The 72089-nt window shown below is 36.8% G+C and overlaps 1 protein-coding gene across 5 annotated transcripts; it reads left to right on the forward strand.

Annotated features, from left to right (window-relative positions):
• Positions 1-18076: 18076 nt before the first annotated feature.
• EMCN (endomucin) lies at positions 18077-58044 on the forward strand. Of its 5 annotated transcripts, none has more exons than XM_007421654.3 (14): positions 18079-18299; positions 31446-31478; positions 34390-34425; positions 35918-35959; positions 39977-40045; positions 41887-41961; positions 43542-43619; positions 46401-46451; positions 48707-48802; positions 50026-50050; positions 52677-52738; positions 54635-54713; positions 55155-55228; positions 56118-58044. In XM_007421654.3, exons 1-13 carry the CDS (start codon positions 18230-18232, stop codon positions 55180-55182), a joined length of 744 nt encoding a protein of 247 aa, XP_007421716.1. In that variant the 5' UTR covers positions 18079-18229; the 3' UTR covers positions 55183-55228; positions 56118-58044. The 5 variants fall into 5 exon arrangements, with proteins under 5 accessions (XP_087989150.1, XP_007421716.1, XP_007421717.1 ...); XM_007421655.3 differs by having other exon boundaries at positions 55158-55228; XM_088133024.1 differs by lacking the exon at positions 39977-40045 and having other exon boundaries at positions 18077-18299.
• The last annotated feature ends 14045 nt before the right edge of the window (positions 58045-72089 follow it).

A 72089-nucleotide genomic window follows, 5' to 3' on the forward strand; every position in this document is an offset into this window, starting at 1 on the left:
CCATCCCTCAAGACTTTGCTATGTCATCAGGCTTGTAGGCCCCAAGGGAATAGCGAGTCGTTGAGGTGGCTCCACTGTTGTCAATATCTTTTGCTCTCTCCTTGCCTTTTTTAATTACAATATTAATTGTATATTATTAATTGTATAATTAATTTTATAATTATTTTTTTAGTTATTGATTGTTTTTTATGTTATTGGGTTTTGAAAAAAAATTTTTTTATTGCGCATTGCCCAGAGTAAGATGGGTGGCTATATAAATAAGATGAATGAATTAATGAATTAATGAATTCAAAATCATGAGGCATCCTGTGGCACATTGCAGCTCAAATGTTGCTGAGTGGAGCAGTACTCCCCCAAGATTACCTTCTGGAAACAACCCTCCAGATTTTAGCAGAACCATGACGACTATGCCCCCCACTCCCAACACCATAATCCAAAAGAACAGTATGCTAAATAGTATAAAAAGCCACCAATAAATCCAGGAGCACAAGCACAAATACACTCCCTTATTGTACACCTTCAATGGGTCATCTATCAGGGTGATCGGTGCTGTCTCCATGCCATATCCTAGACTCCATGCCAACTGAACTGAAATAGACCACAAAATCAGTTTCATCCATAAGTACCATGAGTTGCCTGGCCCCACCAACTCTATCATTTTACTTAGGAATGATCAATTGATAGAAAGGATGTATAAGGGGGGAGGAATTACTCAGAAAAACATTATGACCCTTCCAGAATCTTAAAAAAAAACAAACTATGTATGTCATAATGCACAATAATGGATGTTGGTTGCATTGACCTATCTCACATACCATTTCTATGTTGGTTTCATGTGTACAAGAAACATGGCTCTAACACATATCCATAGTTGAAGGAGGACTTTTAGATATTTGAAAACTATGGTGGTTTTTGGCTGTCCAAATACATGGAGGAACTTGAAAATGATTTAGGTTTCCAACCTGACAATTGTTCAAGGAACTAGAAATGTAGTTTCTGTACATGTAGAAATGTAGTAGGTAGGAATAAAGGAAACATGTAAATCAGAGGAGAGTCTGTGTCCTGAGCATTCCTGACTGTTTTCATAAATGTTTTATGATCTTCTCTACCTAGTAACTGATAAGCAGAATCAAAAGCTTTTAAATCTCTCATGTATATAGTGTATAATGACTGAAAACAAATGCTATATCGCCATTTTTGTATGTTTTGTAGGACATTTGACTTTGTTTAGCATTCCACCCAAATCTGGGCTTGCTATTCAAAGTCTTCTGAACATATTTATCCAATGTTCTCAGATCTTGTTTTCCTGCCCACCCCACTTGAGATATCTGAAATCACTGAGGCCTCTCATTTACAAAATGGTGGCATATGCAGACAGAGAAACACAAGTTATCACTGAAAGAAACCCAGCTTGTTTTGTCTACAAATTAGAAAAGTGTTTTTAAAATAACCTTTTAATCACTTTCCAACTCCATGTCAAACTTCCTGTTTGCTAAGAAATTGTCTCTCATCATCCAACTGAAAGCAAATGTGGGAGCAATGAGATTCTGAAGCCATTAGGAATGATGCTGGGTTTCTAGTAGAAATAGATGCATATTAGGAAGAGAAATATAGTACAGATATAGAACTAGCATGAACATCTACAAGGGTGTCAGGCCTAGCCCAAAGAACTCCTGGAGACCAAGCAGGTTCAATCAATAAGGTTTATTTGACAGCATCTGTTTACAGAAATCTTCTCAGACTGACTAGCAGTTCCCAGGCACAAGTCTCTACTATCTTCTGGAATGTTTAGGGATGCGCCAGCTTTCTCCGCTTATCTCCAGAGCGTTGCTCTGGAGACGAGAGCACCGTTTTCACCCCGTTCCCTCCATTCCAGTCCATCACAAAGGGTGATAAAAGACAACACATGTGTCATATCATCATGCAACTGACACAACTTACATACTTATCTCAGATGTCTATAGTATATAATTACATCATTTGTTTAATGAAGTCATGGTACATGAGTTGACAGTTTGACATTTTCTTGGCTTATTATGGATGCCACTGAGATCTAGTATTTATTACATTTTATTTCCTACATTTCTTCCAACTAAGCTACAGATGTGTTGGGAGCACAGATTCCAGAATTTCAAAGCAGTTTGGGAATAACTACTGCACATTATTCTCTTTCCTTCCTTTCAGCCACAGAATGTATGTTTGAAAGATAGCAGCTGAAAGATAACTAAGCTTCAGGCCTGTATGAAGATTTGATTGTAGATTTCCCAACCCTAGACCAACACTCCAAAATTTCATCACTACAAACATCTCTAGGAATAAGTCCCACTGAACCTTGTGGGACTAACTTCTGAATTGACATTCATAGGATTAAATTGTGATGCATGCTTGATATGATGGAATTTACAGCTTTTGGCAAATCTTATGTCATTGTTCTTACATGGGCATGACAGTTAAGGCCTAAAGTCCCAAGATTTTTTATTATTATTGTTAATATTTCAGGAATTGTTGGTTTTTTCTACAGATGGAAGAGATTTAAAGAAGCAGCAGCTGCACTTCCCGAAATTACCTTTCTAAAGAATATGTCACTTGTTTCTAATCTGTAAATTGTGATTCCTATTGAGAGGAAACCGCTCTACTTCTTTGTGGCAGCTCTCACTTTATGGAACTCTCTTCCCTGGAGGTATATGCACCCCCTACCTTGTTAATATTTCATAGGCAAGCCAAGCTGAATTGTTTCAGCAAGTCTTTGGCCCTTAGTGATCCAGTGTGGGGGCACTGACCTCATATATTTAATTTTTAGATTTTATTATTATGTGCTTTCGTGTCTGGTAGAATGCTGCTTACAGTCCTCTGGAACTGAGGTATATTATAAATAATATTACAAAATACACTGATGGATGGATGATTTCTGTATAGAACCTCCATATTTAGACATAGAAATCCACTGAATTCCAGTTTTGCAAGAGAGAGAAGCAGGATGTGTTTTATTTATTCCCCATTTGGAAGCTTCCTCTGACATTTGAACAGACTGTGTAAAGAACAGAATGCTTGAGAATGCAGGCTTTTGGATCTTCCATGTTATGTTCTAGTAGACCTTTTTCAGTTGTTTACTTGGGCCCAGGTCCTAACCATTTGTTCATTTGTTTTATCTATTGCCTCATCTATTAGGGAGTTTGTTTATTAAGCCTGAAGTTCTGCAGCACCACCAGACTGGATCAGTAGCACTTAAAATATATCTAATCTTGACTGGGCTGTGCATGAAATTTGCTCCTGGCTTAAAAATTGCTTGGTCTTTTTCTAGGAATGAACAATAGGGGTTTAGAAGAGACAGACTGGATTAGCAGATCATATTTTCACAGCAGCCACAAGTACTGACACTGGCCAGAGATCAAGTCAGAACACAAAGACTCATAATCACTGGGATTCCCATTCCCCCTGCTTTTAAAGGAATGTGTTATTCTTCCTGTTTTTGGTCAGGAGATGGATGGATGACTCACTGGAACACTTTCATTTCCAAGCTACATAATTCTTGGGAGAAAGAGCTTCCTTGCAAAAGGATCCACAATTCACAGAGAAATACATGAAATATTATTTAGAAAGTAGGCTATGTACAGGGTAGGGCTGTTCAAATCCTATGAGGAGAGGCATATGTGAGGTCATAGGAAGCAACCGTCTCCGAATCAGGAAAGCAGCTGCTTCGTTTTTTCAGGTTTGCACAGCTGCTCTGGAAGCTATTCATGAGTGTCTCCACATATGCTTTGAAGGAAAGTCAGTGACTGTTCATGCACACCCATGCAGATATAGCTATGAGCAGCTTACGAAGCAGCTGCGCAAACAGGGAGAAAGAGAAGGCTGCTTTACTGATTCAGAGAGAGGTGCTTTGTGTGTATTGCAAACACATCCTTCAAAGGATTTCCAATGCTCTAGTAGACAGTACTACATTCAAATAAAGTACCTTTGATTTCCTTCTAATCCATTGTATTGCATACTTTATATCTGCAGTCCCATAAAGTATTATTTGCATGCAGAGAAGATATTTAGTCCAGCAATTGCTGTTGATTCATTTTGTCAATATGTTACCTCCCTATATATAAAATATAACAATTTGATCTAGGACAAAGCCATTCTGTGAGCTACATCACAGCTCCAAATAATTTTGTTGAAAACATATAAATTCTACAATAGAACTATCAGAAGAATCTAACCATTATCCATTGTCCCAGAAACACATTAAAGTTATTCATCTATCCCAAACCTACTTTGAAATATCAGCAGTTCTATACTAGACTCAAATGCTTAAAAGTGCTCAGACTGGGACCATAGGCAGCCCTAGAATAAAAGCTAAACTTACATCCAAAAACCACAAAATCAGAAACCTGTAACAGGCACAGCTATTAGAATAGATAAGAAATTGAATGAGCTAATCACATTTAGTCTTGAGAAAAGGAAAATGAGAGAGGGGTATGATAACATTCTTCAAATACCTAAGAGGATGTAAAACAGAAAAAATCAAGACCTGTTCCCTATTGTTCCAGACTGAATTCCACAGGGGAACCAATAATTCAGAGAAGTAGTGAGGTTCCTTTCAAAGGGAGGCTGAGTGCCAAATGTTGGGATGTTTTCATTTAGACTGAGCAGTGGGGAGGAGTTAATGGTTTAAACAGCCATTTCTAGCACTCACTCTCTCTCCATATAAATACACTGCTAGTCTAATCTAAAAACTTTGATTATTCTTCTGAGTTTGGAAAAACCAGTTGCTGGTTCTTAGGAAATTTCATCACCAAGAAGTTCTTCAACACATGACCTGGTAGATCTCCCTCAAGGCAGAAACACCTTAATTTGTGTATTTGCAATTCTTGCTGTAGCAATTTCTTACTGTTGATTAGCTTAGTGCAAAAATTAACTACAAATTTGGACTCCAAAATTAACTACAATTAATGGACATCTTTTTTAAAAAAAAAATGCTAAAATTGTGTGCAGTCATCCAATTTCATGGGATTTTGGTATTCCCACTTGACATTTTGCGAGAATGCCAAAAATCCCAGTAGATTACAAGCAAGAATTTTATGATTTGAGTCACTTAAAAAAATACATATTTTTAGCTTGAAGTCCACCCCAGATATTACCTGTAGTATCCCCACTAATAGTTCCCTACACCATACATTGAGAGCCACTAATGCTGATCAGTCCATACTCAGCAACTATAGTATGCATGACTATTTATGAGAGTGCTTGGACAACAAATGGAATTTGCCCTGCAAATGACTATAGAATTGATAATGTTGCAAATAACTTCCCAAACCATATATTTTCAAATGATCGCCCCATAACAATAGTAATATGAGTGCTAAGCAGGGAGAGCAGAGACATTTCTTTGGTTCATTGAAAACTACTTCATATTTTAGAGGTTTTCATGCAGACTTTTCAAATAAAATTACAAAGTGATGAAGGAATAGGACAAATCAAACTTAAGGTTAGAAAAAGAAGAAGCTGAAGAAAGATTAGCTTTATACATCCCAGAGGAGAGCTTGCCTGGATCAACCTAAAATATAAAATTGATTTTTTTTTTAGAACTTTGAAGTCAAATGAACATTCAGGCAACAAACAACAATGATATATAACAATTCAACAAGAGCACTAACGAAATAAAGGAGCATTCTGAAAAATAATTTTTGCATATTATTAGTCTACAACTTAAAGTGAAAACTGCCCTATTGTTAAAATTTGTATTTGTTGGTTAAATAAAGTAGCTTGCTAGGATCTTTACACACTTTTTATTTTATTCCTGCCCATAATTTTTATTAGGAAAAATACCAAAGACATTTCATAATATTTAATATTTTTTCTCCCAAATAGTTACCGTACAGTAGCATTTTTTGAGTTTAGCAAATAATCTATCTATTTGGTCTGGGTATAAAACTTTACTGTGTTTGCTAGGAAATTTACAGCAATGTATCTTTTTTTTTAAATTACACTAGGCCAATGAGAAAATGAATTAATATACTGTGGCTATTATCAGATTTAATTATTTTTACTGTACTTCAGTCTCTTTCATACTGATTTATCAATAATGTGTAAGTGAGAAATTTCCTTGCCCTTTTCCCAATTCTAAGTTGTTGCTAGAATTTGTTCTGCAGTTGAAGAAACAACTACTAAATCAAATTTTGGGGAGCCAGTGAAGTTGAAGCAGCCATAAAATAGGAGATGATTTATAGACACTTTTTAATTCAAAAAATATATATGTTTGATAGTTAGTGGAGCAGTGCTGAAGAAAATATTGTTTTCCTCTTCCACTCCCACAAACCTTACCTGGTTTAAATTCCCCTCCCTAAAGCAAGTCTATTGGGATAAGTGCAAAAAAATTATTCAAGTAATATTTTTATCAACTTTGCTTGAAAGTTAATAGCATAGTGAGAGACAAGGAATTTATATTGGGGAAATGGCCCAAAGAGAAAGCAGACATGCCCCCCCCACACACACACACACACACAACCACCACCACCATACAGCAGTACAAATATTTCAATGGCAAAGTATCTGCCATTGCTGCTGTAAAATTAAAGAAGGGAACATATTATTATTATTATTATTTTGACTCCCCTTTATTTTGGTAATTTTATTTATTCTGAGTGCTCCAAGCAGTTAACATAATACAAAGGAACCCAAATGGGGCCTTTGGGTTACAAGAACCCCACTGGAATATAGTCTCCAGAGGGCTTCCTAAAGCTGCCACTAAATTGTAATGTGACAGGCAACAACCATTTTGTTATTGTTGTTTAGTCGTTAAGTCATGTGCGACTCTTCGTGACCCCATGAACCATATTGCGCCAGGCCTTCCTGTCCTAACAACCATTTTAGGTCCGTTTAAATTTTAATTCCATTTAAACTGAACTGAAATTGAAACTTTTGTTGCCCTAGCCAGCTTTAGGGAGTTCATTTTTGTCACACCAGAGATGCAGCCCTCAGCTTAGAATGGGTTGTATACTCACTCTTGCCATAGTTAAACAACAGTTCAACAAATTTAAAATCAGAAGGAAACAGACTTAAAAAAAAAAAAAGTGAAAATGTCTAGCAGGGAGACATGTGTTCCATGCATAAATTAAACAATAAACAAGTGTGATAAATAACTGAAGGAAAGCCAGCACATGTAAGAATACTTCAGTACATTCCTATAGGATTGCAGCCTAATAAATTTGTGGATATACCTGAGTTACATAGCGATGGGGATTGACCTTGCCATTAGTTCACTTCTTTTAAATACATATTGCAACAGGAAAAATAGAATAGGTTACTCAGTTAATTCATTTAACATCAAGTCACTTATTTGCCAGCTTAGCTTTTCAGCTACATTAAAACTCTCTTTGGGGCATTCATCCATCTTTTGTTAACTCATAAGCTTAACATACTCTGTAGAGGAAGCTATTATGAAAACTTCCTCAGCTCTTATAATGACACATGATAGGCCTAGGTCTATAATGTACTGTTATTAAATTCACCTGAATGGATTAAATTATCTGACTTTCAAAGCAGAAAATACCTAGAATCTAAAAATGCACTGTAAGAAAAACTGTCACATATTTCAGAGAAAAACATTGTCTCTTTGTTAAAATAATGGATGTCAAGTTCACAGCAGTTATGGCTATTGCGTGTTGATGTGATTAAAGCTTCTGAACCTCCTATTTCCCCCATCATAAACATAAGAGCTCTGCCCACCACTCATACTGATTTGCCATACATTGTGCTCTTAGAGTTGGACTACAGGCTCAAACACAGGGTCTCTTGCACAGGGAAGTGTAATGTTATGTGAAAACGACCTTGAGAAAAGGGGTGAAGAGATGCTGCCTAAGGAACAGTCAGATAAGAGTTGGCATAGCCTACGGCAGTATAATGGGTGGAGAAAGAGGCTCATAAGGGACATTCCCTAACTTCTCAGGCTTTAAAAGAGATGGCGGGAGAGTTGTATTTTCAGACTTGCAAGATTCTGTTAATGTACAATAAAGTAGAATTAACTCATCTGATCATGTTTCCTGCCTGGTTTACCTGGGAAGGCTGACAGGAAGTGGGCAAATAACCAACCATCTACCTTGGAAATGATGTGATAATCTGGTGGAGGTATTCCATTTAAAATTATTGTATTCCCTAACCTGACAAAACATAGAACCCATCGGAAACAGCAGCTGATGAGGACACTAAGTAACAGGATGGGGCCTCACTACTGATCTAGAACATTTCGAATGTAATTTTAATTGGTTACAGTCAGAGACAGCTGAAGGGAAAGAAGGCAGTGGCATCTGCAAGATGGATCAAAAAGTCAAGATGGTGGATAGGGCCGTATGATTGAAGTCTCGCCTCTTTTTAACTCCCTTGGATGTATGTGGTACTTATTAAAAAGAGGCGGGGCTTAAGTTATGTGCAAAGATTGCATCTGCTACCTTGATTTTTTTTTTTAATCACTCCTATTCCATGGCCACCATGAAAAAAGTCTTCTTAAAATAAAAATATAAACATCTTAAATACAAATAAATAATATTGTTAAATAATGCAATACAGTATAGTCTTCCCAGAAAAACTAAGAAAGCCTCAAAGCAATTAACAATATCATGAACTTACCCAAGGATCGAGCATGAGAATTAGTGTAAGCCATTAAGCAAAATGGCAAATTCACACCTGGGCTTCAAGGAAAACATATCTGAGATTCCAGACATAGTGACACATTAGAGGTGCATTAAGAGGGCCAGAACACAGTTCTTAGAAATATTGACTGGATGGCTCCATGCAGTCTGGTATCTTAATAAACAGGGGATTTTTCCACTCATCAGCCTCAAGCTCTTTGGCTTCCATGTATGAACCAGCTGGAAATTAAGCCGGTTTAACAATCCCTTCCCATATTTCAACCTCTTCCTCCACTTTGGCCACAAAGATGGGCTGTCTGAATCACATTTAGCACATCCCTAAATTGTTGATTTCCCTGGTTCCTTATCCACCCTGGACTGGGAAAGAAAGCTGAGAGGAGGGGAGGGGAGGGGAGGGGAGGAGAGGGGATATGTTCATCAATATAGGGCCAGATTGGAAAATATTATACACTTTAAAATGGTATACCAACCAGCTGCCTTAGAAAGCATATTTCCTTGCAACTATGTGCCAACACTCATAGAAAACACAACTTTCTAAGAGCACTGGCGCCCAGTGGCAGGGAGAAAGAGGGTGATGACAATGTAAAAAGAATAGGTGATTGCTGCCACCACATTTTTGTTTTAATGATGGCCAGTCTGGTTCTTCTATAAACGAAGACTCCACAGGAGACTAATCCATATCTTTCCGTTGTCTCAGTTGGCATGAGAATTAAAGTCCAACACATTTGGATGGCACCGGGGGTGGGGGAGGGGAGGCTGGACTAGGCCCATACTAATCTAAAAGATTATTTTCTAAGAACATTTTCCTTCAAATTTTTTTTTAAAAAAATGAAAAATCCAGCATTGATATAAAAATCTGCACTAATATTTTTGGAATGTAAATGATTTAATGCATACATTGGAAAAGATACCCAGGAACAGATCAATGGTTTATGTATAACCAATTCCCACTTCCAGATGAAATAATTATCTATCTTTTGTTTGGGGACCTTATATTTTACCCTATAACTCAATTTTAAAAATATTCTTCTAACCCCAGTAGTTAGAAATACTTCAAAAAGAGATGAATGCATGCTGGAACATACTGTTATGATGAAACACCCAGCACTATAATAAATTGCTCGAAATGTGCATGTATGAAAAATCATCTATACCTTCAACCTTTCCATGGGTAATTTAAAATATTGGCTTTCAGCAAGTCACTCTGAACACTTTTGATTTTCAGCTGGTTATTTTACTGCTACAATTGATAGCTTTCTGTGTGGTGGAAAGTATTTCACCCTGCTTTATATGTCTGATATAAATTGGAAAGTGGAAATTCTGGCAGGGGGCGGCTGAAATCTGGAAAGAAACAGAGACACAGTTCACCAAGTTGCCAAAGTAAGAGCTGGGGGTATATTTTTTTAACACTGAAAATATTTTAGCCCATTATTATTATATACTCAGGGTTAAACTGTGTAGCCAGTAACTTGGCGCAGGGAACTGCTGGTGAATACCAGAACCAGCTCAAATGTTAACCAGGTGTAATACATCAAAAATTCTCTCTTTCTAACTCAAGGGTGTCCATTAGATGGGGGGACAAGAAGTCAAGATAGTGGTTGTGACTATTCCTTTTCATACGCATAAAAAAAGGGTGCAGCCCAGTTGCTATCTTGATTTTTTTTAAGCCCTCCCCCGCTCCAAATTCCCCTGCTGTCTTTCCCCCAACTTTCAGCTCATTCTTAGAGATCCAGTAAAAGTCTTGGTGAGCTAGTCCATCTTATTTCTTAATGGGCTTTTTCCTGAAAAGAAGCTATGTGGAAGAAACAGTAGAAAATATAGGAGGATTAGAAATGGAAAATCATGAATGAACCCCCCTAAAATCCTATGAAAGAGGCCCCCATGTTTCCCTCTCTGTCTGATGGAGAGAGAGATTTTCAGTTCATAAGTTTCAAATACTGAAAATTTGATGCTGATGTGTCCCTGCATGTAATAAGTAGATTTTTAAAACTTGCAAATAACAGCAGCTAGAGGGGCAGCTGACAATAATCTGGCATAGAGAAAAGATTAACATTTATCATCATTACCTGAAGAAAAAGAGGTGAAGACCTGGCTCTGCCAACTCAGGTGGGGCATGAAGAGGGGTAACCAACCCTGGGGTGGCTGGCACCTTGAAGACGCTCCCGTAGGTTAACAACCATCACTTACCATCAATTACCTTGGAAGATGTTATTCATTAACTGAACATTGGTTTATTGTATTTTAATCAGTATTTTACCCAGTATTTATTTTTGTTTTTACTGTAAACCACCCAGAGTCGTCCATTGAGTCGGATGGGCAGTGACTAAATTTGAAATATAAATAAATATAAATATTTGAAATATAAATAAATATAAATAAATAACATATTCCAGGACTTCTGGGGGAGGCGTGGTGGACTGAAGACGACTCTACAAAAGTGGAGCCGACAACTGCGGCAAAGACCAAGGAACTGGTGAGTAGACCATTCCTTGGAACCTCTCTGGATAAAAAGAGGATGGGAGATTGCCCACATGTGCTCTGGACAGCTGCTCCTTGTGAACAGCCAGTGGTTTTCTGTGGGTTTGAGCACCAGGAGACAAAGGGATTAGCCATCTTGCTCGCAACCACAGCAGAGACTTTTAAAGAACACTAAGTTTGCAAACCTTACTTTTAACTACTTTCAGAAATTGCTCATTAACTACTTCAAAGCTATTAAAGACCTTTGGAAAGACAAATTTGAAAATGCTGGGTGACTCTGCCTTCAATGCTAAACAAAAGAAAATTTTAATCATAAGCTTAAGAATTTAAAGAATCTGAAATAAACAGCAAAAAGCTAAATAAGATTTTGATCTTAGAAAGTTATAAATGGACTAAAGGTCCAGATAAAATTGGAATATTGAAACTTTTACAATAAGATTTTGGACTTAATTATAAAGTACAAACAGCTTCTCGTGGGAAATAGATCCTGTCTGGGTTTTTATAAGACACAACATAGATAAGCAATTTCATCATTTCAAAACTGGACACTAGAGGGGACTAACAATTTTAGGTAGAGGAAAGATATACAAGACTGTAAAATGATGCAAAACGTTTTGACAATAAAAATACTAAAGGAAACTTTTGAAGAAAGGAATCAAACAATAGTAGCCACAATTTCAACAATGTCAGTAATGATGTCTGCTTCTGTGGATAGACTATGTCCAAAAGATGTCATTGAAGGAATGTCAGATGTAGACAAGTTTTATCTGACAAGATAGAGATGGTATTGAAAGTGGATTTACAACTGACAGGCCAAAAGAATGCCTTAGAAAAGGATGTTTCACTGGATCTACAAAAGAAAGTAGCTGAGTTTTTAAAATTTAAAAGGGAAATACAAATGACAAACCAAGAGAGTGACTTTGATCATTTTTTTCCTATTGGATTTATAAAAGAGGCTTGTTAAAGCCTTGAAGAATTCTGTACAATGGGACAAAGAAGAAATGAAGAGAAATCAAGTCCTACGACAAATTTCTGTATTTCTGATTTTAGTTTGTTGTTAGCCGCCCAGAGTCCCCCGTTGTGGGGAGATGGGCAGGGACAAGTCTATTAAATGAATGAATGAATGAATGAATGAATGAATGAATGAATGAATGAATGAATGAATGAATTTGAATGAACTAAAGATTAAGACTGTTAGAAGTAAAAGGAAGGAATATAAAACTGATTTACTTGATCAAGATTAAAACAAGATATGTTGTTACTTCTGGCAACCCTTGGTGACTGACTGCTGACATTTAGGACTGAAAAGATTATGTTTTGTGGATTTGTTTATAGATAAGAGATGGGATATGGGCTGAAGAGATAATTGTAACCTTAAAGGTAGTGAAGAGTCACTAAATTTGTTTATTCTTGTTGTGATGAACTTTGGAAGTACTTCTTTATATCTTTCTTTTCCCTTTAATTCTTACTTTTCCCTTTCTTCTCCCTTTCTTCTTTCTTTCCTTTTTTCTTTTTCCTTGCACTTTTTACTCTTTCTCTCTATTCTCCATTCTTTAGTTTGTATTATATTTTACTATTATAATCAAAATCCTTAACAAAATTATATATTTTATTAACATAAATATAGTTATAAGTGCAAGAAAAAAAAACATTCCAAATCTGGTTGGGAGAAAATTCCAGCCAGAGTGCCAATAGTTCTTCTTCAAAGGAACTGCCAAACAGCTAGAAAACAGGAACTAACTCTTCTTAGTTATTCCATGCCACCTGGTTATCTAACTGCTTCTTCTATCAGGCCAGAATAGACCTCAATGCCTCACAAACAGGTTTCCCACAGACTCTTGTGCACAAACTAGTTAAGTTCATTTTAGCTGGGACTAATGCATTGTATGAGCCCAACCATAACATATCAAGATACAAAAGATAAGAATTAGCATCATTATTATTTTCTTAGATGAAAGGTTTGGCAAGTTAAACATGGAAGTGATTTGATGATGCAAAATTACAGCTCCAGAAAGTTAATACAAATCATGAGCAACGTAAATTTGGCACGTCCATTTACAATAAAGGAAAATGTCAATTGATATGAACAATTAACAAGAGCAAATATGAGGAAGTTGTAACTTCTTTTAAGATACTGATCAGCCATTACTCTGTGACAGAAACTTGACCTAGACACTTTTGACAGACTAGCATCATTTCCTGAGAATTTCTGTTCCCTAACATGGAAGACCACAAGATCAATTAATTTAATAATTAATTTAATAAACAAGCAGGAGGAATTCTCCCTGTAACACCGAAACAACATTGTCAGAGACACTATTGAATAGTGGAATAATAAGATACCACAAAGTTAGGCAAATATCTGCAATAAATAGCAGGAGACTTTCTGGTTCAAGCAAAAAAACGCTCAACACTACTCTCAGATATTAACTCTCATAACAAAATTACTTTCAAGAAGTTTATAAAATCTCTCTTATAAATAATGTTGATTAGATTTCAACATAAGCAGAACATGTCTTTGACCAACCTTCAGATATCTGGAGAGCGCTCTCATAATATTTGTGGATCTGCAAACATTCGTTAATTTTTCTTTCACTTTTAGAAGGGTTTTTTTTTTTTTCATTTTCATTGGACTTATCATACTTCCTGGTTGACTCTTCACCAGAATGTTCCAGCAACCATTTTTGGAGGGCAGGAACAGACATCATCACTCTGTATTCACCCCTCTATCAAATATGAGTTCGAGATATATTTTTGGCTGCAGTTTTTCTTTTTCCCCTTATGTTGCTTGAGTTCTCCTGTCCATTTCGGCTTGTGCATTTTACTTTGTTACAAGCTAACTCCAACAGTTCTTTGGCTACTTCACAGAGGCAGGAATTCCTCCTCAACTGAGTCAACAGTTACCATGGTTTCTAATGACTTCTAGAGCTACCTTGGCTTGTAGATAAAAGATTGCTGTTTAAATACACAGTAGATTTTTTTAAAATGCCATTTTTCTTTCTCTGAACTAGCTACTTTCCCTGGGCTTTTTAAAAATAAGTCCAGCAGTGCACAATTTCATCATTGTTCTATGGTGATGAAGGAACATTCTATTTTCAAGGCAAGTATTAAAACCATTGTACTATTACAGCATTCCTGATAAAGTCAGTTCTGGAAGACATTAGAAACCAACAGGGCAGCATGAAAGGATTTTTTATTGTAAAGGTGTGTGTTGGACCTTAATGTATGTGCTTTGACCTTTATACATATAAATTTAGTTTAAGTGTGTGTGTCTGTGTCTGTGTGTCCTGTAAGATCCACCACAGGAATAAAAGCAATTGGTAATTGCTGTCCAGGAACAGAAAGATGGGAAGGCATAGCAGCATCAAAAGGAGCATGTAGTTACCTACTCTATAGATTGAGTACCTTGAGAACTATTGCTAAAGTCTCTTAGTCTGAACAGGATTTTCTTAGATGACTCCAGACCAGTGTTTCTCAACCTTAGCAACTTTAAGATGAGTGGGCTTCAACTCCCAGAATTGCTGCCTGGAGAATTCTGGGAGTTGAAGCCCACTCATCTTAAAGTTGCTAAGGTTGAGAAACACTGGTCTAGAGTCAAGCCAGCATAAGTACAGGACAGAAGCAACTTAAAGGTGCAGTGTCCATTGTCTCAGTATTAATATCTGCCCATAGTTTAATCTGGCTTTCCATTTCCTGCCACTCTCCAGAAGGGTTGCCCTTACAGTTTCCAGAATAAAAATAATGCAACCACTGAGTGATTGGGTAAAATCTTGTGTGTGTAATTATCAGTTGTTATCAGTTTCATCCCTTCCTTTCTACCCCAGAACCAAAAAACATCTCTCTCACCGTAGGGGTAGAAGTCAGATATCTCAAAATCTTTTGGACAACATCTCCAGTAATCTTAGTTAGCAAAGACAATAGTCAGGGTTTATGGAAATATAGTCCAAAATATCTGGAAGGCACTTGGTTGTCTATTCCTGGTCCAATGATTATATGGGTTTCTTGCTTCTTATTTAATATTTTTTTCCATCTATAAATATTCACCTTGATCCTCTCCCCTTTAATATACCCAGTGGCATTTGGCATTAGCAGTCTTTGGATATAATGCTGATAATAATTTCATTATACCTGCTTTGCCCAGAAGCTACAATACTGTTACACAAGTTATTGCGCAATTACAAGGACTGAAACATATATTTTGACAGATACTGAATTCTTACTTCTTCCTATCCAACTTCAACTTCTCTCTTCATTTCCATTGCTGATTTCACATGACATAAAATTTGGATCAAGATGTGATTAGTGCTACAAGAAGTTTAGCTTGCAGTCTTTTGGAAAATGAAACCTTAGAATATGGCTTCTATTTTGCTTCCAGTCAAAAAATATAAATCAATATTTGCATTTAAAAACAACAACAGCAACATGTTGTGGAGATTGACTCATTGTTTGCCTTTTAGTTAGGCAGGAATACAACGTGGAGCTCATTGACACATAGTGGGAGACTTTGTCTGACATACAGTAGTTATTCACAGATGCCTCAATTTCAGTGTAACCTTTCTCTAAATTTCCAGTATAGTAACATTTTCATCAATGGCTCTAATGCCATAAATGTCTATGGGCAGGTCCTATTTTTGTCAACTAGTTCAGGGTTCCTCAACCTTGGCAACTTTAAGACGGGTGGACTTCAACTCCCAGAATTCCCTAGCCAGCAGCTAGTCTTAAAGTTGCCAAGGTTGAGAAACCCTGAACTAGTGGATAGTCTACACCAGGAAATGGACACAGGAGTGGGTTCCTGTTGAGGCTTTAATACCACTTGGATCCCATAGACTAGAAGTGTGGAATTTCTGTCAGCTTGATGGTTGTACCAGACTTCATGCAACACGTTGAACTCCAAAAATGGGTAGAGCCAGCATGGGTATTTTGGATGTGTTTCAGAAGATTTTAAGGGTGAAATAAGGTATCTTAAATCACTACAAAACCAAATGCCAACTTACCCATTAAACCTCTCCAAAACTTCAAAAAAGAGATTAAACTTTTTTAATCCAGCCAGTTGGGTTTCACTACATTCCTACCATAAATTATGGTATTCTTTTTAACTTACTATCTATTGGCGGCAATATTTTAAGTGGAGCTGATACCTTTAGAGGAACCATTTGGAAGGTGATGATAGCCCATCCCCTCCCCCACCCCCACCCCCACAATACAATACTACCATATATTCATATGGAAATCCTCACTGAATTTGTGTTTAATTTAACAACTAACTGTATCTCCACTTTACATTTAAATCTGAGGAACCAATTAATGTACTAAATCAGCATCTGGTATTAATAATGGACTGGATAAAGCTTAAGCCACACCTGAAGCTTACGTTTATCAAGATGGAAGGCATCCGGCTGAAAAACAGAGCAGGATATCACAACTCAGCAAGACCAGACCAGTTTTTGTTGTCTGAGGCAAAGTACAAGAAGTCTTTTCTCTTGCACCCCCAAATATTCTAGATACAAAAGCTGACTGACATGGAAATCTAATCTTCAACATGAAAACAAGCACTCCAGAGTACTCCATTGTTAGCTTAGGAAGCAGAGGTAAGCTCCCTCTGCCTAATGGTAGAGCCAGCCCTTAGATTCAATCTTTCTTGGAATCAGGATGCCAGGTAGAGTTTAAAAGATGGTGGCAGCAATTGCACAGTCCAAGCCTTTCCCCAATTTTACATGTGTCACACACATGATGCATGGTAGGTAAACCTTTATTATGGTCTTTGACCAACATGTGTGTATGTATGTGTGTGTGTATGTATGTGTATATATATTAAAATATACATTAAAAACGTCAATTAAATCGAGATATGAGTTAAAGAGGAGGAAAGGAAGAGGAGGAGAAAGAATGATGCATGTAAAATAGGGCTTTGAAAGTGTAGTAATGGCTGTCATCTTGAGTTTTCTGACAGTCCCCACCCCACCCCAGATACTAGTTGTAACTAGACCACAGCTAATTATATAGTGCATGTGATTCTTTCATTCATTGACTACATGTCAGTTCTGTGCAAAATTCAAAATGTTGGTTCATGCAATTTTGGAAGCAGTTTGTTTGAAAAACAGCCCAGCCACCCTTTCTTTTTTACTACCTTCCAAAGAAAGAAGAGTTACCTGGAATTCCCTGCCAGTGGAGGCCAGGTTAGCTATGTCTTTTTTATTCATCCTGAACTTGGGATTTTCAGCTGGTGTTGGCTGAAATGGATTCTAACTGGTGAGGGTATATATATATATATATATATATATATATATATATATATATGCACGTTTTTAATTGATTTGTGTTTTGATTAGAATTCAAACTTTTCTGCCCAGTCCTATTATTGTTATCAGTTTTGAATGCTGCTTGTAATGATAAGGCAGAAAGTACAATTACTTATCTGCATGCATTGGGTTTGGCTTCTGACTAACTTACGTATTACCATGGCATGAATACAGCTCTTTACCCTATCCCACAATGTGTGATATCGATCAATGAATTATCTCCTTTCACAACAAATGAGTTGATGCTTACTTCGTTATTTAGTTACAGATTAAAACATGTATATTATTGCATGATTCAACTGAAAGCTATTGGACTGCTCATCAAACATTCTTTTAAAGGTTTGGAGAGAGCATTTCATATAGCAATAACAGTGTTCATCGTGCTTTAGATGGCCATTGTTAAATGTGCAGGGGTGTATCCCAAACGCCATTTAAAATGCATTTTCAACATTATCAAAGTGACCTCTTCTAGAAAGAGATCCGTTCCCTTAAGCCACCTTTCTGACCTCTGCAGCTAAAGAACAAAATAACGTAGTAACAAAAACACAAACGCCTGCCAAAGAAAAAGGAGTTCCTGTGAACGGGCTGAAACAATAAATCTCCTCCATGCTGAATTCCCGGAGGGCGGGTGTCGTGTTTCCTCTTGTTCTTTATCAAGGTCCCCCAAATAAGCAGGATGGGCAGTGGCTCTCCCCAGCCGGCTTTGCTCCCTCTTTCTCTCTGCTGCAGACCTTTCCCACTGGCGAATCACAGCCAGGTTGGGCGAGGGAGTTTTGTGCCTGCTGCTGCCTTTGGAAAGAGAGATCTGGGGGACCCAGAATGATGGCTGTGAAGCTGTGGGGCCCAGTCCTCCTCTCCCTGGCCTTGTCGGGCTGCTGCTGCGATGGGGGTAAGGCCGCCAACCTCTTTGCCACACTTTCGGCTTTCTCAGAGCAGTGGAGCTAGGGAAAGGGCTGCCTGTTAACATTGCCATTTTCTCACTGGATTGCAGTGATATTTGCTTGGGTCTCAGAAACTGAGCATCTACAGCAAAGGAAAAGACACGATTCTTTCTAAAACTAACAAGTAAAAAGATCTATCTTACATATCCTAGCGGTAAACTTTTCTAGAGGACTAGCTTCTTGTAAGCTAGCAGTTGAAGGTAGCAAATTATTATAATTAATAATATTTGTATTGTCAGATAGGTATCCAAAGAGATTTTTGGAAGAATTCCCCACCAACAATAGAACATCATAATCCTGCTAAAAACTAACTTATTCCTTTACAAGTATTGCATTTAAAGAACAAGCCTGTTTTCTAACCACAGTTATTGGGAATAAACCTCCTTGGAACACAAGGATTTACTTTGTGGCAAAGATGCATAGGATTGCGTTAGGGCGCTCCTTTGGTGCAAGCCTCATTGTGTTTAATGACTCTGTGCCAGAAAAATAAAGATGTTGTTATTGTGTGGCCATTTTCTATTTGTATTTCTAACTTAATTCTAATAAAAAGAATGAGGTGGAGAATAACGCAGTGCACAGGCAAGAACAGAACATTGTGATCTCTGACAGTTTGGAGAACAAGATCCAACTGGGACTAGAGAGATGGAGGATTCATTTCTTAATATTTATTCTGGATTTCAGTGTTGATGCACTCTGCAGTAATCTTCAGAGCTCTGCTCATTTATCAAGAAAAAGGTGATTCAAAACAATAATCAGAAAGCAACTAGTACTGTTCCTTTCCAAATACCCTGAAAGAACTGGAGGCCAGAAATTTCATTTTGAAAGCAAGGAAAATTGTGTTATTGTTGTTTAAACTAGTTGCGTCTTCTAAGTAGATGCATAGATTGTATCCTTTTATCTTTTCACAGATATTTGAGTAGACCAATTGACTGAATGGCTAGTAATTATCTAGCAGGATCCTTGTGGTTAAACAATTATGCAATCCTAGGTACCGAATTAAAGCCTTTTCCTTGGGTTTCAAAAGAGGAGATTGGAATTAACAGAATTCTCACTGAAAATTCTGTTTTCAGCTCAAAATTCTGTTGCATTTGTCAGTGCTGAGGTCGAAAATCTTTGATATGCCTTTGTCTCACATACCTACATGGACGTTAGCAGGCTTAACATGGGGAGACATTACTATTGAAAAATATTGAATAATTGATGTGTTTTCAAACAGCAAAATAAAAAGGTATTGAACAAGGGACGCTGCAAAAATTGTAGCCCATGTGCGTAAAAGTGTGTGGGTATATGTATATATTGTTCAGGGCTTGAACTGAACAGATAAATCAATACTTTTTTATTCAAGACAACAAACCTAATTTCTTTCTTTTCTTTTTTTTCCTGAACTCTGGATTTCTCCACACACTGCTTTTATTGGTCATTAACTACTGTTCTCTAGCATGCCAAAGTACAGGATATGGAATCATGGATTTAAGTTACAGGAAGATAGATTCTTGTTGAGTGTTAGGAAACCGTAAGAGCTGTAAGAGCAGTTCAGATAATGAGGCGATACGATCTCCTCCTCTGGATATGTTATTGGCTGGAGAGTCATGGTTTTGTCTGGATTCCTACCTGGAGCAATGGGTTGGCTTTAATGGCCTAAGTGACAATATATGGAGAAGGAAGCAAGGAAGCAAGGAAGCAAGGAAGCAAGGAAGCAAGGAAGGAGGGAGGGAGGGAGGGAGGGAGAATGCCAGTGACATAGGATGAAATGATGGAAGGGGCTCAATTGGAAGATCTGTCCCCAGGGGTCTCACAAGTCTTAAAAGAGTCCCTAGTATGTGAGTATATACTAAGGCAGTGGGTCACAGGGCAGCTGCAGAAGGAAAAGATGGAGGTGCTTTAAAAGAGTTGCAGACGGGTGCCATGTTTGCACCCACACACACTCTAAAGCACCTTCTTAGAATGGAATCAAGAACACTGTGCAATCCTGGTAGATACACACAATATAATCATAGAATTGGAACTGGCCATTTAGGCCATTACATTCAGTGTGTACACACCACCTTATTCTTTAAAAAAATCAGCTTGGATAGTTCCTTGCAAAACAACTCCCTAAAGCAAAAGTAGCTTAAAGAGCATGGTATGATGAAACATCCGTTGAAAGCTATGAAGAACACAGGGCCCTAGATTTTTGTATTTGCTAATATATACTTGGCATCTAGTTTGTGGGTACACTGCAATATGTCAATGGACATACGCCATGACATGATTTACAGCCATTATTTTTTGTAAATAATTTTACACTGCCAATGTATTTAGCCATATGCTATAGAGCTGGCACCAAGTTTGCAAATCAATATCCCGATGCAAAATATCACAGAGCTATCACAGATATGTGGTCTATCCCCATTAAGAGGGCTATGCAACACTTCGGATTTGAAAGTAAAAGGCTGCTTTGGAGCATATAAGAATCCAAACATAGCACCTTTCGGCAATTCCTTAAGCATGTCCTTTCCCAGGATTAAGTGGGCACAGCTACTTTCAGGAGCTTCAAACAGGCGCCTCAGGTGTAACCTCCTCCTATCCTTTGAAATCCTTTTTTGTTTTTGAATCCAAGGAACTGCCCAGGCCTGCTCATAATTTCAGCCCACCCAACGCAAGCCCCTCTAGGGGGAGATTTATATGCAAGTGTGGGTGTTTATATACATATAGTAAATGTATTACTATGTTGCTAGATCATAAATGGATATCCCCTCACAAGACCCTTTATTTTGTGGCTGCCAAAAAATCTCAAAACCTCATTCCTGAAATTTGCTTTCAAAATAGTTTCAGCCGTAAATTTTTTAGTGGTTTGTTTTGGTGAAAGGGAAAAAATAGATTTAACATACTTATTCTCCATTTCAGAGGCATCCATGGGGTGATGAATGGACGCCATGTCTATGTGATCCTTGTCCCATTCTCTTTTTACATGCAACAGTGGACATTAAAAAGGGGCAGGGCTTTGATCACATGGTCATAACCACCATCTTTTAACCCCTCCCCCAAATGTCCCTACTCTACTTCAAAAATCAAAGAACCTCAAAAAATCCCTCCAAAGGGGTGTAACAGTTTCCCCTAGAGGCCTTTCTTTTCCCTTCCTTCCTTCCTTCCTTCCTTCCTTCCTTCCTTCCTTCCTTCCTTCCTTCCTTCCTTCCTTCCTTCCTTCCTTCCTTCCTTCCTTCCTTCCTTCCTTCCTTCCTTCCTTCCTTCCTTCCTTCCTTCCTTCGCAACTCTTAGCTGAAAAATGTTTCCTACTGCCATGCAAATACATAGCATTAATTGCTATATATACCCCTGACTTTTAATAAAATGTTAACATCTTAAATGTTATTCATAGCAAGAATGAATCAATCCCCAGTTGTTGGGAGAACAGTTCGCCCTAAGTTCCTCTGTTGGAGTTACCTGGCTGAAGCCAGCTACCTGGATGAAGTGTTAACACTTCAAGAATATTGAAGACTAAGTCTAGCTGTTGCTTTAATATTTCCTACAATAGCCGCAGGAATCTGGGGTGGGGTGGGGGAACAATAGGAAATAACAAAAAGTAACCCAATTCCCACACATGCATTCATCTTTTTTAGGTATAAGGTCCCTGCTGTAGTTTTGGAACCTATTCTTCCATTTTTCAAAGAATACTTGGTCTTGATGTTGACTGATGCTTCCATCTTTTTTGGTAAAAAAAAAAAAATGCTACTTCAGTTTCAGTTGTGGGGCAGAAAGGAAAGCAAAACCAATTAAGGAAATGGAAGTATATTGGCATACTTCAGTATCTGTGAAAAACCACAAGGAAGACATGCATACAATAACAGTTTCTTACTTATGTTCTCTAATAACTCACATCCAGAAGCCAGTTTTCTCTTCAGGGAGAGAATGTCCATAGTTCTTGACATAGAGTATGTCCTTACCTCCATGAGTTTGTCTAATCTTCTTTTACTTGGTAACCATTCATTCAAAGGGTTGGTAATGTTTTCAAGCATGATGTTGTGGGACAGGACCTCAAAGAAAAACTTTAAATGGATGAGGTCTCACAAGCTCACCCAGCCTGGTGATATCACCCTCAAGTTATCATACAAGGACATTACCTCACAAATTGGACAATCATCAGATTTCAGGCATTTATTTCATTTTGGAAAAGCATAAGCCATTTAAAGGGACAACAGGCAGGCACTGCAGTGTTGATCACAGCATTAAGAGCTGTGTGAAATATTTATTTTTTCTTTCCTAATCGTATCTCCCACAATTAAGGCCCTTGATTCAAAATTGTGAATGGTGTACAGCAATCTGAGATGTTCTCTGTCTCAAAGTTCCAATACAACCATGAACAATTTTTTATATTTTTGTCATATTTTCCAAACTTGCAACCTCAAACTTTATAACATGTCCCCAGCACTTTGACCTGGGTAACTTTACATTGGAAAAGGATCTTAAGGTCTTCTTCATGGTAGTTCCTTCCACACAAAGCTTCATAATAATTTTGCACAGACTGAGCTTCAAGTGAAAACTTTTGACTTGGGACTGGAAAACATGATGTTTCATTCCTTTTTCCATCTAAATAAAATTTTGCAAAAGTGACATTTAACAAGCTTCTTTGTCAGGCCCAGCCCAAGAACAGCAGTGAAATAGTCCAGTTGAGTTCAGTTCCTTTATTTGCTTACAGCATATAGTCAGAATCTTGCCAGACTGAATCTATACTACTGCAACTAGTGGATATACCCAGGGAGATTCTAGGGAGTGGCTATCCTGAACCTCTTTTGCTTCCCACGCTCCAGCTCTGAACTATGTTGTCTTTTGTCTCCGTTCCCTTCCTGAAATGCACCCTCTCCTTCCTGATAGCCTTGCTCTCTGCTGCAATCCACCACTTCAACCTCCCCTTCATAGATACATTCCATCACACTCTTTTGTAGATCCAATAAGAAAACATTTTCCAGGTCATTCTCTTGGTTTATCATTTGTATTTCCCTTTTAATTTTTAAAACTTCAGCTAGTTTCTTTTGTATATCCAGTAAAGTGCCTTTTCCCAAATCATTCTCTTGGCCTGTCATTTGTAGTTCCACATTCTGTACTTTATCTTATTGGATAAAATTTGTTCCACATCTGTCATTCCTTCATTAACATCTTTTAGACATAGTCTACTGTATTTATAGAAGCAGACATCATTACTGACAGTATTGATATTGTAGTTACTAACTTCTGGCTCCATTCTTCAAAGACCTCCTTTAATATTTCCAGTGTTATAGCATTTTGTATCATTCTATAAGTCTCAGTATTAATTGACATCAGGTTTATATTTTTTTTTCCTTCTGCTTAAAATCTTTAGTCTTCTCTACTGTCCAGTTTCTAAAATCATAATTTATCTTTTGTTATGACCTGCAATTGCCAGGATAACCAAAATATGTCTATTTCCCACAAGAAGTTGTTTATTTTTTATAGTTAATTCCAAAATCTTATGTAAAAGTCAGTATTTCAAATTTATCCAGGACTCTTACATCCTTAATTTATAACTTTCTAAGATAAAAATCTTATTTAGCTTTTTGCTATTTATTTCAAATTATTTAAATTCTTAAGCTTGCAATTAATTCTTCTTTTGTTCAGAGCTGAAAATAAACTCACCCAATGAAGACTTTTCAAACCTTTCATACAAAAGTTCTCTAATAGCTTCACAATAGTTAATAGGCAATTTCCAAAAGTGATTAGAAAGTGAGCTTTGCGAACTTAGTGTCCTTTAAAAGGCTCCGCTATGGTTGTGAGCAAGATGGCTGATCCTGTCATCTCCTGAGACTTGATCTTTGCCACGGTTGTCAGCTCCACTTTCACAGAGCTGTCTTTAGTTCTCCATACCTCCCCCGGGAGCCTCAAAACTGCATGGTTACTCAAAAGACTAAGCAGGAGTTAAGCTCAGCTTGAGGACAACTACCTTTTAACTTATCCAGGCCTCAGCAGCTATCAACACCCAGCCAAACCTGGCTGACCTTGGAAATCTATGTAAAGACAGGCCTATTTAGTACTTAGATAGGAGACCATCTGGATATTCCATGGCTCTTGCTTAGACTGTTAAACATCCCCACGGCAGCAACAATGCTATAACACTGCCAAGAAAACTGCAGGAGTTTACCTTGATTTAAGGGCATCTTTACCTTTTATCTTAAGCTGAAACCAAGAGAACTTTCTTCTTGTCAGAGTAGACCAACCATCATCAACTTAACTTCCCTAGATATTTAGGAGCAAAGCTTTAATCATCCCTGACTCTGCTGGCTGTGTGTAGATACTTCTTGTGGTAACAGATCAATATCCTGACATAGCCAAAGAGGTCCCCTTATCTTGCAAAAGGGAAGGCACAGGCAAACAGGTGGGATAGAAAGCAAGCCTCATTTTCAGACTGGTCAAGAATGTGTGCATTTGGACTGAATTCAAAGTGGGTTATAAATATTTGAGCAGAGAGGTTTGTACTTTCAAACCTCTTCCTCTTTGCAAGTGTGTATTTATTCATATACATAATGTCCAGAGCCATTAAAAATTATTGCATCAAGCCTACTTCTTATTTGAATAAGTTGTACTGACACTAAAGCTACTTCAGAAATAAATCCAATTCTTGAGACTTGCTGCTAGTAATCCAAAGTGCTCACACAATTACCCTAATCTCATTTCTGTTGACCCAATAGCATCTCTAATATTTTTCATAAATTAGAGATGAGAGTGACCTTATCGACTTAAGCAAATTATCCGGCTATTTCCCACAGCTTTGTACAGACTAGGTTTTAATTTAAGTATCTTGAATAACCAGTGATTTAGCTGGTCATCTTTTTTTCTTCCAAGCTGATGTAGTAAGTGCCTGTATATTTTTTGGTGATCTGCAATTTGAGTAAGAAGTTTTGCTGTTGTTTACAAAATGTCACTCTCTTTTCTAAATAATAGATTTGGTATTGATACTCCTTATATCTTTTCTCCCTCTGGACTTTTATTTTTCTGATTTTGGGGGGATGGAAAAGGTTGGAACTTAACACCTGCAAATAAATGGCAGTCTTACCATTCTTGAAAAGACTGAGTCCCATTAGTTAGTACGCAGTCAAAATTTCTGAGAAGTTCATTTCAATCACTGTGGAAACAAAAAAAAAAAAGCACCAACATTTCCATATCTAGCACTATTGCTTTCTCTTTTACCTGTCTGGAAACCAAAGCATCTACCATGAATGAGGGAAGAGGCAGGTGGCCACTTTCCTTCCATTCAGAGACAGGTAATCTTCACAAATGTAATATGAACCCTAAAATAGAGTTAATGTTAAAGAAAAGAAAAAGAACTCCCCCACTTGCTCACTCCTTACCCACTAAAAAAGCTTAAGGAACCTAGTGTCTTCCAAAATATTATCTACCAGCTAGAGAAAGGCTGCTGGAGAGCTTGTTCATAGATGCTTTCCCATTTTTGGATGTACCAAAAATTGCTCCTGATTTAATTTACCCTCCAATGATTCATACTTTTTTAGGGATGATAACCTTTCAGAGCATAGCACCATCATCTGATGCACCTTGGTCACCAGCCACTTCATCTGCTTATGTGTTTGGGAAAGGACTCTCTTGGATGTCATTCACTGTGGGCTTCCATCCAGGGTGGAAGCAATTATTAACATTCTCACTGAAAAGCTCATGTGGAACTCTAATGCTGCTCAGTGATTCTAACACAATCATTTTCTTCCAGGAACATGTCAGGAACAAAGCACTGTGGGTGTGGCAGCAGTCAGCATATAAAAGATAACAGGATATTCTAAAAATAACTGCATTATGGGAGCATTTGCAATGACCCTCCTCAGGCAGTACACAGCGTAATCCCATTCTTCTGGTAGAAGTTAGATGTTAGGGTCAAGCCAGTTACACACTAAAGTGGGACTGAATAACACAAAAACAACCCCGGATCTCATTTGTCATTCAGAAGAGCTGTTTTTCTCTGCCTGGAATGATAAATATTCTTTTGATTTTCTTCATCTATACAAGGACTTGATCATACTTGCCAAATTTCTCAATATAGTCAGGTACACATGATCACAGGCATGGAAATGTATCTCCATTTGGAGATGCATAGGCCACCTTTGAGGCTGAGGGACTGTGTGAAAAGTATGAAGACAAACCTGAGCTCTGAGCTTGGTGGATGACTTTGATCAGGCATCATCTCTCAGCCCATTCCATTGCACAGGATTTTTGAGGGGGTAAAAGGATAGGAGACTGTCTTAAGCATTTGGAAATAGGGCAGAAATTATATACAATAATTAACTAATATGAAAATGATGCTAGCTTTTCTGCTGGAAGAATTGATGTTGAGGAGGAAAGAAGAAAAAAGGCAGGAATGAACCACTTTAGCTGTGAGGTGCATGTCAGGAAAGAGGGCTCCAAGCATCCTTTTTTTGTGTGGGCGGAGCGCCTTCGAGTCAGTGTTGACTCCTGGCGACTGCTTGGAGAAGTCCCTGCAGTTTTCTTGGCAAAGTTTTTCGGAAGTGGTTGGCTGAGAGAGAGAATGGGACTAGAACTCATGGTCTCTCAGTTTCTAGCCTGATGCCTTAACCACTATACCAAAATCTTACAAAAGAATATTGCATACTTCATTCCAGAGTAGAATACTGGACTAGATGGACAGAAGATGCTTCCAGAAGAAAGATGGAGGGGGCTGTGCCAGAGGACGGGGTTATGAACTTCAAATGGGAATGGAGAAAAGATTTTAGCTCCTCTTAGTGCATGATAGCTGATCCAGACTGTGGTTCAACATGCCTTCTTGTAAGTGATTAAACAGAATGGAAGCGACGTTCTGCTTCTTAAACATATAGTTGTTTGCTTAAATTACTGTAGTGAACTCAAACTCTTGACAACATGATCTCCCTATCTTAAATTTTGACTGCATATATTTATGTGATGCATGGTTAATATCTTTTCTTAATGAAACTCATGGAAATATAAACTGTAATTCCAGAGCAGAAAGATCCTTACAGCCCTGTTGGAAGTAATAAAAGTGGCATTTTAATCACATCTCATGGAAAAAAAAAACCCTCTAGTGACATTAGGGCTCCCATAAATAATTAGTCATATATGAGGGCTATTGTTCTAAAATCTAAATCTGTGAGCAGATTTTGGCCTTCTAAAAAGCTTAGGCAAAGCATTTCAAAACTAGAGTTCTGTTTTTGTGATTTCGCAGAGAGAGATTGTTGTTATAAAAAGCAGACCTACCAAATCCCCCAACATGTAAAACAGCATAGTAGCTCTTTTCAAATACTGAAAAATATGTGGTAGCTAATGATTCAGTATCCTAGCTGCAAGTTCTGACTTCAGTGTGTGTGTATGTATATTCCATACTAATCCATTTTTGATGGAGAAATTATGTCTATAGTAAAGGAATGTTTAGGCAAATGCTGGGCCTTTTTTTATCATTTTCCTTCAACTTCATTGAAAAGAAAGTCCTTTTCACTTCCCCAACAAAGGATTCTCATAGATGGATACAGGTTTTTTGTCCTTACCTTTGTTTTAAGGTGGGCAAGTTGTGTGAATGTCCCGAGTCTTATTTTAATAATGTGTTGTCCACAATCTTCCTGGTTTCCTGTGCTTCAATTAAATCCCCAATTAAAACATTATTAGAGAACAATTCCAAGGGCCTTTTTCACATTAGGATGTGCACGCAACTAGGAGGCTGCAAAATTATTTAAGGGTTCTTTGAAAAAAAACTCCAACAACATCTTCCACTGCCTTGCAACAATATAGTAAACCAAAAGCACTATCATAAAAAAAGTTAAGAATAAATTCAGGACTATCTTGAAGATAAGGCACAAAATAAGAAGGAAGAGATCTTTCAAGAAATAGGGAGGATTGGTATTAGGACAGAATTGGTTTAGACATCACCCTAAGTATAGGGAACACATGCCATCCTGTCCTTTGGCACTTACATACAGCAGAATTCTTATCCCATCTCCAACTTGATCATAACTCATTCGAAAGCCAAACTTCAATGATTGTGATGGAATGTATCTATGAGCTGGGAGGTGGTGTGATGGAATGCAGTGGAGAACCAGGTTCTCAGGAAGGAGGGAGGAAAGGAGGGGAGACAAGAGGCAACTCAGTCCAGAGCAGGACTGTAGGAAGAGGAAGAGACTTGGGATCTTCCAGGGTATATCCATTAGGTTAGCATAGTACAGATTTAGTCTGGCAAGATTCTGTCTATATGGAAGTAGCAATAAAAGAATTGATTGAAGTCAGGCCCAGCACAAGAACAACAGGAAAACAATACAACCAAGTTCAATTCTTTTATTGCTTACACCATGTAGACAGAATCTTGCCAGACTAAATCTGTACTATGCTAACCTAATGGATATACCCTAGAAGATTCTAGGAAGTGGCTAGGTCTCTTCCTCTTCCCACGTTCTTGCTCTGGACTGGCTTGCCTTTTGTCTCACCCCTTCCTTTCCTCCTGGAATGTGCTCCCTCCATCTTGAGAACCTGGTTCTCTACCGCATTCAATCACAATGATCTTCAGATGCTGAGGGCAGGGAATACCTTGCAGCCATCAGTGTTGCCTCCAGTTGACCAATAGGAGAGTCCAAAATCAGGATTCAAAAAGGACCTCATTCTCTGACACAGCTCCTGAAGTAAAGATCCCCTTGTCTGTGCTCTACACAGAAGAGCATGAAAATACATTTCCAGTCCATGTTTTCATTAGATGTATGCATTCATCTTTGCAAAGAGAGAGATGGGAGGTTGGGGCAGCAGGTGGGGGGTCCTTTTGTTTCTGCTAAAAAGCCTCAACTAGCTATGTTGCAGAAAGATAGCATGGCAGCATCTCTGCAAGCAGGCATTTTTCAGCACAGCTCTAATCATGGTTGTAGGTTACATTTTAGAACTACTATGTGTGTATAGAGAAGACGGTAATGGCCCACTTGAGAACATAGGTGAGGAGGCAGGTAAGTCTAGAATTCAATCCATGATGCTTATATAAGCAAAGAAAATCAACTCAGGCTCAGTTCTTTATAAAGAGATTACAAAAATGACTAGAAACCTGGGTGGGAGGGTCAAGATTGCGTTTGTTGATTTGGTTTCCAGTATTCCTTCCCTAGCATAGTTTGACTGCAACACTCTCTGAGCAAGGACTTACTTGCCCCCTAGTGTTGGGAGGCATATTAAAGCAAGAGCAAAGCCAGCAGAAAATTACTAGCTTAACACTGCAAAAACAAAACAAAAAAAACACACTCTCCACCTTTGCTTTAATTTCAGATAAACCAGTGCAGGGGCCTGGGTTAATGCATAGAGAAACCGACACTGCTGGGAACTCTCTCCTCCCTTGCCACTTCTCAACACAGTGTGCCACCTATGTGGCTGAAGAAGTAACCAGGCTTTTAAGCACAAAACCCATGTCTTGAGAATCTATAGGAAAACCTACTGAGAAGAATAAATGAGATGAACTTTAGAAATTGGAGAACTCCTATGTACTTGAGTACAGCGTGAACCCAGTCTGATTTAGCTCACAGTAAATGTGCATAAGATTGCTGCACAGATTAGTTAATCAGAGTGATTAATCATCTAAAGCTTGAATTGCAAATTAGAATTGCCTCTCAATTTATTGACAATAAACAAAGACTCTGGGATGAGAAACACTTAAAGGGCCTTCCATCACAGCAGGCATTCAACTTGGCTGCTTAAATCCCATTAATTTCACTTGCTTCTACAGATACACCCCACCCAGCATATCTATTTTGTGAGCAGCAAGGCATTTCTACAGGGACATAATCATTTCTGCCTGCTCTGGATTCTTAAACATCTCCTTTGGTGTCATAATACACGTTTTGAAGTAAAGACGGCAATTTACATGGCACTGAAATTTTCCAATCTTTCTTAACTGCCAATAAACTTTTCCTGTGCCTAGGTTCTCCATTATAATTTCCTTTTCACACTATAATATCTGCCATATAATTAAGCCTTTCACAGCAGATTGACCCAGTCAGGATGTCAAGCACAGGGACATTTAAGTATATTTACTGAAAAGAAATTATGCTAAACTCAAGTATATATCCCAGCTGGTTGCAGTTTTACAGTCATGGTACCTACTGCTACTTACAGATGCAGGTTTAAGAATAAGTACATACTTAGCACAACACCCCTTTTTCTTATTTCTATTTAAAATGTACAGCTTTATAATGAGCAGACAAATTATTCCTCTTCTTGGAAACTAAAATCTTTCTACTGTAGGTATAATAGGTTTAGCCCAAACCAAAATAATTAATACAATTTTCTCTTTTATATACAACAAAAGTAAAAATCCCTACAAGCACAGCTCAGTTCCTGGTGATTACCTGGATGCAATCATGCAGTTTTCTTGGCAAGACTGTAGAGATGTTTTGACATTGCTTTGTTCTGAGATGTGTTTTGGACTTTCTAGTCTAGCCTATAGCCTTGAATTTCCAAGTACTAACTAGGTCCATCTCTCATTACAGTCTGATGTCAGATAAAAGAGGCACTTGCAGACAGGTTTCCTTCACTTTTTAGAGTTGTGTAAAAAAAGGGAATATCATTGGGTCCAGCTTCTCACGAAGCAACTCCTGCTGAAATATTTTGAAGTACTAGACTCTAATGAAACGGAATGCCAGAACACTTTGACAGATAAATGGAAATGCTTCATATAGCTCATAGTTAACCGTACAATTATATAGAGATGATCATCCACCTGGCTAACTTTAAAAGAGTTTGAACAAATACTTGAAGGGAAAGACTGTGAAGGGCTAATGTCATATTAAGATCAGGATAAATCAGAGTCAGAGGCAGGTTGGTTGGTTGGTTGGTTGGTGGAAGGGGAAAGTATAATTAATTTAGTAATTATTTCAATTGTTTTGTTCATGATGTGAATAACTAGGCATGTTTCTTCTTGTTTAATTTTACATTACATTGTTCTAATGCTATACCTATGAATTATTAAAAGAAAGCATTACTGACTATTAAGATATAGCTCAGCAAAATGGTTCTGTTTTCATCCTGTGTCTTTTGCTTAATGGTTAACTAATTCTTTGACAGAAGAGGTTCAGACTTATGATTTACACTCATATTATTTTTGTATTCCACAGTTACAATATCCACGAATACTTCAGAAACTACTGGTAAGCAACAATATGTAACCATATTACAAAAATAACGGCATCCATTGGGGTGGCTTTGTATTCCTATTATTTTGAATGGTTACTTATAGTTATAAGACAGTTACTCTCCCCCTGTAAAAGGGTGTGTGGGTGTGAAATGGTCTTTATGTGAACCTGAATATCACAATAATGATTTAATTAATAACTGAATCTGTGGAGCAACAAAACTTCAGTAAATAAGGAACATCTAGACTCAACAAAAATTTGAAATCTGTAAAATAAACATCAATGGATTTGAATATTGTCCTATTAATCTTGATAACGAAATGGACTTGATCCTTACATCTGTAGCTCTAAGCTTCTATAAGATTTAATAGAGACAGATAGTACCTTACGTGGACCTCAAAAACCATAGTATGGCTAATTATAGAATAAGTAACTATTATTGATATCCACACTATCAACGTTGCTATACCACATGCTTGTATGGTTTACTGAGGCACTATGCTCCGCAGCATTTACATCTAAGTGCTGGGATTCCCTTTAGTTACCCTTCATTGACAACTAATGTCTTTGCATAGCTGGGAGTTTGTACTTAACCATGTGGAAGAAGTTTTCCAACAGACAAAGCATTTTCAGGACCTTGGAGAGCACATCACAAAAAGCTACACCAAAAAGGCAAATCCAGCCCCTGTTATCAGCTGAGGACTTCACAAGACTGGCAGAGCCAAGAAATCCTTTTTAGCCCCACTCCTACTTGCTGTTGCCTTTAAAACTAACCCTTTCTGAAGCCTTAAACTCCTGCATGGCTGATCAGCTCATTCAGAAGTTATGGGAGAATCATCTGAACTGAATTATCTTCAAGCTGAGATGGCACAAACAAGGGTGATGATGGTTTCCCCAGAATTGACTAGCCTTGGATTTATCATATGTAGAGTTCTTTACAGGCTTTCGTTGAGCTTCTGATTCTGTTGACATGACATCCCAGCAGTTCTACTATGCCAATCATTTAATTGGCTGGTACTGAATTACTACATGAAACTAAACAGCCAGGATGGTCAATACAGTTGTGAGACTGTTGGACCAGATCCATAGCTTTCTGGTAAAAAGTTACCTTCATCCATGTAGGTTTTGCACTATCTTTCACATTTATCTTACCCTACATAATGTCTACCCTCTGTGTTGGAGTATAATGTCCACATTCTCTACCCAGCATAGTTAACATTCAATTCATTAGAGAGCACCAAGTTGGGGATAAGTTCTCTTCCCAGTTCACCTTATGAGCTTAAATGGGGTAGTAGTAAGAATGCTTTACATTACAAAGTGCAAATAATAAGGTTATGAATTAATCTTTAGATGCCTATTTTGCTGCAACATTAGTTTACACTTAAAGATTTTTTAAAAAATTTAAATAATTTAACTTAAAACCATCCAGTACAAGAGCAGACTGTATATCCAAATCAAATGACAGGCATATACTCATCAGTATAAGTCTATAAGGAAATTGGTGTCCTATTACATTCTCCAGACTCTTAAATATGCTTTTGGGGTTGTTGTTGTTGTTGTTATTATTGTTGTTGGTTGCACAGTCAGCCAGATGTTTAGACTGGGTTTGCATTTTTATCCACCTATTGAGTCCTTCCCAAGAACCTGGGATAGGCAAATGCTGTTCGATGGTGTTAAAGGTATCGTTGCAGGATATAAGCTGTTCCAAGTAAAGCTGCCTTTTGCAATTGACTGATGATGATTTTGTCAATGCCAGTGGTATTCAAGTGGTGCTCCACATGTTTTGGGATTGCACTCAAGGTGGCTATTACTATTGATACTATCTTTGCTTTCTTTTGCCACAGTCATTCTACTTCTATTTGCAGGTCTTTATATTTTGTGATTTTCTCCAGTTCTTTCTCTTCTCTTCTGCTGTCTCTGGGTATTGCAGTGTCCACTATCCAGACTTTTTTGTATTTCTTATTAAAAGTGGTTAACTCTGGGTTGTTGGGTGGCGGGTGCTTGTCTGTTTGAATTCTAAAGTCCCAGAGCACTTTAGCTTCTTCATTTCTATTACTTTGTTTTGTGGTCCCACCAGTTCTTGCTTGCAGGCAAATGGTATTTCTTGCAGATATTCCAATGCACCCTTGTTGTTGTTACACTGCTCCATCTGGTTTATAAAAACACCCCCAAACTAATGTAAATTGATTTTGTGACACCTCTACTTTGTGGCAATGTAATTTACAAACCAATTTGCCTAACATAGCAATATTCCATATTTGCTGTACCAAACTCTATTGAACTATTTTCTAATGATTTTAAAAATCTAGCAATAACATCTCCTGCAGCAGATAATAAACAGATTAATCAAATTTCATGTTTTATTATTTTATCTCTGTTTAAAACAGATGTAATAAGCCTATGTGGAGATCTGAAGATATTTTTGTTATTTCTATAAATATTTCAACCAAAATGTAGCCACCTATATAGATATGCAATACTAGATTTTTTATAAATTCAAGACAGTCAATTTGGGAAAGGTTCTAGTTGTGGATCAATGTTAAGATAATTTCTTTAGTTTGAGCAGAAATAGTTCTAAGTTATTTAGATATGCATATTTGATTCCAGTCATGTTTCTCCCCCTATATTTATTCCATAATCTTTTTCCTAGAAAACTCTATGTCATCTTTATTGAAGTCTGCATCTAACAATACTGTGCATACATTATATTAATGTTTTCCTGAAATTCCATACATATTATTATTTGTTCAAATGGTGTCATAGTTTGGATTCCTAATATAACCATATTGCTATTATTAAGCAAGTAAGTCAACTGATACTAAAAAAAAAAGGCATGCTAAATTTCAAACTATTTATTCAACTCAGTTGGTAGCTTAAAACTGCAAAATAAAATTTTAATCTTGAGTATTGAATATACTTTCTATAGGGTCTCCCATGATGAATGCCACTTCAGCAGCAAACAGTAAGTTCTTGAATGAACAACTGCTTGAAATGCTACAATAACTATATACATTGTGTAAATGAACATTTTTTAAAAATCTTGATCACCCACTGATTGCATTAAAGGCTTCTGTACTACATTTCTATAATATTCTGTTGCATGGATACTGTTTCAAGTATAAATTAATCCTCTGCTTAAGAGACAGGCAATTATTTGCAGCTGGGGAACGCATCTTTTCAAATTAATATTTTAATCTGTTGTTTTGTGGCGATATGTCATTTTGTGCCAATGATGTTATCAGAATGAGGCAGACCATGTTTTTATAGCTCATTCACAACTATAGATGTCTGCAGGGGAGCAAATGTCCAAACATGACTTGTGTCATCATAACACAAACCATATGACTTACATACTTAAGCCTGATATGGAGATGCAAGCCTGAATGGGCGTTATGGTATCAGACAAACATTTTGTAATTTTTTTCTTGATCACGTTTAGCAGATGTCCATGTTTACAAGGCATTTTTTATAGAAGCCCCATGCAGTAATGGAATAACAAGAGACTGAATGGGAGTGCTGCCTCAAACAGCAGAAACTTGAGTCGCAGTGGAATGTGGGAATACAGGGTTGGGTGTCATATGCCCCCTCAAATGGGATGAAAGATGCTGCCTGACAACGAGGGTTCAGGGTTGTCTGTGGGGAGCTGGTGTAAAGAAAAACTCAAGATGGCCACAATATCTGCTCAAACCCCTGCCCCTTTTATATGCATCACAACGAGGCTTCAGTTTTTTACTTTTTTTAAACCCTTCATGCTGCAGACACCCCTGCTAGGAGTAGAATAAGATTCATCTGATAGTCTGGTCGAAATCTATAAATGTAATGGCAGGAGGCTGCTCTGTTGCAGAAACAAGAAATAGATCAAGTACATAAACTCTCTCTTTGTCTATTATGAGTATTCCTTTCTGCTCACCATTTTTCTGTTCAAAATTATGCACCCAATGGATAGGAATAGGCAATTTTTAATGTCATTTCTCAGATGCAAAGCCCATTGGATTCAGTGGAATTTACTGGGTTTCTGCCTAACTTTTGTTAATTCCCATCTGGAATTTTATCAGGCAGGGGAACTGGGGGAAAGCAATGGGGAATATGTGCTGTCTTCAGCCCTGCTTTCCCCTCCTCTGCTCAGACCTGCAGCCTCCTAGAGCTGCTTTGCACCAAAGAGAAATATAACTCAAAAGAGCAATAAAAGTATCCACATTTGAAGGAAAGGGGGACAATTTGTTTTGCAGAGGGGAGAAAAGGGTGCATATTAAAATAATAAAGCTAAAGAAGTTTCATGTACCGATGCAACAGCACAAAAAGGAACAGCCAGTTTTGTAAGATGGAAACCCAGAATAGTACATTTAAAATTTGCTTTCAGGTATGCTTGAATATGTAATTTATTGCCATATTTCAAAAGGATATGATCACTTTATCTCCCAAGCATAAAACTCACTCTGTGTTTTCTTCCAAAGCTACCACCTCATTGAACATGGTTGCAACTACTACCATTAAAGGTAATGTCTTAGATATATGAATTATTTAGACACGTTGTGATGAATAATCTACTTCTCCCTTAATTTATATCTAAACATTTTTCTAGACGTATGGTACAGGCAAAGGCCCAGTTAAAAAAGAAACTTGGGTTGTTGAGTTACAAAGAAGTTAGAAGAGCATGCCGTATGTAACACCCAAATCCCATGCATGACCACTCAAAAATGATTTTGCTTTCTTGAATCAGACTTACTCCTAGCAAAACGTCTGAAGGAAGCGTGCATAGCTTTTTGGACTAAGAGCTACACTTGTGGCAGATTGAGACTACTCTCTAAAATAAGGGAACCAAAAAACCCCCCTAAATTTGGTTTGATTTAACCAATAAATGCAATTAAATTCAATTAATATGATTACACCCAAATATGTAATAATTTCTCCCTTGTATTAATTAGAAATTACTTTGGGAAGTGCTCTGGGGACAGAGACAGGGCTACAGATAACTATATGCTGCTCTGAGGCTGCAGATGCTCTCTGGTCTATAAAATGAGATTGCAGTCTTAAACTGCTAGTAGTAATTGCTTAGATGTATAAAATGCCAGTGCTATCAGAAAAAGAAAATGATTTGGTGCTAGAAGGGTCAAAGAATGGGTAGGTGCTTCACGGCAAATTAGCCCCATTATGTTGGATGGGAAGAGAGAGAAAGAATTCCAGAAGCATTTATCCCTTTCTTAAATTGAGTTACAGACTGCAGCCTATTTGCTTTTCCCTTTGGAATTCCTTGGGAGCCTCTGAGAAGAACCTCATCTGACAGAACATAATAATACAGTTTTGTATTCATCTAAGGTTGGATGAGTCTGTTTTGTTTTCTATATTTTCATTTTCAAGCGCAACTTTTCTACTGTGGTCCATAAGGTGAGATTGCAGCCAACAGTAATTGCTTTTGCTTGGTTTGTAAATGCTTTTTAAATCTCTGAAAAACCTTTGAATAAATTCTCATACACATCAAACCTTTACACACACACACACACACACACACACACACACACACACACACTTACTTTGGAATGTGATAAACAATTGGAAGCTATTTTCTTAACGGATGACTTCTATATTATTTTTTTCTCATGGGCACACTTTTCTATGAATTTTTTCCCAATTTTTGTAGCCATTGTTTAAGCTAGGGACTTCCATTTGATTCTAATTCTAAGGAATAATTAAGTTACAATTTGTCTGTTACTTTGTAAAGTAAGAATTAGTTTGCATTATTTTAAAAATACAAATCAAGTGATTTTCCTCCTATATTTCACTATAGCTGACAGTCAGGATATAAATGAAACCTATGAAATGAAATAAATACTAAGTTAAGATTATTTTTGTACCACTTTTTATCATATCATATTTCAGGGCATAATGTAAAACAAAGTCAAAAACAAGAAAACACCAAATATTATTTTAAAACCAGCCAAAATCTGCACAGTCAAGGCTCCAATCCTATTCACCTATCTGGGCAAAAGACTCATTAAATGAATATGGTTGCACTGTAAATCAGGAAAATCCATCAGATGTCTAAGTGCCTATTTTTTTTTTTAATATATGCAAGGTATCTTTTACCTCAATGATGGCAAAGTTAGTTATGTGCTTTTATAAAAGAAAAATCCCATTATGGGGGTGAGGATGAAAACAAGTCTTTTGAGAAAGCCTTCTATCTTGTGGTTAATACTGTAAATCATCCCTATCATTTTAATTAGTATTTCCTTTATATCAATCATTCTCAAACTTTCTACTTCTAGGGATCATTTCAGGGATCTGAAAAATACTAAGGCCAGCCATTCACAAAATGGCAGCCAATGCAAGTAAAACTAGAATACCGAACAATTACAGCTGAAAAATTATCATCATCTTTTTCTCAATGAGAAAAATACTTAACCTTTTGTTAAACCCCCCAAAAAACCCCTTTGTATCCCTTTGTTATTCTATCACATCTTCTGTTTTCTGCCTACATTTCTTTTCTCAAAATCTAAAAGGAGTGATGAGGTTCTGAAAGATACCTGTTATAATGCTTTAAAGTTCATCAGTCCTTTAGAGTTAACTTGAGTTGTATTTTCCTTTTTTAAAAAAAAATCTGCTATTATCAAAAATAGGGTAACAGTAATAGGGCAAACTATGTTTGCAATTATTTCCTCAGAGTGCTATTTACTCTTCTCAATGTGATTCATTATGTGTTCCTGCCTACAATTGAAGTTGGATTATCCCTAGGAAATTCCTGACTTTAATGAAGGCAAACAGTTTTTCATTTCTGAATATGATACAGCAACACTTGCTAATTCGTTTTTGCAATATTTCTGAAATGAAAGTAGATAATAATACCAAGATTCCTGCTCTCTACAGAGAAGTCTGAAGCTGTCACAAGGGGCATTGACAGAGAAATCAGCATAGGTTTGATAGCCCTGACCTCAAAAATTTGAGGGGCAACTAAACCCGCTTTTTTATTAGAGAAAAAACAGTATGGTGATGTTTACATGATTGATTTGAACAGGTCTTCAAGTACCCCTGGGTAAGTATTTACACTGATGTGCCAGAGGCAGACAACTGATGAAAAGCAGGATACCCTAACTGCTAGCTCTCTTCTTTGTGCTAAATCAAAAGAAAGAGTTAATCCAGTGTTAATGCTCTATTCCTTATTCACTCAACTTAATCTAAAATAACTCCAGGCTGTTTGGGGTTAAATTTCTAATTCCAATGCTGTCTGGGGCAGTGGGTGCATCGAACAAGCTAATTCCCTCCTTTGTCTACTTAAACCTGTTGTACAAACACAGCCTAAGAGTTAGAGCCTGAAATATTTATTTTAGAGTATCATATTCCAAAATAGGCACATGGATTGCAGTAACACCGAGAGTCTACTTTCTATCCTTTATTCTTAAGTTCAATAACTGCACAAAATCAAGTATATTCAGGAAGTTCATGCCCAAAGCATCTAATATTACTAGTTAAATTAAAAACAACCAAAAGAATATGGAAAGCCGCATACAGATATATGTATATTAGGGATAGTTGAATTTTTTAAAAAACATAGAGCCTATTAGAGAAAGTTGCATGTGACAATTCATGCAGATTTTTTGTAATTTAAACATGGGAAAAATGGGTGGAATAAGTAAACAGATGTGATATAACATGGATGAGGTACAGACACAGCCTTACATTCCAAGCTACAGTCAGGTTCAGCTACCTTCACATTAATTTATGTGAAAAATTAATTATAATAAATATGCTTAGCTGTTTTCAATGGATCTTAGTGTAACTAACCCTGGAACCAAGCCAAGTCAATCCACAGCCATAAGACAGGATCCTTTTTTTTTACAGCCTGAACATTTTTTGTTATATTTTGTTGTTCTCTCAAAAGTTAATGCTTTCTAGACTGACTACATGCCATTTAGTGACCATGTAAATTTTCTCCAGGAAAATCTGGCCTCAGCCTGGTCTGTCAGGTCTTCCTACAGATACAGTGCATCCGTTGACACTGTAATTGAGTCCACCTTGCTGCTGGTCATCTTCTCTTTCCTTCCACCTTTCCCATGTCTTCTACATATGAGAAGCTAGGTCTTCCCAAATGAGTTCAAAATATGATAATATGAGCCTGGCCATCTAGAAGAATTGCCCACAGGATATGCCTAAGTTGATGAGTTTCCATGGTAGTGCTAACACCTGTTATTGACATGGATTCCTGGTTGGAATTTGGAAAATCCAAAACTTACAAACTAGTGAAAACAACAATAACCAATCATGCAGTTAGATAGCAGTTAATAATTTATAGAAATTCCATGCCCTCTTTGCAAGAATGGTAAGATTTGTTACTTTGTTAACTTCAAGGTGAGGGCTCTCCTGCCATTTTGCTAGGTGGTATCCTGGACTAACTGTACAGATATGATCTTGTGTGGATGGGCACTATGCTTAATTTATCCAGCCTACCTCAGTTTTAAGATGTTTCTTTCTTGAGATGCTGCTTGTCTAGAACATACATTCATTGGGCTTCTTCATAACAGGCCACAGTTCTCAGATCCCTGATATCCAGACAGATAAAACAGACAAGGCCACTGAAGCTGGAACTAAAAGTAAGTGAAGACAAATTTACATATCAATGCATCTTTTTTTTTTTTAACTACAATATCATCTATACTAATTTCCAGCCATCTAGTGGATGTCCAGATTTTTATAGCCCAGGTCTGGTAGTGTTAAGTCCAATAAATCTAACATTTCCAGTTGCAGAAAGATGCTGTGGAGATTTCTTTGCCATACAAGAGACCATCCCTGCCCCAGAAATAAAAAAAAGTTTGAAAAAAGATCACAAAATGAACTGATTCTAAGAGTAACGATTTAACAGCTTTGCTTTTCTTTTCTTTTTGTTCTATTTACAATAGTTGTTGTCAGTTCTTGTTATACTTACCAAAACCAAAACCTCACAATCTCTGATATAATGCTACTGTCTTTCCCTTTACTGGGAGGATCATCCAGATGGGACAGTTTGTTCATATATAGAGAATCCACATGATTCTACTTCATTGGAGGAGCTGATATTGGAGCAGTCAATAAGCAAAATCTAAAGTATAGCATGCATGTTTATTTGCAAACATGTCCATCTACGTTACAATTTTTTTTTTAAGTCACAAAAACTAAAAACAAATCATAAAATTACAGTAGCAGCTAAGCAGAAAATATGAGGGTGATGTTATGGGCATGAACCAATAGGAGCTTCAGCTAGTCCTTGCGTCAACTGATTCGAGCTGAATCTTTTCCAAAGAAAAAGAAAAAGAAAGTGCAGAAATAATTTATCCTGCCATAACCCATCTCAAGACAGAAACCTTGATTGTGGAGTTGCATAATGCTTTCAGATAATTTTAATTTCTCTTAAAATATTACATCTGCTTCATTCATTCATGAAGAAATTCTGAAAACACACAACTACATTACCTATTTCAGTGAAAATGTCAGAAGTAAGATTTTCTTAAAATAGTGAATGAAAATGTCAAAAGAAAGATTTTCTTAAAATTGTGAATGAGTTACTGTGATTCCTTAAGCTAGTACTCCTTATGTATGTTGAACTTCACTTCCCATAGTTCTCAGACAACATGAGAGTCAACATTTCTGAAGGGCATCAACTTTGGGAAAGCAGCTACAAATATTTCAAAGGGCCTTGGCCCTGCTAGAAGCATGCCAGACAATATTCAGATTCCGTAAAAATGAGTGATACAGTGATTCAAGGTAATGAGACAATTTGAAAGGCTGGGGCCACACACATATGCATGCATAGCCATCATGTTATTCCTTTTCACAGTAAGCAAACATTATTTGAAGCACAGAAAGGGAGTGAGAAAGAACAAGCCAAAATAATTAAAGGTGTGAGATAAGAAAATTCAGTATACGTAAGCCTAGTTTACCATTCACTATACCTCTTTCTATTTTTTTATTTTGCAAAATATAATTGCTGTCAACAAATCCATATACTGCTTCATACATTGCCATGATGATGATGATGATGATGATGATGATGATGATGATGATTGGTTGCACAGTCAGCCAGATGTTTAGACTGGATTTGGCATTTTTATCCACCTATCGAGTCGTCTTCTTCTTCTTCTTCTTCTTCTTCTTCTTCTTCTTCTTCTTCTTCTTCTTCTTCTTCTTCTTCTTCTTCTTATTATTATTATTATTATTATTATTATTATTATTATTATTTTCTCTCTTTTTTTTAGGATCTCATCAACTCAGTCCAATCACAGCTTTCTATTTTCTCCTCCCTCTCAACCTGTTTGTTCTTCCTACATATATTTATTTTGCTGGGACCTGAGGATGTTGAGAAAAGAGCTTTGATTTCCCATACTAGCATACTGATTATTCCTTTGACAAATATGTTTTGAGAACAGCAGTTAACACACTGTCATTTATCTTATCGAAGTAACAGCAGGCACAACTGAATCATCAACAAAGAATCCTATGACATCAGCATCTGGCTTGGCTCCAGTAATTTCAGGTAGGACATTTTTTTTATAATCTCATTCATAATCAAGTATCAAAAACTGACCTATTAAACAAAATATGACTACCACATTGGCAGATTTCCCTCTTCTATGATAGCTTATTACAGTTTCAACTCCCCTGCAATTCACTTGAGCACAGGTATTCTCATTGTTGTTTTCATTTTAGTTGATCAAAAGGGAAACCAGGATAGCTGTGGGGATTCATCACAGAAAAATCATATTATTGTTATTGTGCTCTGCCTCCTGAAGGAGCTGAAAATGATGCACATAAAAAGAACAACATGCAGGGGAACAAACAGAAGGTTTTGTTATAGCAGCTATACTTGTGGGAAATAATGGGAGCTGTGGTCCAAATATACCTGAAAGTACCAGGCTGGGGAAGACTTTATTAAAGTGGGTATCAATATTTTCAGAGAGTGGTTGCCATCACATGATGTTATGTGGCAGTCTGTGTGCCCCCTCCCCATTTTATTTTAAAAGTAAAAGTCACATGAAGTTTTTTCTTTTAAGTTTTCAGTAGTGCAAGAACTAGAAGTTTTATTGCATAATCTAGAATGGGAATATGTCCCTTGAAGGATCAACCCCACCCTCTCAGTACATGCCCCCTAATTCAAGGATGGGCAACCTTTCTTCTACTGAGGGTCCTTTGAAGTCACACTTTGGTTGGTGGGCCAGAGCTAAAAGTGGGTTCAGCTACCCATTCTCTTTACTTTTTTTAAACTTAAATACAGAATATCTCTTTTTCTCACTCTCCTTTTCTCTTTCTCTTTTTTTATCCCTCACATATAAAAAGATTTTGGGATGAATAGATTGCTTTTGACTGAGATCTCAGTTGATTGATTGAGGAAGATATTTGAAAATAGAAGGTTCTACCGATTGTATTAATCCAGACTAAAGAAAAACATTTCCTATTTGAATGTTCTCCATATGAAAACTACTATCTGCTTAGGGCTAGCATTTTAGAAAGAAGAGTTATGCTGAAGACACTGTTCAGCATCAGAACTTACTGAACTGTCCCTTTGATAGCCATCTACAGCCTGAGTTTATGGAGTATCCATAACTTATTCTATCTAACAATTCCAAGACTTTTTGCAATAACTCAAGTCAGCATACTGAACATCTAGACTAATTGACACATGAGATGTGTCTAAGCTGCTGAGTTTCTATGGTAGTGATAACACCTGTTACTGGCATGGAATGTGCACTGGAAATTGTAGAATCCACTGAAGAATGTGAGAACGTGAATGCAATGAAGACAGCAATAACCAATCATGCAGTTAGGTCACTCGTTCAGCACTTAATTATCTCATAGAAACTCCCTGCTCTCTACTTTTTGCAAGTGTGATAAAATTTGTTACATTGTTAGCTTTAAAATGGGGACTATCCTGCCATTCTGCTGAATGCACCAAAGGCAACCCAAACAGCACCACCAGTGGCTTCCTGTAGGGATATGATAATGTATGGATGGGCACTCTGCTGAATTCTTCCAGTCAACTTCAATTTAAAGAAACACAAAGTGATATTGAAATGTTGCTTGTGATTAACGTGTATTCACTGGGCTCATTCATTACAGACCAGAGTTCTCAGAGCAATGATATCCAGGCAAATACAACAGACAGATTAGAAAAAACAACCGAAGCTGGACGTAAAAGTAAGTGAAGACAGACTTATATATCAATATACCCAATGTCATGTAAGCTCATAACCACATCTGTCATGTTTTCTAAGAGGCATTTCTCAAGGCCATCACAAGATCCCCATATCTGAGTTTCAAAAATTTGGATGGCCACTAGATATACAGAAAATTCTAACTCTGATTTTTTTGCAGCCCAGATACAGGAACCATAGCATTTCCACACTTGGGTGATGGATCTGCACATGTTCATACTACTGTCACCCTGTGGAGTCCTTGGGGTTCTCTGAGCTTGGTTGTTTTCTGGTAAACATTTTGTTACCTGGCTAGGTAACTTCTTCAGTGCTAGAATGGAATGGGGTTTGCTCTCTGTTTATATGCTGTGGCATGCCTTGCCAGTGTTGGTGGGGGTGGGGGTTTTGTTTTGTTTTATTTTTTCCCTCTGGTAGTTCCTTGATTAGGGTATTGTTTACTGCTTGATTGTATGGTGGTAATCTTGGTGTTAATCTCTGCTTATCTGGGTGATGATTGCTGGTGGTGAGATGTTCTGGTCTTTTGTTTTCCTTTCTATTGTCTCTTTTGAATCGTGCGTAGATGTCGTTCATCTCTATGTGCCTGTTGATGACTGCCCTGTCTGAATACCAAGCTTCCAAGAATTCCTGGATTTTTGGATTTAGCTTGGTCTAAGATGCTAACAGTTTCCCAGTTGAAACTATGGTTAAGTCTGTCCATATGTTGTGAGATTAAGGAGTTTTCATCATGTCTGTTTTTTCTTTTGGGCTACTGGGTCTCTTGGTTTGCTGAAGATGTTTTGAAGGGGTTTAGTTAGCTTGTGTGCTATGGAGATGCCATGAGGTTCTAATAGTCTGTTGGTAGTTTCTGAGACGTTTCTGATGTATGGCAGTGTTATCCTTTTCATAGCTTGTGTTGGTTGTATTGTAGTAGGTTGAGTGGTCAGGCACTTTTTGATAAAGTTGTGTGGATATCCATTTTGTTGGAAGATGTTGTATAGGTGGTCTGTTTCCTTTTTCTGCTGTTCTGGGTTGCTGCAATGCGTTTTACTGCTCGTTTGAATAATGTTGTTACACAGCTCCTCTTGTGGGAGGTTGGGTTGTTAACAATGCATTGCAGCAACCCAGAACAGCAGAACTATCCCAAAGGATAACATTACTGAGTGGGAAGAATTATAAAGACCATGTGAAAAATACAATAAATCTACCAGTCATTGTCCATTCTTTGGTTTTTCAAAAATCTTGTTCACTGACTGTTTTTGGAAGTGCTCTGTACATGATTACATCATGTTATATCAAGAGCAATCTGTGTGCACAGACATATACCCAACTTCATGATAGGGGCATAACAAAAGTCAAGATGGCAATCATAACCCCAAGATCGAAGCCCCTTCCCTTTTTTACATGCAACATGAGACAGAATGAACATCATATTCCCTCTAACAGTATAATATAATAAACAAGGGAATATTGCTAACCAGGATGCCATCAACAAATATGTATCACAAAAGAATAACTACAGGTAGTCCTCGGCTTATGTCCATTCATTCAGTGACCATTCAAAGTTACTGTGGTGCTGAAAACATGGACTTATGACTGATCCTTGAAGTTCCAGCTGTTGCAGCACCCCCATGGTCACATGATTGGGATCTGGGCACTTGGGTGCCCTCCTTGGGATTATGAGGTCAGGACAAGCTGCCGTCATGTAATTGCGATTTGTGACCTTCCCTGCCAGCTTCCCACAAGCAAAATCAATGGGGAAGCCGACAGAGTAGGTCGAAAGGTGCTTCAGTAAGTCACTCGCGCCATTTTTTTCTCCTGAGGAGCCTACTATGGAGTATGACATCCCAGGGATCTCATACTCCATAGCACCCCACACACAAACACACCTGCACCCATGCGCCTGCCCACATCACCTCCTGCCCACAGCCTCTGCCAACCCTCCCAAGGCCTTCAACAGCCCTCCCAAGGCCTTCACTGACCCACACACGGCCTCTGCTGACCTGCCCATACTCCATAGCACCTGCCTGTGGCACCACCCTCCCATTCCTGGCCTGAGACTCTCACCTCTTCCCACTTAATGACCCACGTGGTCCTAGAGTTATGACAGCAACTGGGACTGCCAGGATTGCCATTGCTAAGTGATGCGGTTACATGACATCACACTTTACGACTGCATTGCTCAGTGACAGCAATCCTTGTCTCAATTGCCATCGTAACCTAAGGATTATCTAGTTTTAATGAGACTACCAGTATCATGATATGGACTATAGCAAAAGCTTAACAAAGCTTTAGACAAACTGTTATAAAAAAAATTGAATTTCTCAAAAGGAATAGATAGGGAGAGCTGAGTCTGGCAGGCAACCTGTGAAGTTGAGAAATCTGTGTTCCTCAACCTATACCTGTCCATTTGATTTTTGTTATCTAAATGAAGGACTTTGCATTTGTCTCTGCTGTATCCCATTCTGAAATTTTCACCCATTTCCACATTACAATATGGATGTATGCCTGAAACTTTAGGCTTAAATGGCAAATCCATACTATCTTCTCCTATCAAATTGTGCACACACAGCCCACTAAGAGGGAGAGATGCGAAATTATCTCTGTGTGGTTCAGAATGGGTGATAAAGTGTACAGTAAAAGAAGTATGTTTCAAAGTGGGTAGCACTAGGAAACACAAGAAAGCTGCGGTTGGTTCAACTGCTAGTTGATCACTGAAAGCAAAAAAAAAAAAAAATACAGTGGACAATGTACATGACTATACATATTTTAATTTCTTTTCCCACAGACAATTCAGCGTTAACTAATCATGAAAGACAAGAGGACGTTTCTTACAGTGGTAAATAAATGTGATGCATGCTCTCTCCTCTCAAGTTTTTGTAAGAAATGTTTACAAACTGTTGCTTGAAATGACATTGTTGTGCTTGCTGGACTGTGAAACTCAATGCAAAAACCATCTGCCCACCTACCTGCCTGCATACCTGAGAGTCTCTTTAGATTCTCCAAAAGGAGGATAGAATATGATGAGCACAAAACTAACTTCTACCATTTCTCCTGGATATCAAGGTCAACATCATATAAAGGAAAAGCTGAACCAGCCAACCTTTGCAGAGGGCAAGCATAAGAATATGTTTGCCCAAGAACTATAAAGTTATTATTCAGGGCAAAGAATCTAGTTGAGATTTTATTTACAAGGTATTTGATGCAATGTGATTAATAATGAACACATCTCCACGATAAGATATATCTTATTGTTTAATTTATAGAAGAAAATAGAATTTATGTTGTTGGGCTTGATACCCATTTCAGTATCATAAGAACATCTACACCATCTAGGCCCATCTAGGCCAGCAATCTGTTCTCACAGTGACAAACCCACTGCCCAAGGAAGCCCACTAGTCTCCCAGCAGATGGCCTTCAGAGCCAAGGCTAATAGCCATTGAGCCCTGTGACTTCCATGAGTTGGTCCAACCTTTTTTGAAGCCAGCCAAGCTGGTAGTGAATTCAAAAGTGTAATTAGATGTTGTATAAAAAAAAAAAAAAATCTCTGTCCTGATTCTTCCAAGTTTCAATTTCACTGAGTGACCTCTGCTTCCAGTGTTTTGGGAAGAATAAAATAGCTTCTCCTCGCCCCCTTTATCTACACCACAGATAATTTGTAGTCCTCAATCATGTCCCCTCCCTCTAGACATTATCTATCTATCTATCTATCTATCTATCTATCTATCTATCTATCTATCTATCTATCTATCATCTAGCTAGCTAGCTAGCTATCTCACAACTTTTTGTCATAGGAAACTTGCTCCAGCCCCTTGATCATCTTAGTTGCTCTTTTCTGAACCTTCTCTAGTTCCACTACATCCTTTTTGAAGTGCAGCAACCAGATTGAAGAGAATACTTTCAACTGACTTAGAAAGCATGTATTACTACAATTCTCTTCCTTAAAAGGGAGACATAGGGAAACCAAAAAATTCAAGTTCTTCCACACTAATTAAAAAGCTGAAATTGGAATTATAGATTTATAACCCACTTTTCAGCAATGTTTTTGTAAGATGGAGCATCACCTGAAAAATATGTTTTGCATGACCAAAAAGACATACAAAAGGAATGTTTACTTTATATAAAATTTACGTATGCTGAATTACATGGAAACACAAACAGAGACAAAAAAATCCTATAATTTAAAAACAGGTAATGTATCCTTCAGCACAATGAAGGGTGTGATCAGTTGAACTTTTTGTTTTTTACGGATGGACAAAGTCTATGAAAAAAGGAATGTAAAGAGTTGCCCCCAAACTCTGCCTGTAAAGAGCAAAGTCAGAAAGGTGGGTGGGGTTTCAAGGAGAACAAGGCCTTCATCAATGGCTAAAAGCAATGGTCTAGTATCTTGGCAGCCCAAAACATATCAGCTGCTGGAAAAAAAATGGGGCATTTAAAATCCATATTCAACAACAGATGGGAGGCATGAAAGAGACAGAAAGAGAGAGAGAGAGAGAGAGAGAGGGAGAGACCTTATATCCACTCTCTTGAACATATTTACAGAAACTAGTATTATGATGGGGGAGAGGTATTCACTCCCATTTGTAATCTGTTCTTCTAATTCACATGGGGGAAGCATCTTAATCTTCTTAAATTCTGGCAGAAATTGTTTCTGTGTGCATACATGCAGCCAAGATACTGCTATTTACTGCAGACTTTGGAATAGGGGAGGAAATCAGATTTTTTCCCCCTTCCATTAAGGCTGCTTGCCTGCCATCTAGTGGTTGTGCTGAAATATAGAAAGCCTAACAAATTACTTGGGGGGGGGGGAATGCCTTCAACCCCTGGCACTACAGAAGTCCCTGCAGTTTTTTTTGGCAAGAATTCAGAAGTGGCTTGCCATTGCCTCCTTCCTAGGACTGAGAGAGAGTGACTGGCCCATGGTCACCCAGCTGGCTTTGTACTTATGGTGGAACTAGAACTGGGTTTTCCGAGAATTCTTTGAGAATTCTTGCATCAAGGGTGGATGGGAGGGGGTGCTGTATTTCAGATGTTTAAAGATGCACAGGTGTTGTAAAGTGTGTGAAATAAAATAACTACCTTCATTACATACAGGTATTATTTTGCCAGTTGTCATTGCCCTAATAGTAATAAGTGTCATCGTATTCCTTTTAATGGCTTTGTACCGAATGTGCTTGAAGACAACACCAGGTATGTATGTACATGTATATTCTTTAAAAAATAAAAATGTAAATGTATATAACATAATAAAACACACAGATGTAGGATGAGGGTATCTGGCTTTATAATACAGTACTTGAGAAAATATCTTGGATGTCAACTGAATGTGAGTCAGCAATGTTAGGTGACTATTTTAACAAAATAGTTTCCAAATCATGAGAAATACAATTTTTTTCTACTTGATTCTACTTTGGTGGGATTCCATCTGAAGTATGGCAGGCAGTTCTGAGTGTCCCACTTTAAGATAGGATTTGGAGAACCTGGAACAGTCCAGAGATGGCAACAAGGAAGATAGATATATAGATATAGATATAGATATATAGTGAAATGGGAAGCATATAAATTTGATTAATAAAATAAATATAAATCAATCAATCAATCAATCAAGGAACCACAAACTAAAAGCTATAATGAGAAGTTGAAGGAGCTGATAATATTTAGCCATGAGAAGATCAAGGGAGAATATTATAGCAGTCTTTAAATACATGAGAGGATGTCCCATGGAAGATCAAAAACTGTTCTTAATTGCTGCAGAGTATAGGACACAGAACAATGTGTTTAGTGACATACTGGACAACCATTTGTGGGGGACCCTTGACTTTGGATTCCTGCATAGAGCAGGAGGTTGGATTTAATGGTGTAAAAGTCCTCTTTCAGGTCTAGTAGCCTCTGCTTCTATTTGCTGGAAACCTAACCTGATATCTGTTAAAGTGCTTCTGAGATTAGGTGAAGGAAGATGTGGAGCCCTACAGCTAGAGATTGCCCATCCTACCTATTCTTATGAAAACTGCTAGAAAAACTTTCTTATAAAGATATGGAAATCAAACTGTAGCACCCATGGCTAAAGACTGCTATATACCTCACAGATTAGATTTCAGATACCATTCACAAAAACAACTTTAAAAAATGAACCAGAAATAAAACAATTGGAGCCAGTTCTAAATATTCTTAGAAGAAATTATAATTAGATTCATATTGATCCAGAAAGTTCATCTATAAAACCTGTAAACATTACTGATTTTAGACCACACTCAAATTTCATATTTTATAGAGTTCTCTATATAAGAAGGGCAAAAATCCTGGTACATAAAAGAAAATATTTCTCACATACCATGTTGGACTAGAAATATAGAAAGATAATGTAACATATCATGGTGGACTAGAAAGATAATGTGAATTTAAATTCCTTCCAGAGAGGCAAGAGAATGGAACTGAACAGTAAGTTATTTCCCTTTTCTTCCATCCATTCTGCTCATTTATGTTAAAACATGTTAAGCATGTTAGGTCACAGTTTCTCTAACAAGCCAATTTTGAAAAGAGTGATGTTGTTCACCTGACCTTTCAGCCCTCTACATTTATCTTTCAACAGTCTGGCCCCACTTCTTCCAGATGAATGTAATTTTGAGAGTACAAAGGCAGGGTGTGGGAGTTGAAGTTACATAACTTGTATGCAGTTACTCCATGGAGTTTCAAGTCAGCTACATGCTCTTTCATGTGTACTTTGATTCTCAGTGTGTGACGAGCTGCAACTGCTCTGTACTCATAGTCATTGTTCTACTTTGTGCAGCAATAACATTTCTCAGAAAACTTTTTTTAAAATTCCCTGCTACACACACACACACTTCAGAAAATGTAACTTTGCAGAATTTCATCCAAACATTTTCTTCTATGTCTGCATATAATACATGACAATTACTATTTTCAGGGTACAAAAAACCAGATTACTGCTATCACTTGCAGCTAAGGAAGAGAGGGAGACAGTTTTATCACCCTCATTGTTAGTATTCAGCCCCATCTTGGAGAAAATATTGGAGAATTTGTCTCCAACCTTGTCACTGAAAGAATTCGGAAAAACGACCCCATTTCTCAACCCACAGATGCCTAGATTTTCAAGGAACCCCTTCTCACAACTGTCTAAGTCATAGTTACTGGTTCAGTTTACCAGCATAGGCTTGTTTGGACTCTAAAAACCCAGGAGAAGATGAGAGAAGATGAGACAATTGACTTCTTCATTGTCTTCAAAACTGTCTATCATTCAGGCCATGACTTTTATGGTAATTCACTGAACAGTTTTAGTGCTTGTAAAGTTGTTTGCAGACCACCTGACCTGATTTATCATCCCAATTCATGATGAAGTTCTGGAACTCTAGAGAGCATTTCCAATTCTCTAACAATCCTTACCTTGTCTAGACTTGGGTTTACTCTTTCCTGGTTGGAGACTGTTCCAAAAATTCAAGTTTGCACAGACCTAATTGTAATCTTTTTAATTAAATTGTTGATTAACTAATCCAGATGGATGTCTTTGAAAGTTTCAGCATGTTCTTTACTGCTGACCCAAATGCCAAGCTGACATCTGTAAAAACAATAGTACCATTTTTAAAATCCTCTTTGAAATCATTCATTTACCTCTGGAAAATCTTCAAGGCAATCTTGATAGTATTCTCCAAATGGGATTATGAATATTGTTTGCTTGGCTTTGCTTTGCTTTCAACTAGGCTTGGGTTTTACCCCACTCCCCAACCCTGTCCAGTTTAGAAAATGTAGAACTGCAGTTTTATGTGATATTGACAAAGAAAGTGCACCAATTATGGGTGTGTTTTGTTACGGTCATTAGTTATATGTGGGAAAGTCAAACGCAAGTTGCTAAGACTTTCCAAAACACCTCAGGTTGTAATCTAATGCTTTTCATATTAATTCAGTGACATCCCCCAGAATTAAATGATTCTTCCTAATACATTTGCATTGGAGCGGTCCGTGAAGGAACAGATCACCGTTCCTTTCCTACTGCCCCTTGAGAGCAGGATATAATCCATTGCCTTTTTATGCTGGATACAGGATTCTTTAAAAATCTTCCCAGTATAGAAGCCCAGCTTAGGATTCTTTGCTGGGTGGAGGGAAACAGGCTATTCTTTTTTCCAGTCCAGCACAGAAATGCAGTCAGTGGCCCACAAAGAAAAAAAAAATCTCCTTATACCTTCACACCATGGAGGACAAGCAGGGTGACAGAAAGAACAAGATATTTCTCTATGTTTTCTCTAGCTAGCAGGAAAGGGGGGAAATTACTGATATATTGCATTCAAAGATATCTAATTTCACTTTTTTAACCAATACGCACAATCCAATTTTGTAATGCAATTTCTTATTATTTTAAAAAGTACATTAGAAAAAAATCTCCAATAAAATGTATATATTCATGAAAGCAGTGTACAACATGCCTTATATTGTGAAAATCATTTATGTTAGAGAAAAGTGCACATGTTTAGAGAAATGTGCATCAAAATACACAAGAATTCCCAAGTTCAATGAACTGAACTTGAAATGAAGCTGAGAAGGACCAAACTGAACATATTTGCAAAAATGTGAATCTGAAAGAAACATTGATGGAATTGCCCATTCCTATGGCGGCTTGCCTACATTCTAGCCAGAACCAGATTTTAGACAGAATCAGGCAATAATTTGACATGGCAGATGCTCAGTGGAAGTGGCTTTGTTGTTCCTCCTGAGTTGCCAAGCCATTTCCTTCTGTGACAGGACAGCTCAGAGTTCACATGGCTCATTTTCATTCTTTAAATTGGCCTGCTGACATTAGACATGGTAAAGGATGCTATTCCATCACCAAGATTGAAGTAAATCAGTCAAGGCTCCTTCTACATGAGGAATGAGAGTAGAAGATTGTGAGGGCAAGGTGTCGGAGGAGGAGCAAAGCTAGGCAGGAAGAGCTATAAGTTAGATCCAGCCAACAGTTTATCAATTCTCCTGTCCTGTACCACCCTCTATCCACTTCCATATCATGTATCCTTTGCCTTCATGAGACATTTGTCAATCCTACAACACCTCCCAACAGAGCCCCATCGGACAAAGAGAATGTGAAACTCATTTCTGTTAAGACAACTTCTCCAGACTCAGGTAAGTCATGTTTATTTGTCACTAGATAGGTTGGGAAGTAAGACCAGCCTTTTAAACATTCAGTCAGATTTAAACAAAATATCAGGGCTATATTTAGAACAGATAATAGGGCTATGCTTGCTTGAAAAAGATCAGAATCTTGTATGAGCCCAGCACATGTCTGTTATTCATTAAATCAACCCAACTGGTTTCAGGCTTCTGCATGAGTGTGGAATAAAAGATGCCACTGCTTTGAGAAGCCAGATCCTTAATGTTAATGGGAAGGAGACATAGCCTTTTTTAAGGCTCTTGCAGAAACCTGAAATAAGTTGGGCTGCTTTCATGAATAGCAGATAGATGCTCTGCTCACATAAAGCCTGACTCACTTCTTCCAATTCTTCACATAATGCACAGCCCTAACAGACAATCTGTTAAGACCAGTATCAACCACACTGAAGAGGAAAGCTTCTCTGGATGAAAAATGCATGAACAAAATTATAGGAAAAGAACATTGCTTTGGCTGTTTGTTCAGAATACTTGGTTTCCCCTTTTGGATATGATTATGCCTTTCACATAAGTTTTAGCCATTTTCTTGAAAACAGCACATCTGTGGACCAAAAGAAATGGCTGGAACCTTCTCCTAATCCATTTATGTCATAAATTGTTTGTTATTAGAGATCTTTCACTTATAAATAAGCCCTGATTTTAAAAAATAAAACAGGACTTGAGAAAACACAGTTTGAAAACCACAACTATGAAATGATCAGACTGTTCCCCTTAGCCTAAAGTTTTCAGACTTGGAATAACAGAAGAATAACATTGACAAGGTTTTTTAAAATTAATAAATGGAAAAGAGAGCTTTCGGTGCCTCAGAAGACTCCTGACTATAAGTTTTTCTTCTGTTGAGCAAATGCTCAATAAACTCATTACTGAACTGTGTTGTATGCATACTATATTTGGAAGACATCTGAGTCATTGGCATTTTAGGAACATTATTTTTTTTCTCTTCCCTCTCATCCAGTTAATTTGATTCATATTTAATACACTTTTTGCAGTTGGCTTTTCAAAATTTTAATGCATTTTCAGTTCACACATTTCCATAAGCATAAAATCCACTTTGCCCTTTCTGGTCTTGTGAAATATTCAACTTTTCTATAAAAGGGCTTAAAAGTAAAAATTCTCCAGCCTCCAAGTCTCCCCTGAGAGATTTCTTTCTTATACATGTAATCACATTTACCTTTATCCACGTTTTCTGAAGAAAATGAAGCTCCCTCCTTCAGATGTCAAAACAGAGCATCCAGGGAACAGCCGTTTTATAAAACGGAAATGCAAGAAAGATGGGCAGCAAAATTATAGTCCAGTGGGATCCGATGTGAATGCAACAGTAAAATAAGACTGTTTAACCATAGCTAAGGATTATGACTGCACTGATTAAAATAGTTCAGTACAGGAGAACTTGGATTTAATTGGCAAAGTCCTCTTCAGGAGGAAGAGCAACTCTTCACATGTTAGCTTTGGTTCCCAACATTTCATAGATAGAGTGGCCATTGCTGAGAATTCCAGGAGTTGAAGTCTATACACCTGGGGGAGCTCCAGGCTGAGGGGAGGCTACTGTATATACTCAAACTCCATTCTATTTTCCCTTGGTTGATTTTACAAGCCCATATTAAGAGCTTGCAAAAGAACTGCAGCCCCCTCCACCCCCACCACATCCCCTGTTAATAAACCAGTTTATTATGAAGCATAGATTCTGTATTCTCTAATTATAATTCAACAGACTAATGATACTAACTAGTTTTTGAAGGCTTTGTCTTACATAATTATATTTTAATGTAATGTTTGTATTCTGTTTTTCATCTCCTGCATATTTTAAGCCACTGCTGTTCCCCATTAATCTTTATTTTCCTTCTGGGCTAGGCATGTTCAGTTTCTTGACCCTTTCCTCCTATGACTTGCCTTTAGGCATGTCATTACCTTTGGAATCCTTCAAACCAATGTGAGTACTCCCATTGGTTATCAAACAGCAGCCTAAAGACTGGACTACTTCCCAATGTGCTTAGAAGAATGATTTCAATGTGTGCCCTTCAAGTTGGGATTAAGTTGCTTCCGGGGTGGGAGTCATCAAACTGGTGGAATATATCCCAGCCTCTTCCTGTATAGTAATGTGGAATATTTTTATATTTAAGCAAAAGGGTTTAGTTTTTATTTATTTTTTTTTGCAATCTTAAATGAGTACCTGTTCTTATTACTGAATTGTGCATTAATGTGCATTATGGATCTGCTAGATTAATATGTAGGCCATCCTTTTTTTTTTGGAATAGATTTAATTTATATAGCTCTTCTTCACCAACTGAAATGGCCTGTGGCTAAGACAAAAAACTTCAATATGATTATATCTGGACATTTACTGAAACGATGCATATTTTCATTTTCTTAGCAGAGCAGACTTCTCAAGGAAGGAATAAAACTCGGCAGCATAACGATTCCACCCCATGCCAGGGCAACCAACATGTACGCTCAAGATTTTATTTCTATCTGCTAAACGCTGAATGAATATTTCTCATTTTCAGTGGCAGTCAGTAGTTTTTTGTTGAAAAAGGTGGATAACCTTTTCTTTAGGTAGCTTAAAGGTTTGGAGCAAATATTGTTATGGGTTCCCAAAGCAATGAAGGCAAGTGGATAAATACCTTAGGGGACTCTGCTTGCCCTTCAGAATATCAAAAACAGAGCAGACTCTCAGTGTCAGTTATGGATAGCAGCTGGGCTGCCTTGGAAATGGTCTACTGTAATTGTATAAAGGTCATTTAAGAAAAGAAATATAACATGAAAATCTGATGTTGCTCTGCAGGGAGAGTGCCCCTGACAAAAGATCAGTGATCTACAAGGGAGTTTCTTATGGAATTCCATGAGAGAGATGTTATGGGTGCTATAATTCAGAGATGGGTGCTATAAATCTATTACTTGGGGGCGGGGTCATTTCAAAAGTTCTCAATAAGGAATCAGAGAGATGTATCTTTCCCCTTTTTTTAAGAAGGAAAAAAAAGAGGGTAAAATGACAACTGAGGAAAAGGGATACCTCTACATTCTTTTTTGTCTATGGAAGTTTCCATTAGCCTCCTTTTGTGGATAAGTGACTTCTGCAAGATTAGCCTGAGGGAATCTGGACTTTGAGAGAAATAAGGGTCCCCAATGTTCCGGTATCCGATGTGAAATAGTATCACGTTTCCAAGCAATTAATTGTGTATTCAGTAATTAAGTTTCTCAAACATTCAGCTTTGAACTTATAGATCAATAATGCAAATTATTTTAGTTTTTGCACCCTAAAAATCAGCCTAGTTGATATAATAAAGCCAAAATAAACTTGCAGTATAAACTATCTTGAAACTTTCCTTCATTTCAGATGTGAAGAATTCCTGTTTCATAGTTGAAACCATTGACCAAAGTTGGATTTTCTTGATGTGAATCAAGAGCATCTATGCATCACTGAAAACAACATTCACACTTTGTTTCTCTATAATTTTGTCATGTTGCCATGTTTTTCTCTATATACCTACTGTTTATCTCTGAAAAGGCTTTTGTACTTTTTTCTCTCTTTCTTTCTCTCTTTCAGTGTCCATTGCTCTATAGGACCTATTTATTGCTTTCCACGTATGTAAGGCAGAGGAAAATCACATATTATAAAACTATGTAAAAATGCATTTGACATTTGCTAATTCTGAAAGTTTTGTAGATAAAAATATTTTCTGCCTGTAAATAGAATTCTATGTATGCTTTCAATAATTAAATAATACCACAATATTAAATATTGTGGCCATATGCAGATCTGTGTACAGTAAGAACAAGATATTAACTTGAGTCTTTCCTTCTGTAAATACAGTAGAATCTGTCCATCCAATTCTTAGGTGTAGCAAAGATTCAAGTTATTATATCAATAAGTGACTAATCCCTTTATTATGACTAACCAAACTGGTGCAAAAGAGTCAACCACTTTTAGGTATTCCAGAATTCTCCCTCAGGGAACATGTTACAAAAACAAAAAATGGGGAAGAAACTCCAAAACGTCTTGGAGCAAGAAGACCAGAAATTATCTCCATGGGGTCTACAGCTCAGATTTGATCTTGAGACTGGAACTGTAGACAGAACCAATATGTTTGGTAGATGTAATAGATTCAGGGTTTCAGCTACTATCTAGGGACAAACAAAATGGTCACATTTGAATTGGTACTGCAGACTTGTGGCTGCAGCTCATGGCATCTTTTGGGGGCTTTCTTACTTGTTCCCTGCTTCTTGTAACAACTTGCCTTGATGAAGACTTCTGCAACTTCTTCTGCATCATTTAATAGTAACAAAAATATTACCTTAATGGGAATCCTACATTTTTTTTCTGATAGACCAACATGGCTATGATTGTTTTTTGAACCATTATATACAGCTTTATGACTTTTTTTGTGGAATGGTGGGAGAACAAGGCAAAAACCATTGTCATGCAGTCTGAACTTAGGGAAAGAAGAAGGAATATATAGTATGTATGTGTTAACACTTTTTAATATAATCTATGGGAATCTCTTGCACCAGATTTCTATTTCAAATGGCAGCTCTGGGGACTAAATTTTCCTAAGAATTTCTCACATTCCTTAATTCCCAACATTCCAAAAGGGGAGAAAGGACTACAGAATAGTGAAATTCATGATACCACCTTCTGCCACCATGACTACATTGCACAAGCACAAAGTTCAGAAAGGATTCTAGAAACCATCACTCTGTCAATCTTTATCCAGATTTTTTCCAGATTTTTTCCCTGGAGAATTGTCCTCTACTTAAAAACCAACAATACTTGGTCAGAATCTATGGCTGCTGGAACAATCCAGAAATGTAATAAACAAACAAATGGTTGTTTCAAATTTCATTTTCGGGGTGCTTTTACTAAGCATGCAGAAGTGTATCTGTTTGGCAATAAGAAAAAATAAAGCTTTTTTTTTTGCAACATTTTATCAAAGCATAAATTTGTGCATAATTAACATAGGGGTGAGTAAGACACAAATAAACAAGTTGCTGAAAGCTGTGGCAGACTTTACAGAATTGGGAGGTCATCTCATCCAACCTAGTGAAGCAAAAAATCCAACATTAAGCTAGACAGATGGCAATTCAGCCTTTGCTTTAAACCTCTAATGAAGAAGGAACAACACCCTCCCCATTTCAGTGGCTATAGTCAAACAGCTTGTACTGCCAGAGAGTTCTAATGTTTAACCAAAATCCATTTTTGTGTAATTTGAATCTGTTGTATCATGCCTCTGGATGGAGCAAAATAAAATATATTTCCTCAATCATCTACTTGACAGCCTTTCAAATATTTTAAGATAGCTATTAAATTTCCTCTTAATTGCCTCAAACCATACTAAAGTCCTTCAATTTTTCCTCATGTTCTCTAAGCTCCTCACAATTTCCACCTTCCTTTTTTGGTCATGTTTCAGTGTCTGTTAATTTCTGAAATCCTCAGATCACAATCCACTCAGAGGAGCAGTGAATGAATCAAACAGAGAGAATTGTTTCATCCCTAAACTGGGTGAGAATTTAAAAGGGGGGGGGGAATTATATTATATTGTTAAAAATTGCTTTAAAAAATGAAAATATAAATGAAATTGGAATAGGGAATCTTTGCCACTTTTGTCAGCAGAATTTCAGTAAATGGTGTCAGCTATATAAATATCAGCTATAAAAACAAAATAGAACAAAACCTTGCATAACAACTTAGTCAAAGAGCTTGAATTTCCTTGGCACAAATCCAGCTGTTACAGTTTTAGTCCAGTCTTAATCCCCCAAATAATTTCAGAAAAATATTTACCCTATTACAAGCAGTTCCTTCTTCAATGCAGCAATGTCCTGAAAATAGTATCAAATTTGACTCACTGGTAGGTGAGGAATATTTCAGATAATATTCAGAGGAAAGGAAGATGCCATGGATCTCTTTCTAAAAGAGAGATTGTAAACTTCTGTACCACAATTATTTCCACTTCCCAATCTTTCTAGAGCAAGACATTCTACTCTGCATATGCCGTTTTCTTACTATCTTCAGAAGCTTCAGGTGAAGGATGTATTTTAATCACCATTATTAATCAAGAGTCACCTACCAGTCTGGTCAGCTTCTCTATGTAGAATGCAAGAAGAGCAACATCTTGTTCTTCAGATAAGACAACAGAATATTCTGCTACTTGGGAAGCCCACTATATTCCCATTCATCCATGCTATGTGGATGTACTGTATGATACATTGAACCTAAACTATGGGTTCTCTCTTCATTGTTAGTCATAACTACAAGTGGTAAGCATAGTTTTGAAAAGCTTGCACTCTTGGAAACATTATCTATCAGCAAAGACTGAGTAGACATTGACATTCCTTATTATCTTATTTGCTGTATTACCAGGCCAGCAATAAAGCATGCAGATTTGGGGTTTCTACGGGTCTCTGCTTCATATCGTCAAGGAAAGGGGGAAAAAATAATTTTTCATACTATGGCTCTCTTCTCCAACCTAAACAACCCTCTGTTGTTTAGATTTCTACTTATAATCTAATCCCCAGCAAGCATACAGTGGTCATCAGACGAAGATTATAGGAAATAAACCCAATGCATTTGGAGGGCACCAAGAAGAGGAAAGTTGAACTAAGTAGATATGTGAACTTCTATGGATGGAGATAAATCATGCCAATAAAATGTACATGAAACAGACCAGAAATAAAATAAAACAGACCAGAAATAAAATAAAAACATTTGCTGATAGATAATGTTCAGTTGGCACCTTTTGCTATGATGCCCATAATAGTTATAATCCAGTACATCTGGATTTATTATATTTGGAAACACTGACATAAAATGTTTAATAGCTGAACAATCATGGGGTCATGGAAAACCATTAAGGCTTGTTTGGGTTCACGAAAGTTGAGAGAGAAAATTGGAAGGAAAAAGCAAGCAATGTGAATAATTTCTTATAACATGACCACTTTATAACATAGCAACTATCATTTATGTGTGATTTATGCATATTTCATTTATTGATAATATTTATAAGCTGCCCATTCCACATGGACTCTGGGCATCATACAGTAGTTCAAAATGTAATACAATAAACACAAATCAACTAAAATAATAACATGCAACTGACCAAGACTGGTCACTCAAGCAAAGTTACAGGCCAAAAGCTTATGGGAACAGTACCAGTTTAAGTTGCTTTCTGAAAGCAAGGAGGTTGCAGCCACCTGTACTTTAGGACGTAAGGTGTCAGTCCTGGTTTTTCTTAAACAACTTTCTTGCAAATTTTTCCCTTTTTTCCTATTAATAAACTGCTGTACTTAAAAAGTCCTTTCTTATTTTTCTGGTATTGTCCTATTCATGATTGTGCATTTATTTAATTTTGCTTGTGGTTATTACAGGCAAGGAAAAAAAATCTAGCTTAAACTGTTAATTTCAAATACAGGGGAAAAAAATCTGAGAAGGCTAATGTATATAGTACAGGAAGGTAAGGTAAGATAAATTATATTACAGGGACCAATAAAATGTGCATGAAATAGCTTATTGTTTTTAATTTGTCATGGATTAAGGATCAACTATCAACATCTTTACACTTTTACTTATTCCAAATATTTGTTTCTCCCTTTTCTTAATCTCTCTCTCGCTTTCTCTTCCCCCTCCCCCCTTCTTTTTTTTTAATCTGCACTTTCTGACTAGGAAAAATGATGACTTTTTGAAAACTGATGGGAAGAGTGGTTTTCATCATACATTAACTTTTATACTGTGGGAGAGTTGATAAATGCTGCAGGCAGGTAATTTTAGACCTTGGACTTAATGGTCTTAGAAAAGCCCCAGGGCCCTTTTAGTACTCTGAGAAGCCTGAGTCAGAAATTTCATTTGATTCCCTACCCATACCCTTTGCCTCCTATTTCTTCCATTATTTTGAAATCAATGGCCCAATAAATGGAAGTAAGGGGAAACCCAAACCACTGTAATACTATGTAATACCAGGTGGGATTCTCTTTTAACTCTTCAGTTTCTCAACCTGGAATGAACAGCTTCATTCCCCTTTTTGAATAGAGGCCCAAACTGTTGTATTAATTTAATTGTGAAGTCCACAGCAAGCATTTCTGTTCTTCCCTCCACTTAGTTTAGATACAAAGGAAAAACTAAAAAAATAAAGTATAAAACAATTTTCCAATTCTGCTTTTGAAAGAGAAGAAAGGAAATACAATTTTACATTTCAAACTCATCACCACAATTTCAAGAACGTAAAGGAGCTTGTTTCAAATGCTTTTGTGTTAGCCTGGAAGTAGAAGTACCTGTTTGTTTTATATAGATACCACTATGCTCATCTCCATTTTTGTGCTCCTGACTATAAAATGCTTCTGAAAATAAAAAGAAAAATTACTGTTGAGCTCTGGTTGCAATATCATCACTCCATCTTCTTTTCCCACCACCTTCCTTTCGCTGGGTAATCACTGCCTGTTACCCCGTTTTGAACTCTTAGTCTGTCCTCTTCTGTTCCCGGCAAGTTCTCAATACCCTTGGTTACTGAACACGTGAAGTGATATTAAGAATGCTCAGGCCATAGAGAATAACAATGTGCCAAGCACACATCTCAGCTGACATTTTATCAGTACCAGTTTTAAGGTGGGCTACATAAATACTGATTTATACAGTTCATTCCATGGTCCAAGAACCTTGCAGAGAAAGGCATAGTGCTCTTTTCAAATGCATAAGCCTGGTAGGATTGCTTTAGGATGGACTTTTGGGCAGCATTTTCATATAATAATACAGTAATATATTATATATGTATACAATAAATAATTAATATTTATATATGTATTATTTAATAAATATGTTCAATAATATGTTCAATGTAAGCCTTGGAACCTAGTATCATGCAATAAGGTTAGAGTTAACGCCCAAAGATCAGGGAAGGATAAGGCAGTAGCCAGCATCAGGGATACTAGAACACTCCAGAATTCAGGCCCATGTTCCTCAGACAAGGTTCAACTAGGAGTGTATATTCCTTCCTGACCACCAGCAGCCAACATGGCTAAGTGGTATCAGTCCAGAAATTGAGAGTTCTTCATTGGCTCAATCACCATAAAGGACAGCTTGCAAATAAGGGATAAGTGGGGCTGGCTCACAGATTCTCTGTTGCATCTTCATGTGTTTGGTACCTAACAGCATTGGAAATCTGATTAGAAGGCTACAACGGTATTTGAATTATTGCTTTGGTCAAACAGGCAAGCAATGACCAAAGCAATTATGGGACAAAAGAAATTTGATGAACAATGTTTTTCCAAAACCATCTTTAATTCTCTTAAATGCAACATTGTACGTCTATAATGCCACCACATATTATTTGTTTCTAATTATGGCCTTAGTGCTCCAAACACTATTTCTAGAGTTAATAACTGAATGTTTCATTGCTGATGTTTTTTTAAAGCAATTCAGTACCTTCTTTGCCGATAGTTAATTTATCTGAAAAAATCAGATAACCTGAGTGGTATGAAAAAATATTCTTTTGACTGAATAATAATAATATTAATATCAATATTAATAATAATAATAATAATATAGAGGTTATTTCCAGATATTTCAAATGTGCTGTTTGAGGAAGTTATGCCAAATTGGATCTCCCATTCAGCATCTAGCATCAACAGATAACCAGACACCTTTGAATATGGCAATTTCTATCCATCTTCTTCAAACTTTCCAATGTGGAATTATAGATCTGGATTCAGAATCTACGCTGATTAAGACTTTAACACTCTTGTCATTGTTAGAAGGTTAAACCTATTGATTTTAGAATGCCTTCTAAATTAAGAAAGATTTATCGTACTTGAAATTTCTTATCCTCTTGTCATTTTTTGGCTTAGTAATCATCGAGCTCCTTACAGATAATACTTAAAGGCCATTTGCAAATGTGGCCATTTGCACATATTTGGAAGTTATCCCTATAGTTTTATCTATACTTTCAGACAAGTTTGTTGTATGCTAATAACATTATGCAGACAAGCATGCAAACGTTGGAAAAATTCCTCACTCAGAATTGTTTATCTAAACCTTATTTAGTATTGTCCTTAAAGAAAAGCATGAGACCTAAATAAATGAGTATTTATAAATAATGTTGCTGCAGAAAGTCAACAATCACTGCATCCTATAGACTGTACTGCTATTTTACTAGAAAGAATAATGTAACTTTTATGTCCAAATAATGCTACAAAAGTTATGCTGCTCTGCAATGTTTTGTTTTGAAAGGAGAAACCAGTGGTCCTCCAGATGTTGCAGACCTATCACTCCCAGCAATTCCAGTCACTGTAATCAAAGTTGAAGAATGCTTGGAATTATAGGGCTTATCCATACATCCTGCTTGCTGTGGCACAAAGATGCCCTGCTCGCTGTTTCTCAAGGGTAATCTCACAACATAGCCTCTATCATGTAGTCAACCTGCTTTTGAGCCAGGCTGAAGTTGAGCTAAGGTATTCAGGCATGAAAATATTGTTTTCCCTGGTACTGCAGCACAAGATCTCCCATACAGGCTTTGTATACACTGTGGAGCAAGAGCCTTTCACAGCCAGCAATCAACTGAGTTCCAATTGGCCTGGTAGGTTTGCTGTGAGATCCTCGTTGTCAAAGTCCGGTCAGTGTCCTCTGTATTTCCATGACCATTTGGGCTGTAGATATGAAATTGGACACTTTGCTTGCAGAGCAGGTTTTGGGAAGGGGATGACAGAGCTTGGAATACTGACTTCATGTAAGGCAGAATGTTGGTGTTCCAGAAGTCCAATATACCTACTAGTAAGAAGAACTTCCCTCAGCATTTTTTTTTTAAACCACAATTATCAGCCCCCACAAGAATTAAAATAGTTTGCTCCACTGATGGCCTGTCTTCTCATCATGGTAATAAATAATTAAAATGGCAGCTTACACTCCAAGCCCAGCCCTTCCACATGTTCTGGGCAGCAGTTGGTTGTTGATTTCCCCATTGGTAGGTGATGCTGGGTAAAAGAGGAAAGTTAGCCAGGAATCCACTAATCACTGGTTTAAAAATAATCCATGTTATATTCTATGAAGGCAAAAACATACTAAACTTACTGCTGCAGCAAAATGAACAGTAGGCTGTGGGGACAAGTGACTCAAGTTCTCTGCCTCTCTCTTATGTAAATCCCTAGAACTTTAGCTTAAAGGTTTTCAATATTTCTGAAGTACCAAAATTCACTACAACATTTATTTCCCAAATGTCTAGCAATCTTATTATCTTAGCTAGCATGACAAATGACCATCTTGGGTCCTAACGATGGAGTCCAATATGTAGACAGTTGCCCAGTTGTTTCTACAGGGTATAGAAACAAAAGTCTTATCTGAACTTACAGTTTACTGAAAAAGTGGGCTACAAATGTGACTCCTAAAAGAGTGTGTCCATATCTTGAGAGCAATGCACAAGAAGGTCTTCTCATGCAAGCTAGAAAGACAGGCCGCTGAGAGGAATCATAAAGACCTCTCCTGCAGATCATAATAGTTCGTACTGGGTGTGGTCCCTCTAGAGCAGTATTTCTCAACCTTAGCAACTTTAAGATGTGTGGATTTCAAGTCGCAGAATTTCCCAGCCAGCATGCTGGCTGGGGAATTCTGACAGTTGAAGTCCACACATCTTAAAGTTGCCAAGGTTGAGAAACACTGCTCTAGAGAGTCAGGCCCTAAGCCATTTGGAACTCTAAGATTAATACCAACACCTTACATTGTGCCTGATAAGCAGCTGGCAACCAGTGTGAATCTTTCAATATAGAGATTATAGTCCATTTCAAAACAGATTGAAAGCCTCACACTGCACATAGCATAGTAGTCTAGTGGTTCTTTTTGTTCTGAGATACAGAGTAACTGCATGAAACAAGAGGAATCACACCTTGGTTATAGAGTTGATACTTATTCATTTTTCCTAGTCTCCAGGGGGCCCACATCCGGGGCCCCCAGTTTAGATAAGTTTCCAAGTAAAAGCATATCTACCTAATATACTATTATATATCTAATATATATCTATTATTTAATAAATATTATATAATATATATATTATATATTTTTTATATTATAATAATTATATATATATTATATATATAATATATAATATAAACATTATAAATATTAAATATATATAATATGTAATATAGTATTTGGATTCTAAGTCCCATGTCCTGGACTACAGCTTTTAGAAGGATGCTCAGCCAGTATTTTCTTTAGCTCTTTTATGGGTTAGCACAGATTTGGGCAACCTACAGTACCTGAAAACTAGCAAACAATAGCAGATTGATTTTTGGAATGAAATAATCGAAGACTGCAACAGCCTCTTCCTGGCATTTTGAAAACATCTCATACTGGCCGTCTCTGGAGTGGAATTGACTTTCTACATCAGCTGTCTCCCCAAAGTAATTAAAGTGTTTTAAACCAGGCTGCCCCATCCTCTATTCCAGAAAATATATCTCTGAGCCTCAGAGCAACAGCACAACACCCTCAAGGTTGTTGTGGTTAGTGGCACATATTATCACAACACATAGCCTGGAGCTGCAAGAATTCAGGGTTGACATAAGGAAGGAAAATGCAATTTCAGGGTTAAGGAGCACCACCTTTAAATGCTATATGGGGCTATCACACTGCAACTGGTAGTAGATGGAACCAAGATAAAAAAAAATCTCTAAATTAGATTTCAATTCATTTACATTTAAATATATTTAAACTTATATGTAGCTAGCATGATTATTTAGAGTACATTTAATAATTTAATCTTCTATCACCTTAAAATTTACAATTTACTAAGAACTTTGGGAGATCTATGGGAAGCAATGCATTCAGGAGATGCCAGTGACTGTACGGACTCCAATTCTGACCCACCATATGGTGTGCTTAGCCAAATTCTACCCATATTCTTATCATTCCATGCAGTGCCTAACTTGATAGTTTGCTGTCTTAGATTTCTAGCTTTCATTAAAATAAGCAGGCTGGGGTGGGCGGAGCAATTAGAAAAAAATGTGTGGAGCAATGTTATGTACCAATTGTCCCAGAAAGTACTTCTATACATGCTCATGCTCAGAAATGTTTTAATCATTATTACATATTTTCCAGGATAATGTGTAACAAGGAGTACCAGAATAGAATATTCAGTTCAGATTAATTCCTGGCTTATGAAAATGACATAATCTCTACTTTTTAAAAATAACCCTGCAGGAAATAATATTGTTGGAGGGAATGAAAGGACATATACAATATGCTGAATTGGACAGCTAAAACCCTCCAACAATATTGATTATTTTCTTAACTGACATAGTATCAGTTATCTCCACCTGTCTACCCACCCTGCTCCCTGATCTCCAGAAATATTAATTCACCTTCCTCAAGAGGATTGCTGCATACTGGAAAGTAGAGTTTTCAAGTCCTTCACCCTGAACAAGATATGGGGATATAAATTAAGTTGTTAAAATCTACATTATTGCAGTTGTAATAAAAAAAGTAGTGAGAAATTATGAGGTCAAATTACCGTAAATGTTTGTTTAGATAAACTCACTTTGCAGCCCACTTTTAAAGCACATTTGTCTCAAAGTACCAGGTGTTTCACTGATAATACAAAACCTTAGGGAAAAGGAAGAGAAAGAGGAGATAGGGAGAGAAAGGGAAAGAAAATAAGCCTAACATTGGAGCTTCCGGTGGAGAAAAATGACAGACTGATGCTCTCCAAAGTGCAGAAAGCCACTGTACTGAGAACACTGGCTGGGAGGTGAATTCCAGCCAGCGCAATCTTCCTGGACCAAAGGAAGTTCGATAGATAAACCACATGTGTTCCTGATGGCAATTCCTTCTGAGTTAAGTGCAGAAACTGAAATTTTTTTGCAGCTGGCTCAGGGGTTGAGTTGCCAGGAGACCTGGAATTCCATCTATGCTCCTAACTGCGGTGGAGCCTTATGCCTTGCTTCTCCCTATTTCTTAATCACCTTGGAAAGTAATTAATTACAGATGAAGAGAGATTTCTTCTGCAACAAAGATAAGGTTCCTTGCGGTGAGTTAAACCTTCTTTCAAGATCACAAAAACAAAAAACAAAAAAACCAAGAGACACTTTGATTTAAAGATTCAAGAACTATTTGCTAAAAGCTCAGTTAAGAGAAGATATAAAAAAGTTTTTAAAATGGATAAGGGAACAGTCTTTTCTTCTTCCTATTTTTCTATTCCTATTTTTATTACTTTTACTTTTGATTAAAGTGTTTTGCTACAATTTTTTTATTAAGCCAGTTTAAGAGATTAGTCCAGTGTGGGGATGTTGCTAGCTATCTTTAAAGAGTCTATGTGATTGATGGAATCTGCATAATAAAGGATAAGGCACAGACTGTGACGTTTAGTTGCCATGGAGACATGATGTTTGTTGTGGTGGAAGTCATTGAGATCTACTAAAATTAAAGTGTTTCAAACAGGAAGATAACAAGGGAAAAAAAGACAGAGGTTTATCTTTTTATTCTGATGGCTTGGTACTTTTTTGTTTTTGAATTAAAAATGACTACTAGAAAAATGGCAAAAGAGGGCAAAAGAGGCTCATTAGAACAACCTACAGAAAAAATAAGTACACAAAATATACTTCAGAAATTTTTTGAGCAAATGGAAAATAAACTGGATGCTTTTGAACAAAGAATGAATTAAAGATTTGTCAAGCTAAGAGAGGAAATGAGAGAAGATGTTAAAAAGATGGAAAATTCTATAAAACAAATATCTGGAGAGGTAAAACAAATTAATGATAGAGTGGAAATTTTAGAGAGTAAGTCTGAGGTTCAAGACAGAGAGTTGGAAAGAGAATTAGAAACCGGGTTTACTGGAATTGAGAGAGAATGAATTCTGTTTGAGATTTAAAGTTGTTCCAGAAATTCCAGATGAAAATATTAGAAAGCGGCTTATTAATGTTTTGGCAAATATTTTGGATCTTGAAAAGGAAGATATAGAGGCAGAAATCAATAACATTTATAGAATAAATTCCAGATTTGCCAGGATGAGGAATGTCCCTGGAGATATTTTGGTGCACTTTCTTAGAAGGAAGACAAGGGATCAAGTCCTGTAGAAATATTTTAGTACAAGACTGAAAATGGATAATACATATATAACTGTTTTGAAAGAAATTCTATTAGAATTTTATGTAAGAGAAAAGAATATTCCTTACTGGCTGAAAAATTAAAACAGAAAAAGATCTCATTTTGATGGGATAAATTGGAAGGTGTGATTTTCACTTTTAAACAGAAAAGATTTAGAATGAATTCTGTCCAGAAGGAGAGAGATTTTTTAGAAAAATATAAAAGAGAATTGGAGGAGATGGAAATAGAGGTTTCAGAGGGACCTACATAACAATCACCACAGATGCCACAGAAACTGAAAGATGATACTGAATTAGGTGCCACAGGTATGGATTTTTCCAAATTTTTGGCCTGAGTATGGATTACAAAAGTTTAACATGGAATATAAATGGAGCAAATGATCCTCAGAAGAGGAAAAAATATTTCATTATTTGAAAAAAGTAAAGCAAGGTATTATTTGCCTACAAGAGACTCATATCAGGAAAAAAGATATAAAATATTTGACTTATAAAACTTTGGGTGAAGAATTTATCTCAGCAATATTAAGAAGAGAAATGGAGTTGTATGTGTGTGTATTTGAAATAATTTTATTATATTTTTAAGATAAAGAGATAAAAACTAACAAAAACCAATAATTAATGTAGTAAGTAGAAAAGAGAATGAAAAAGAAAATAAGGTCAAAAGTGCAGAAAGAAAAAGAAATACAAAAGGCAAATGACTTCTGACTTTCCTTTACAACAGATATATGTATAAATTTGCTTTAAGCTCTTACTCTAAATTTACAATGTAACTTTCATTTTTTCTATTTTCTACTATTATTTCTAATCATCAAATCCATATATCATGATTTCATTTTTTTCTGTTTCATGTAAATAGTCAAAAAGTGGTTTCCAATCAGCACTAAAATTTATCAATGTCTTTTCTTTAATCAAAGCTGTCAATTTTGCCATCTCAGCCAGCTCCATCATATTCACCATCCATTCTTCCACTGTAGGTAATGTCAAACTTTCCACTGTTGTGCATATAGAAGTCTCGCTGCTATTACATATAAACACAAAGTTCCATAGGTTTTTTTCCAACTGTTTATCCATGAATTTCAAAAGAAATGTCTCTGGTTTTGGTTGTATATTAGCCTTTAAGGTCTTCTGAATTAATATATGTATTTGAGTCCAAATTTTTTTAGCTTTTTTACATGCCCACCAAACATGATAAAAAGTCCCCTCTTGTTGTTCACATTTCCAACATGCATTCGAAGTACTTTTATACATTTTAGACAATTTTTCCAGCAACAAATACCAACAGTACATCATTTTATAAAAATTCTCTTAAAGATTATAACACAATGTAAATGTTCACCATTTGTACATAATTCTATTTCAAATTCAGTCTTACCATCAGTCTATCTTCTAGAATCATTGTAAATAACTTATAATCACTGTTCAATAATGATATTGGTCTATAGTTTTTTGATGAAGTTAAACCTTGTCCCTCTTTTGGTATTAGTGCTATGTTAGCCTCTTTCCAACATTCTGGCATCTTACCTCCCTGTAGGATAAAGTTCATCATATTTTGGAGGGGATATAAACGTGCATCCTCGAGCATTTGTAATAAGAACCTGGTAGTTCATCCAGTCCTGGCACTTTTCCTGGTTTAATCTTTTTTATAGCTTCGGAAACTTCCCTTATTGTTATAAGTCCATCCATGATCTGTCTTTGGTTCTCTGTAAGTCTTGATAAATTTTGTTTCTTTAAATATTTTTTTCCAAGGGAATGTCATGTCCTTTATACAAATTAGAATAATACCGATGAAAATTTTTTTGTATAGCCATGTTGTCCGTTAATACAGTATCTCCCTCTTGAAGTTCCAAAATCATCTTCTTAACTTTCTCTTTTCTTAATTTATCTGCTAACCATTTCCTTGGTTTATTTGCAAATGCAAAATTATTTTGTTTAGCATAATTCATCTTAATTTCCATTTTTCTTACTGTTAACATAGATAGCTGTTGCTGCAAAAGTTTAATTTGATGTGAGATATTCATCTTTTCTGGCGATTTCTTTAATTCTTTCTCTTTTCTTTTTATCTCATTCAAAATAGCTTGTTTTCTCTTGAGTCTTCTTTTTAAATTCAGAATTATGTTGTATAAAATACTGATGAAAGCTTTACTTGTATCCCAAACCGTTCTTAAATCAGTACATTCATTTAAGTTATTCTCAAAGAATTCTATTCTATTAATTTCTTTTTGCAGTCTTTCACAATCAACTCTTTTTGTAATTGCATTTTGTTTTAGTCTCCATCTAAAAGAAGTAAATTTTCTTTTAAAAATCAAACTCACTGGGTTATGGTCAGAAAAAGCCTTTGGTAAAACCTCAACTTTAGAAATCTTAGTAACCAAGTTTTCTGAGGTCCAAATTATATCTAAGATGATCTATGCCTTTCTGAAAAATAAGTATATTCTCTAGAATTCCCACTTTTTTGTCTCCATACATCCACTAAAGCTAAATTGTCCATCAAATCAAAGTCTTTGGTAATTACTTTGAATATTTTTAGTTTTCTTCTCTGATATTCTATCTAATTGTGGAGAGACCACTCCATTCCAGCCTCCCATCAAGCACCAACTGTCATAAGAAAAGCTTGTCAATTGTTCCATAAGTTATTTATTAAAAATTCCTTTATCTTCATTTGGAGCATAAAGTCCCATATAGTTTTAACTCCATGTAATTTAACTTCCACCCCAACAAATCTTCCATGTTCATCAGTTAATACAAGTTTTGGTTTTAATTGGGGATTAACATACAAAACACCTCCATTGATTTTTTTTTTTAATCTTGCTGAAATAAATTCTTCTCCCAAATTTTTGCAGGCCAAATACTTTATGCCCTTTTTTTCTAATATGAGTCTCTTGTAAGCAAATTACGTCTTGTTTTAATTTTTTTAAAGTAATGAAACAGGTTTTTTTTCTTTTTCGAGGAGCATTTGCTCCTTTTATATTCCATGTTAGACATTTATAATCCATAGTTAGGCCAGTAGTTTAGAAAAGTCTATACCTGTAGCACCTAATTCAGAGTCATTTTTTTCAAAGTCCTTTTGTCTCTATTGTGATTTTAGGGCAGTCTTCTCCACAACTTCCATTTGGCCCTGTTCCAAATCTCCTTTAAATTTTTCTAAGAATTCTATGGCCTTTTGAATTTTTCCAAGAATTCTTTAGCCAATCAGACTCTTTTCTGTTGGAAAGTAAAAATTACTTCCTCTAATTTATCCCAAGGAAATTAAATCTTCTGTTTTAATATCTCAGTCAAAATAGAGTATTCTTTTCTCTTACATATAATTCTAACAGGAATTTCTTTTAAGATCTTTTAAGATATCTACATTATCAGTCTTCAGTCTTGTATCAAAATGCTGCTGCAAAACCACACAAAATGCACTAAAGCATCCCTTGGAACATCTCTTACTGTAGTAAAACATGAATTTATTCAATACATCTTGTCAATCTCATCTTCAGTATCTTCCTGTTTGCAGTCTAAAAAATCTGTCAATGTCTGAACAACTTTTCTTCTAATATCTTCATCTGGATTCTTGGGATTGGCTCTATATCTCAAACAAAATTCCTTCTCTTTAAGTTCCAGCAGAGCCATATCATCCATTCCCCTTCCTAATTCTATATCCCTAACTTCTGATTTATTTTCTAGAATTTCCATTCTGTCACTCACTTGTTTTATAGCTCCAGACATTTGTTTTACAGAATTATCCATCTTATCTAACCTTTCATCTATCTTTTTCTAAAGAGTCATAAATTTAGCTTCAAGTGACTGAGCCAGTTTAGACCCTAATTCATCAAACAATGACTGAAGTAAACTTATAGGGATTGCTTTATCTTCTTTCTCCGTATTTTCCTTCTCCAACAGCTGCTCTGAGGAGCCTCTCCTGGCCTCCATTTGTGTTCTGCACATTGCCATTATTCAGAACTGAAAGTGTTAAGGAGAAAAGAAAGCAAATACACCCTTCACTCTCTCTAGGGCCTTTAAAGCTGTACTTACAGGCATACATCCCAGCCAAATACACCGTTTACTCAAATTACTGTGGTCTTTTGTTTTGTAAATCCAGCCAATTACCAAGCATGTTAAGACAAAACAAAAATTGTCCCTATGGAAGAACTAAGTCAAATTAATGCAGCTGAGATTTTTGCAATGCAGATTCACAAAAGTTTACACTTTTAAAAATAAATCTTCTCTTTTTTCCGTTATTAGCTTTCTTATATCA

Source organism: Python bivittatus, unplaced genomic scaffold (genome assembly GCF_059951505.1).
Source record: "Python bivittatus isolate LINGU-HERP-01145 unplaced genomic scaffold, Pbiv_v1 ctg000070_np1212, whole genome shotgun sequence".
Lineage (NCBI taxonomy): Eukaryota > Metazoa > Chordata > Lepidosauria > Squamata > Pythonidae > Python > Python bivittatus.

Coding starts and splice junctions, on each gene's coding strand:
- EMCN (XM_007421654.3), top strand. CDS start 18,230: ATGATGGCTGTGAAGCTGTGGGGCCCAGTCCTCCTCTCCCTGGCCTTG. Junction 18,300..31,445: donor GGGCTGCTGCTGCGATGGGG/GTAAGGCCGCCA, acceptor TGTATTCCACAG/TTACAATATCCACGAATACT. Junction 31,479..34,389: donor GAATACTTCAGAAACTACTG/GTAAGCAACAAT, acceptor TACTTTCTATAG/GGTCTCCCATGATGAATGCC.